At 42.1% G+C, this 61,824-nt stretch overlaps 2 protein-coding genes across 7 annotated transcripts; both read left to right on the forward strand.

The window, feature by feature from the left end:
* The first annotated feature begins 690 nt into the window (after positions 1-690).
* LOC140212442 (cytochrome c, testis-specific) lies at positions 691-6,935 on the forward strand. The gene is made up of 3 exons (XM_072283236.1): positions 691-809; positions 4,282-4,460; positions 6,566-6,935. Exons 2-3 carry the CDS (start codon positions 4,292-4,294, stop codon positions 6,712-6,714), a joined length of 318 nt encoding a protein of 105 aa, XP_072139337.1. The 5' UTR covers positions 691-809; positions 4,282-4,291; the 3' UTR covers positions 6,715-6,935.
* Positions 6,936-15,058: 8,123 nt separating this feature from the next.
* Positions 15,059-39,492, forward strand: tfpt (TCF3 (E2A) fusion partner). Of its 6 annotated transcripts, none has more exons than XR_011889720.1 (7): positions 15,059-16,358; positions 17,133-17,203; positions 18,499-18,568; positions 23,059-23,292; positions 24,087-24,269; positions 26,823-27,707; positions 39,283-39,492. XR_011889720.1 is itself a non-coding variant. In XM_072283239.1 (6 exons), exons 1-5 carry the CDS (start codon positions 16,134-16,136, stop codon positions 24,222-24,224), a joined length of 738 nt encoding a protein of 245 aa, XP_072139340.1. In that variant the 5' UTR covers positions 15,059-16,133; the 3' UTR covers positions 24,225-24,269; positions 26,820-31,341. The 6 variants fall into 6 exon arrangements, 4 of the variants coding, with proteins under 4 accessions (XP_072139340.1, XP_072139339.1, XP_072139338.1 ...); XR_011889721.1 differs by lacking the exon at positions 39,283-39,492 and adding an exon at positions 31,179-31,326; XM_072283239.1 differs by lacking the exon at positions 39,283-39,492 and having other exon boundaries at positions 26,820-31,341.
* Positions 39,493-61,824: the final 22,332 nt, after the last annotated feature.

Raw genomic sequence — 61,824 nt, forward strand, 5'->3', positions numbered from 1 at the left:
GCAAGACTAATGGATGCCTTTAATTCCCATCGACCTGCACCGGGACCATAACCCACTATGTCCCTTCCATCCATCCATCCAAACTTCTCTTAGACGTTGAAATCGAGCTTGCATGCGCCACGTGTGCTGGCTGGCCACACTCTCACGACCCCTCTGAGTGAGTAAGTTCTTCCTCTTGTTCCCCTTAAATTTTTCACCTTTCACCCTTAACCCATGACCTCTAGTTCTAATCCCACCCAACAGCAGTGCTCTGTGTCTTGTGATGGAAGAGTACCATTGCACCTGCCGGAGCTTCCGGCGCCTTAACACAAGAGATTCCGCAGATGCTGCAAATCTTGACCAACGCACTCAAAATGCTGGAGGAACTCAGTCAGGCAGGCAGTATCAACGGAGCGGAATAAACGATCGATGCTTTGGACCGAGACCCTTCACCTGTTTATTCCCTTGCATAGATGTTGCCTGACTTACTGAGTTCCGACATGAGGGAACCACCGCGCCCGGACGGCCCCCGCGGTCACTTTGACACTTCAAACTGCTACATGCCAACCTGTTACGTCACCGTTCGCGTCCTACGCAACTGAAGCCGGCAGCAGTCACGGGGCATTGATTGACAGGGGATTCATCCATTCAGCACCCCCCAGCCTGGTGACGTGTCGGGGCTCCGGCCGACGTGCCCAATAGCTGGGGGCGGGGAGGAGCGACTTCCTACTCTCTCTGTCCCGGTCGGACACCCTTGAGAAGTGGGTGGCGGAATCCAGCGGGTCGCCGGCGCGGCGTGGACGACCTTGAGTGAGGTGGCGGGCAGCGAGGTGAGGGAGCGCGGGTAACCCGGCGCAGAGTCGCCCCGCGGCGGGAGTGGGTGTGAGTGTGATGGTGCCGTAGCCACTGATGGTGGAGTCGGTGGCCGGGGTGAGGACCGGTCCCTGAGCCCGCTCCCGGCCTCTTCTGACCGCGGGCAGCGGTGAGCGGTGGCCGGGGCGAGGACCGGTCCCCGAGCCCGCTCCCGGCCTCTTCTGACCGCGGGGAGCGAGGACCGGTCCCCGAGCCGGCTCCCGGCCTCTTCTGACCGCGGGCAGCGGTGAGCGGTGGCCGGGGCGCCGCAGGTGGCGAACTCTAAGCTCCAGCTGCCCTGGAGGCGGAGAGGAGCCGGGCTCGAACCCGGGGTACCGAGCCCCATTGAAGGGAAGCCTTCACCGGAGGCGAGCGAGGGCCAGGCCGGCGGGAATCGGAGGACAGGAAGCGGCGAGGCCTGGTTTTGTAATAAGGCTTCATTGAGAACTCCGTTTTATCAGCAGTACGATGGGGGCCTTGGTGTTCCGAAAGCTCTCGCTTCTACTTTCAGCCCCTCGCCCTCTATCAGATTCATGGGTTTCGTTTTTAAACCTGGATTTGCTAAGTGGATGCTGATTAACCGGTCTTTTGGAAGCGAGTTATTGGCCACGTTTGGTGAGCAAGGCACGGGTATTGGGTATACGTGCATAGCTATTCCTAAAGGCTTGACTTAAAAACGAAGGCTTCCGGCTTTTGGCCGGGTTTGGTGAAGGATAAATGAAGGGCAGAGCCCGAAGCGCGGTTCCTGAGCCATCCTGCAAGCCCTAACGAGGGGTTGCTCGCTGGTAGGAGGGAACACGTGGGTTAATGCACGGGGGTCGCCATAGGGTCTCTGATACGACCAAGGGGGAATTGTTCTTGCCCTCCGGCCCGGTTCTTGCGTAATGCCGGTGTACGGTCCTTGAGTGCCGGAAGCGGCTGTTGCTGGGAACACCTCCGCTCCTTCCGATTCCTGTTGGATGATGTTAGGACCTTGAAATGGTCCACCGCGCCGGTGTTGACCCCACGTTAGACTTTAGAATGACTTTCGGTTTGACCTTGAAGCTGCAGTCGGTTGGTCCGAAGTAAACGTGTTGAATTTAAAGTTGGGGCTATGTACCTACCGCCAACGTACTTTTGAAGTAAAAAAAAATCTCACGATGTACGTTTAGTGATGGACTGTTCTTTGGGTGTGGAATGTTCGACCTGTAGATGATCCTGTGACTAGTTTTGAAAAACATCCCTGCCCAGTCTGCAATTCTTAGCATCCTTAACCAAACCACAATCCCCATGTGCCTTTTCTGGCCTGGTTTCTCTTCTAGCTTTAGCCACAGCTGTGTGGCCTCTTGCATCCACGTTAGCCCGAAGATTCCTACCCTTTCAGTTATCTAAAACTGAACCCTAGATAATGTGGGTGTGCAGAGGATGTTTCCCACAGTAGAAGAGTCTAGGAACAGAGGGCACAGCCTCAGAATACAAGGACATCCTTTATAACAGAGGTGAGGCTCTTCTTTAGCAAGAGGGTGATCATTCTGTGGAATTAGTTGCCACAGTTAACTGTAGAGGCCAAATATTTGGGTATATTTAAAGCAAGGGTTGATAAATTACTGATTAATAAGAGTCTCAAAGGGAGAAGTTAGGAGAGTAGAGTTGAGAGGGATAATAAATCGGTCATGATGAAATAGTGAGCAGACTTTATAGGCTGAATGGCCTAATTCTGTTCCTATGATTTTGGTCTTGCATTCCTCCTCCCAACTACCATTGGGGAGGAGGCACAAGAGCCTGAAGACCCGAGCTGAATGATATAGGAGCAGATTTCGGAACAGCCCATGAGCACTGCCTCAGTATTTTTGCTCCGTGTATCAGGAAACCCACCAGTTGCAGTGTCTGTGCTGATGATGGGATTTGTCACCTTTGATTACCAGAACCACCACACGGTCCGATTTATCACTTCTCATCCAAGGGCGCATAGGAGATGAAAATTAATTTCCTTCCAAACGAATATTGAGCAGACTTTCCATTAACCTGAGTCCTTGCCACAAGGTGTGTTTTTAAATGTGGCGCTTAAAGCAAAAAAAGGTAAAATTTACTTTTATTGTGTGAGTGTTTATGAATTTTAGGGGCTTCATTGCTTCTAAAAGGTATCTGTTGTACTGGAGCCTCAGAAGAGGATGGTGTCGTGCCTGAATGTCTACTGTCCAATAGCACTGGCATCAATCATCGGGAAGAGCCAGAGGCTGGTTATGGTGTGACTCATTAGCTCCTGCTTCGGAGATGACTTGGATCCACACCAATGCAACAACAGCTTAGTAGATATGATTCCTGTGGCTCTTTACTCTAGATGACAGGCTGCTGTTCATTGACTGTAATCAACACAATTTTTCCATCTAAAATTCAACAAGCTTCAAGACAGAGGCTCCTGTATCTCCCTTTGTAGCTGGGTACTTCCTCGTCGGCAGACCAGAATCGGTGAGGGTCGGTAATGGCCTCTCACTGACCATCAACTGCACGCTTAGCTTTCTGTTCTACCCTCTACATGCACAACTGTGTGGCGAGGCAGGCACAGCTCTAACAGTGGTGGAGAGAGTCAGCAGCCTTATGCACCTGGGCATTAACGTATTAGCTAACCTTTCCTGGGCCCAGCACATCACTGAAGTCATAAGGGAAGAACACCAATGTCTTTGGGTTTGGCTTGTCACTGAACACTACCAGATGTGCCGGTGAAGGAATCCAGACTCTCTGCATCGTGACTGGGTCTGGCAGTTTGAACACTCAGGACTGTCAGAGTCTGCAGAGAGCAGTGGACTCTGCCCAAAACATCATGGGTGCATCCCTCCCTACCATTGGTAGTGTCTGCTGGAGATGTTGCCTCAAAAAGCGACCGTCTTTCATCAAAGATTCCCTGCATCTGTGTTGTGTAATCTTTTTGCAGCTATTGCCAGATAGAAGCCTGAAGCCCCACACCAGGATTTCTTAAAAACAAATTTTATTGATACACAGCACAGAATAGGCTCTTTGAGCTGTTCTGCACAGCAATCCCCTGACTTTGCCCTAGCCTAATCACAGGACAATTTAGAATTAAGTCTTTGGACTACGGGAGGAAACCGGAGCACCCAGAGGAAATCCACGTGGTCACGGGGAGAACATACAAACTCCTTACAGGCTGTGGTGGGAATTGAAGAACAGCTTTCCAGTATTTGATTCTTGAACCATCTGGCAGAACCTGGATCACTTGATTTTAGTATTGATATAGACTTTAATTTTGGTATTTATTTATGTTGTAAAATCTGTGGGTATTTTTTCTGCTTGTATGGTATACGCCTATGATGCTGCCGCAAGTTAGTTTTTCATTGCATGCGTACATATGACAAACTCAGCTTTGTCTTTAACATTTGAATTTTCAAGCTGCAGATCAGTAACAAAGCAGAAATTGGTGAAGGTGTAGCTGACGACTCCTACTTTCTTCCTTAGAAAGAACAGAATGGGTGATATTGAAAAGGGCAAGAAGATCTTTGTTCAGAAGTGCGCACAGTGTCACACTGTTGAAAGTGGTGGCAAGCACAAGACTGGGCCAAACCTCCATGGGTTATTTGGACGTAAGACTGGCCAGGCTGAAGGGTTTTCTTACACGGATGCAAACAAAAACAAGGGTAAGTTCTAGGTGCCTGGGATTTCCTTTTCAATTAGAAACTTTTAACCCCTTCACTTGTTAAGAAGATTTGCTGCTTTTGAAAATCATCACTTCAGGCATTTCACTTTTGCATTATACAATAGCTGAAATATGAAATGTAAATTCTGATGTGAGATTTCTAAATCTTCAGGGTTCAAATTTTAAACAATTTGTCGCTATTAACATATTTTGCAAAGTGGTGTGCTTGACAAACAAATTGTTTGGAAATGCAAATTGAGCCTAATTATTATACAGGATTTATTATTGTTTTTCAACATCACTAATTAATGAGAGATCTTTCATTTACTTTATTTGAATTATTAACTAATGTCAACTGTATGACTTTAATTGCATCAATTGAACTTTGATCATGTGATCAGTTAGTTTCCATTTGTTAAATGCTAACATAGCTGATTATTCATCTCTTTCTCAAGCCTCCATACTCAAAATCAAATTATTACTGGATATTTTGGAAGCATTTAGTAAAAGATTTCTAGCATTAGCATTGATGTTTTGGTAGCAAACCTTTATATGAACAATTTGGGTTTTTTCAGCATGCAAGATCTTTTTGGAATAGAACTTTTAAGCCCCCCCCCCCCCCAAACAAGCAACCCAGGTTCAATTCCCACCCTGTCTGTAAGGAGTTTGTTCTCAGCAATCTCCTGAGGTTCCCCTCATTTAAAAAAAATATACAGATTAGTTGGTTAATTGGTCACACGGGTGTAATTGGGTGGCACAGGCTTAGGGGACCAGAAGGCTCATTAGTCTAAATAATGCTTAAAAAAATTAGCCTTTTTTTCAATCTATCCCAAGCTTGGGGATCTGTGGCTATCTGACAGTGAGGAAACGTTTCTGAAGTGTATTAGTATAGTCAATCATTATATTGTTTGTGGTAAAATTACTGACTTTGTATGTTGTTAAAGATCAATCTGGTCAGGTACTATTTTGGGATTGCTGTTCTTGCATGCATTTTCTATTCTTTTAAACTTTCAGTTCAAAGTTCAAAGAACTTATAATAAAGTTGTCACCATTTACAACCCTGAGATTCATCATCTTGTGGCCAATCACACAGGAAATACAATAGAATCAATGAGACCAATCCCAGCAGGGAAGACAGCAAACAATACGCAAAAAAAACCAACAGACTGTACAAATACAAAGGGGGGGGGGGGGGAGAACTAAAAATAATTGGCAATAAATATTGAGAACGTGAGATGGAGTCCTTGAAAGCGAGGTCAGTTCAGTGATGGGCTGAGTGAAGTGCCTGATGGTTGAGGAGTAATAACTGTTCGTGACCTTGGTGATGCGGGTCCTGAGGCTCCTGTACCACCACCTTGATGGCAATGGTGAGAAGAGAGCGAATCCTGGGTCCTTGTGTTGCACGGCCAGTACAATTTTGGAACTTAATCGTTTATTTTGTTCTCCTTTAAACTTGTGTACTGGAAATGACGTTATACAATCTTGAATCTTAAAGTGCTCCTAGAAACTAGCGGAAGGATAATCTACGTTGAACAATCACAATGTACAGTTTGTAATGTGTACTTCTGGGTATGGCAATGCACTTAGCAGGAGGACAAATTTAGTCATTTGTCCAGGAAAAGGAATGATACTTTGTAGTTGTGGACTTTTTCCAATGTTTGAGGTGACTAAATGTAGAAATAAAATTGAATATACTGCACTTGGAAGATTTTTGACTTGTGGTTTTTAATTTTTTACAGAACAAGAGACCTCCACTCATTTAATTTTCTTGTTTTGCCCTCAGTTTATTGAATGAATTTCCATAGGCACCTTCCAACTCCTGTGATCATAAGATGATTTATATTTGATCTTTGATTCTGAACGTAGGCAGTATTTTGACCACAGGCCTCATTAGAGCACACAGGTATGAATGGGTGCTGGAAGTATTGCTTCCCTGACCTTTAACCCCTCCCAGAATTTAGGGCTACTCTAGCCAACTGAAGTTGCTTTACCTCCTGATCAAACTGGTTCTGTGTGCTGATCTGAACGCACTCAATCGTTTCCAGACAGTTTTGGGTGGGAGTTTTCATCTGATTTGAAGGTGGTGACACTTCTTTTTCTGCACAGGTATTATCTGGAGTGAGGAGACGCTCAGAGTTTACCTGGAGAATCCAAAGAAATATATCCCGGGAACAAAGATGATCTTTGCGGGTATCAAGAAGAAGGGCGAGCGTGAAGACTTGATAGCTTACCTTAAATCTGCCACTGCCAATTAGTTTGCAGTTACGGTATCTGCTGCCTTATTTATTAATGGTTAGATTTGTCTCATGATTGAGCAACCTGAGAAGGGTGTTGCAATCGACTTTTTAAACTGGTTTTTTTAACCATGACCCGTACAGAGAATTCTCTACCACCCTGTAACACTGCTCAGTTTTAAAATTGTAAATCACTGGTAATTCATTCTGTTGAGACAATAAAAGCGAAGATCGATCATTAAGCGTTTTTCCTTTTTTTTTTCATGGCAGTGTCACTTGTCTGATTTGTTTAACTGTGTTGATGGGCCAGATCACTAATGCACTAACTGTGTGGGTTCTCACTATCTCTGCTCCATCTGAGCCCCAGCCAGAGCTACTGGAAAAAAGACCAAATCTTCCCCCTCCTCCCCCCGCCCCAGAGGTTATTTCAACCAAAGCATTTGCAGAGCTTGGCCACATCAAACACCCACCTCGTTGGGAAGTTGTGGCCAGGGAAGTGTGAGACAATTTAATGAAAAGTTCATTTTCAGGTACTTGGATATGAGTCTTGTCACATTTTGAAGGTAAGTTTGAGAGTTACCAGATCTGAAATAGAAGTGTTAAGCTGTATATCATAATGATTACATTTGCATGTAATTTAAACTACAAATATTAAAACTCTAGATTACACATCCAAAAAAAAATTTAAAGTGCGAATGTATTTCATGCAATTTTGATGCCACTGTTTGTATTTTATACTGGTAGGTAAGTTTTTTCATTGCAAATTGATTTCTTTTTGAATCTCTTTCATATGTAAGTGCCTCACTGGTCTGACCCTTGGCATCACGCAGAATGTTTCCTCCTGTTTTCACTTCATTGGATGGCAAATGAGTCTGACAAAACTTTGGCACTAGATATTTGTTTTAAAACTGTTAGAACTATTTTGATAGCTCCAGTTATTATCAGAGAATGTGTGTGATATACAACCTGAAATTCTTGCTCTTTGCAAGCATCCACAAAAACAGAGGGACACCAAAGAGTGAGTGACAGTAAAAATGTTAAGAATCCCAAAGCCACTGCCCCTCCCCTTCATCCACTTACTACAGCAAAAAGCATTGGCATCCACCACCCACCATGCGAGTGACAGCAAAGCCCCTAAAAAGCACCATGAACTGCAATACCACAAAAACTAATGATTCACCCGACAATTTGACATGCCGCAGGCTCTCTCTTCCTGATAAAGGGGCAGAGAGATCTCGCACAGGGAGAAGGAAGACTAACAAAACAAAAAAAGGTCACAGATTGCAATGTTAAAGTCTGCCGCGTTTGCTTTTTTTCTCCTGAATTCTCCAGCTCGGAGTGGCAGCAAGCTTCTCCTCCATCGCACCGAAGCCATGCTCGTCCACTAGGCGGTGCCCTTGGGATATCAAAAAATGCCCAGTCGGAGACTCCTGGGAGTGGGAACCACTGCAATTTGAGTGCAGCTGCTGGTCAAGGACACTGACAGAACCCCATCCACCTTGAAAAGGAAAATGAGACATTAACAATAGAAATTTGGCTGTTTCTGCAGATCAGCTTGAAGAAGTTGCTCTCTAGTGCCATCATAGAAGATTTTCATGTTCATAAGCATACTTTGTGGTGGTTTAATAATACAAATGCCTATATACTAAAAGATTTAAAGTTTTCATTTCTCTGTGCAGCTCTTTAATTTCCAGATGTGCACACATAGATCAAGAATGGAGGATGCTAATGTGCACTTTATTCATTTTAGTAATGATTTAATGACTCACCTTAGTGATCTTCTAAATTGATTTCATTCATCTTTAACTATTTTAAGTATTGTAACAGACAATTCTGTAGCCTGTACAGATCACGTTTGTGAGTGGTGGAAACAAGTTGGTATTAGGTTGCAGAAGTTTTCCACTAATTTTTCAATAAAACCGTTGAAATTTAGCAAGTAAAGATGTACACTGCCTAAGTGCAAAGACTGGAAGCAGTTCAATACCTTACAATAATATATAATTGATGAAGAGTCCTGCTAAAAGGTCTCAGCCCAAATTGTTGGCTGTTTATTCCTTTCCACACATGTTGGCTGACCTGAGTTCCTCCGGAATTTTGTGTTACATTACAATAGTTTGTTCAATACATCTCGTGTTGTATGATGTAGGCAACCATGGTCTTTTCATGGCCATGATTGTCCTTGGCAAATTTTTCTACGGGAATGGTTTACAAGACAAGTAACCCCAGCCATTACCAATACTCTTCAGAGATTGTCGCATAACCAGCTGCTCGTACAAACATTCTCCACTCACTCCCATGACTTTGTGTGACCCTAATCGGGGGAGGCTAAGCAGATGCTACACCTTACCCAAGGGTGACCTGCAGGCTAGCAAAGGGAAGGGAGCACCTTATACCTCCTTTGGTAGAGACATTAATCAAGTATCTGGTTAAATCTTTAACATTAAAACAAATTGAAGATGAAGGACCTTTGAAATTGCCAGGTGATTATAAGCTGCGATGGTCAATGTACAAGGCAGTTCATATTTTTGGGAACAGTGAATAGTAGTGCTAGATGGATCAAATGGCTTCTGATTCAGATATGAAGCAAAGCAACTTCCCATGCAAGATTTGTCTTGAATCCTTTAAACCTTATGAATTAGTTAAATAATAATTATTGACTGCCCACCCATTCACAGTAGAATCTCAGTAGACTTTATCCTCCCACTTACAGTGACATACACTGCCTTGAAAAATAAAGTCTTAGCCATTCGTACCAGGAAATGTTAAAATTTTCTTTTCTTGCTTTTCAATGTACTTACGAATTATTTTTCCTTTGCTTGAATTGCTTGCTTATACACCTTGACCAATTTTCCTTCATAAAGAAAATGAGGGAATCTGATGAACCATCAGAGGAGTCTACATTCATTGATCACTTTAGTAGGTACACCTGCTTGTTAATGCAAATATCTGATCATCCAATCATGTGGCAGCAACTGAATGCATAAAAGCATCCAGACGTGCTCAAGATTCATTCATACAACCCAACATCAGGTGGGGGGGCCAAAACTGATCTGAGTGGTTTTGACAATGGAATGATTGTTGGTGCTATACAGGGTGGTTTGAGTATCTCAGAAAATTCTGATTTCTGGGATTTTCATACACAACAGTCACTAGAGTTTACATAGAATGGTCCCAAAAAATCCAGTGAGCAGCATTTCTATGGGCAAAAATATGTGGTTAATGAGAGAGGTACATGTGGAATAGCCAAACTAGTTTGAAATGACAGTAACTCCAATAACCACACGTTACGACAGTGGTGTGCAAAAGAGCAACTCTGGATACACATGTTAAACCTTGAAGTGGATGAGTTTTAGCAGCAGAAGCCCGCTCTGGGTTCCAGTCCTGTACCTAATAAAGTGGCCAATGACTATATATCTGAGAACAGTCAAAATAGTTTCCTTGGCAATGTAACACATAAAAAATGCTGGTCAACGCAGCAGGCCAGGCAGCATCTATAGGAAGAGCTACAGTCGACGTTTCGGGCCGAGACCCTCCGTCGGGACTAACTGCTTTCAGTTAGACCTGACGAGGCGTCTCGGCCCAAAACGTCGACGGTACCTTTTCCTATAGATGCTGCCTGGCCTGCTGTGTTCACCAGCATTTTTTACATGCGTTGCTTGAATTTCCAGCATCTGCAGATTTCCTCGTGTTCGCGTTCTTTGCCAATGTGGTGTGATTTGCTAGGATGATGTATACATATTGGTGCCATTTCGGTGATGGTCAGTACTTGGCTGTAAAATTGCAATGAATCAAACTGAAGAATTGGGATACAAAAATCATAGCCCAGGAAATATTTTCAAATCTACACTAGGTTGATTGTCCATACCTAAAAAATCCTGAAGACTGGAAAATTGGAAATATCACTCCACTGCTTAAGAAGGGAGGAAGGCAGAAGAAAGGAAATGACTGAATTTCAAAGTACATATATTGCAAAAGTATATGTATGCCACCATATACAAACTTGAGATCTATTTTCTTGCAGGCATACTCATTAAATCCATAGAATAATAACCATAACGGAATTAATGGAAGACTGCACCAACTTGGGTGTCCAACCCGTGCAAAAGACAACAAATTGCAAATATAAAAAGAAATAATAAATATTAACATGAAATTGTACTAGAAAATGAGACCATAGGTGTGGGAACATTTCAGTGATACTGAAGTTATCCCCTTTGAACAAGGGTCTGATGTTTAAGGGGTAATAACTGTTCCCGAATCTGGTGTTGAGAGTCCTGCGGCTCCTGTACCACCTTCCTTATGGCAGCAGTGAGAAGAGAGCATATTCTGGGTAGTGGGGATCCCTGATGATGGATGCTTCTTTCCTGTGATAGTGTTTCACGTAGATATGCTCAATGGTGGCGTGGGCTTTATCCGTGACGGACTGGGCTGTATCCATTACTTTTTGGAGAACTAGGGTTGTAAGAACAGCAGCACAGTGAGTACAGAGTGGCTGACAGAAACCAGGAAAGTGCTGAGCACTTGTTGAGACTGGATGGAAATGCTATGTGGTATTACCCCCACCCCAGCAGTGGTTGGTATTAGTGGTAGTACGATCACTCAAGTCAAGTATGATATTCGCCTAAGCAGTTGTCTATTGGTGGAAGCCAATCTGGGATCCACTTATTCTGGTGTAGTGTGGGTAAGAGTAAATGGTAGCTGTGGTTAGTGGTTGGGTCTTTTGGTTTCTCAGTCCTTTTTCAGCTGCTGCTTGCTTTCTGTGACACAGCAGAGGTCGCTCACATGTAGCAGATTCTCTCCATGTGTATTTAAGGGTCCAATGTCTTCCCAGTTTTTAAATGTAATGTTGAATTTCTTGAGGCAGGTTTTGATGCTGGTTTTGAACATTTTCTTTGCCTGCCAGGAGCTCACCGACCTTCCTTCAACTGGGTGTAGGGGAGATGTGAGTCAGGCATCCAAATGGCATGACCTATCCATCGGAGTTGGTGTTGCTTCATCGTGGTGAAGATGCTGTTCATGTTGGCCTCCTCCACTACGCTGATAGTGCATCAGTGCTTCCAGATGATCCCCAAATCTTTCATACGGCTCTTTGGAGCTTTCAGGTGCCTACTGTAACTGGTCCATGATTTGGTTCCATACAGTAACATAGGAAGGACAACTGCTCTATAAACCAAGTGTTTTGTTTGGACCTGTAGGTTGCAATCTTCAAATACACTTTTCCTTAATCTTGCATAGGCTCCACTAGCACTGCTCAGTCAGTGCTTGATATCCGAGTTTGCTTTTAAGGAGAGAATGCTGCCAAGGTAGAGAAATTGGTCTACATTTTCTAGAATGATATAGAGGGTTGGATAAGTGGCTGGTTAGGCAGTGGCTGATATAGGACCTGTGTCTTTTTATATTTAAAACAGAACCCAGGGCAAAGGTGTTCGCGATACATCACAGGTCTTCTTGGTATTAGAGTTGTTACTATAATAAATTTGCACTTAAAGTGCATAGCTGCTATATTTGAAGCAGGGACAATCTTAGAAATATAAAACACAGTAAGAACAGTATCACTTTAAGAATGACAATGATGAAGTTGGCAGACTTTGTAATTTGGTAAAGTGCATAAATTGATGCCAAGATCAAAGTCAGTTTAAACCAAATGGCACAAATTTAAGGAGATGTCAGCAAAGAAGAACCGGTACCTGTGAGCACCCATGGCATCGACAGTGGCAGATATGGTGAGACAGCCATGGAAGGGCAATGGGGATCAAGTGTAGAAGCAGAAACAGAGAGGAGATGAACAAACAGGGTATGCTAAACAAAAGCACATTTTGGCTGGACTTATTCGCTCGTTTTTTTTGCCATCTGTGTGATTTGTTCTTTTTGTGTGTTGAGTGATGTTTTCTTTGAACGGGTTCCATGGTGTTTGATCACGGCCCATTCATATTCCCTTTCAACCCCATCCTCTCCCTTAGAATAACAGGATGCCCCTTTAGAACAGAGATGAAGAATTTATTCAGCTAGTGATTGGCGAATCTGTAGAATTTATTACCACAGATGGTTGTGGAGGCGAAGTCACTGGGTCTATTTTTGGTTCTTGATTAGTAAGGGTGTCAAAGGTTATGGGGAGAAGGCACAGCATGGGGTTGAAGGGGAAAATCAATCGGCCATGATCAAACAGTATAGCACACTCGCTGGCCCCAATGGCCTTTACCTTCGCCTATGTCTTATGGTCTTCTATTTCTCCAGAGACTCATTCAATTCAAGTTGCCTTTGCTTGTTATATAATTCCATTTTTACCGGAGCAAACCTGCGGTATCCTCGGTCATCCAAGGCTCCCCACTTTGCCTTTTTCCTTTACCAGATAATGCTGGCCCTGAAATCTCATTTTAAAAAATCCCTCACCTGTTAGATGTTTTACCGATGAGTATCTGCTCATTTTATACTTTTGCCAGCTTTTCTCATATGCTATTCAAATTAGTTATCTCACAATTTAGGGCCCTATCTCTAATCAGAATCAGGTTTATTACCACCGGGAAGGGTCATGAAATTTGTTAACTTAGCAGCAGCAATTCAATGCAAAACATAATAGAGAAGAAGAAAAATGATAATAAATCAATAAATTACATCAATTACAGTATATGTATATTGGACAGATTAATGCAAAACCGGTAATATATATTTAAAAAAAGGTGAGGTAGTGTTGATGGGTTCAATGTCCATTTAGGTATCAGATGGCAGAGGGGAGGAAGCTGTTCCTGAATCACTGAGTGTGTGCCTTCAGGCTTCTGTACCTCTTGCCTGATGGTGACAGTGAGAAAAGTGCTGGAGGTCCGTAATAATGGATGCTGCCTTTCTGAGACACCATTCCTTGAAGATATCCTGGGTACTTTGTAGGCTGGTACCCAAGGTGGAGCTGACTAAATTTATGACCCTCTGCAGCTTCATTCGTTCCTGTGCAGTAGCCCCCCCCCGCCCCATACCAAACAGCGATGCAGCCCATCAGAATGCTCTCCACGCTGCATCTGTAGAAGTGTTTGAGTGTTTTTATTCGACATACCAAATCTCTTCAAACTAATGAAGTATACCCGCTGTCTTGCCTTCTTTTTAACTACATCGATATGTTGGGACCAGGTTACTGCCTCAGAGATCTTGACATCCAGGAAGTTGAAGCTGCTCACTCTCTCCACTTCCAATCCCTCTATGAGGATTAGTATGTGTTCCTTCGTTTTACCCTTCCTGAAGTCCACAATCAGCTCTTTCGTCTTACAGACGTTGAGTGCCAGGTTGTTGCTGTGACACCATTCCACTAGTTGGCATATCTCATTCCTGTATGCCCTCTCGTCACCACCTGAGATTCTACCAACAATGGTTGTATTGTCAGGAAATTTATAGGTGGCATTTGAGCTATGCCTAGCCACACAGTCAAGGGTATAGAGAGAGTAGAGCAGTGGGCTAAGCACACACCTCCGAGGTGCACCAGTGTTGATTGTCAGCAAGGAGGAGACATTAACACTAATCCATACAGTTTGTGGTCTTCTGGTTAAGAAGTCGAGGATCCAATTGCAGAGGGAGGTACAGAGGTCCAGGTTCTGTAACTTATCAATTAGGATTGTGGGAATGATAATGTTAAATGCTGAGCTATAGTCGATGAACAGCATCCTGACATAGGTGTTTGTATTGTCCAGGTGGTCTGAGGCCTAGTGAAGATTGTGTCTGCCATCACAATAACTGGCATGAAAGTTATAAAGAATTTTGATCAATGTTTTCCATCCATCAGCTGCCAAGTTTCATTTACCTTGATATGCCATCTCTAATAGTACTATTACATAGGTAAGTGAGTTTACCATTGTCACATGCATGGAGGTACAGTGAAAGGCTATTTTACTTGCCACCCATACTGATCATTTCATTACAACAGTGCATTGACACAGGACAACAGAAAACAGAATAGAATAAAGCATGTACAGTACAGACGGACAATACGACGCAAGGGCGTAATGAGTTAAGCAGTAAGTGGAAACATTTAATAAATTCCAGTCAATACTACAAAAGCTAAAATCCACCACGTTGAGATGCAACAGGACAACCATTGGCGTAGAACGGAGCCTCATAAAGACAACCAATGTTGGGGAGGGGAAATATAGTAAGAAAGCCAACAGATTGGAATAAATTAAGCCACTGTTAAGGAAAATATAGACGATGAAGGTCAACCAATAGTCGAAAGGACGTTCAGAGATCCAACCAATGGAAGGCGGAAGTTGGAGTGACAACCAATGGAAAGGCTGCAGTTGGAACAACCACCAGTAGAAGAGCAACATTGTGAAGGAGGCCAATAGGAGCGAAGTTTGTAAGAAAAGCAACCAATGGGTGGCGGGACTCGAGGAGGCCCATCTCTGGGGTGAAGAGGGAATCCTGCCCATGATCACCATACGTGGGACCGCTCAGCGCCGCCACTTCATCGGGATATTGAACGTCCCGAAGTACAGCCAGCCTTGCGCACCATGTGCCCGTCAGCCAGACCGCACCCTCTGGACAGAGCAAAATAAGGACATACGCGTGTTTCGTTGTTTGGAAGACGGCACGTAACCGCACGGGGAAAAAAAGTTAAGTGTTTTAGCTAAGTACGGAGCTTTGCTTGCCCCGCCCTCTGATCCTTATAAAATCCTAGCAGCATTTTCCCGAATTGTCGTGGGAGTCGTAAAATATCTCCGCCTGATTGGATAACTTGGACTTTGATGTTACGTTAACGGCCGTCACAACTGCTTGGTTTACGTCCGCAATTCCAGCAAACTGATTGGCTGTCTGCTCATCAATCGAAGCTGTCGCTTTTCTTTGTCAGTGATTGGTGGCTCGTCCTGTCAATCATTCACAGGCCGGCTCCCACTATCCTTTTCTTTAATTGGCTGAATGCAGGTTTCGCCCCGAGAATGATTGGGTTAAACAACTGCCACTCACCCAGATGATCTCCCACCCGTCTTTCAGCCGCAGTTCGGCGCATGGATCCGACCTGACGAAAAGGAAGCTGGGTGAAGCATTTTGGGAGTTGACCTCTGACCCGCTTGCCGCCGAAATGGTTCATAGAGATGTTTAAAACTGCTTTCCACTCCTCCCCCACGTCTGTTCTCTCTTGCCAACAGGCTTGGTAATCTGAGACGGGACTGATCTCCTGTAGGGAATGCCAGTTTGACACTGAACATTTGGGCCACTCAGAGGAAGGCAGAGTACTGCCAAGTCCGGAGGTTTGATCCAACAACCTGCCGGAAATACGGCCACTACTGTATCCCTTCCCACTACATTTCCCCTGACAGAAATCTATAGAGATTATTTAGGTTGTTAGAAGGAAGCCTAGAATCAGAATCGGGTTCATCATCACTGACTTATATGTAGTGAAATTTGTTTCTTTGTGGCATCAAAAGCACAAAAACTGTGCACACATCGTCCTCCCGCTCGCGATGTCTGCGGTCGGCTTCGACGACTTCTCAGGCCCCTGCTCTGAACTGGCCCTGCCGCCGCTGTTTGGCGGCAACATTCTGGAGAGTGAGCTGGAGCAAGAGGTGGAGTTCGCGGACGCAGGGCTGAACGGCGACACCGCGGAGGAAGACGGGGCAGCAAGGCAGCGCGAGCTGTACCGGAAGAAGTACCACGCGCTGCAGCGAAGGTGCAAGGAGATTGAGACGGTAAGTCTGTCAGAAGAAACATTTCAATGTTCCCTCGCTCTGAGTTGCAAATCCAGCCTCAGAGTGAAGCACGAATGTCACAATATTTGAGGAGCTTCGCATTGTGAGGGAGATGTGTGAATACTGGAAACACCCAGTAGATCAGGCAGCTTCTGTGGTGGGAGAACTAAAGAGTCAGTGACTTTCTTATAACTAGGAAGTAGTTTAAGCAAATCCATTTACAACAGGTCAGAGATGAAAGAGTTGGAGAGTTCTCTGGATATTAAGGGAATTGAGTAAATGGGATAGGGCAGGAAAATGAGACTGAGGTTGCAAATCAGCCTTGGTCCGAATGGATGGGGGAAGCAGGGCTCTGTTACAATGCCTGTGTTCCATCTTGCATAAAAAATGAAATGTTAGCTTTATTTTTAAAACACAAACAGTGAAATGTGTCATTTTGCATCAGTGACCAACGCGGTCCGAGGACACGCCGGGGTCAGTCCGCATGTCTTGCATTCTTCTGGCGCCCACGACTTACTGACCCTAACCCATATATCTTTGGACCATGAGAGGAAACCGGAGCACCCAGAGGAAACCCAGACGGTCGTGGGGAGAACGTACAAATGCCTTGCCGACAGTAGTGGGAATTGAATCTTTTTTGCTGATCATTGGTACTGTAATAGCGTTATGTTACAGTGACACCAAACCATCTTAACCCCAATATAACTTAAAGGTTGACTAACTGCTTTGTAAAAATCACAAGGATTTAATTGCGATTCATGATTTCTTTTCCAGGTAAATGAAAAACTCTTGAACAGACTAAAAAATGTGAGGAAGATAACGCAGCGGTTAAAGAAGGAGCGAAGGTACCATATGTAGCTCTGTTCTTGCAACCCGATTACTGCTCACTGAGCTGTGGCTTAAAGAAAGCGGGGAGGTCAGCCAGCGTTCCTACTCCTGGTCAGGACCCAGTGACCTACAGATTAGAATGTGGGGAAATTACCATGATCCTGCTCCAGATCACTACAGAATGACACCTGAACTAGAAGCAGAATCAGGTTTACTATCACTGATATACCTGTATGTCATGAAATTTGTCATTTTGTGGCAATAATACAGTGCAAGGCATATAAAAAAATTAATTATCATCATCGTTGTGTGCTGTGTCGTATGACGTGGATGATCATGGCCTACGACCATGATTATTCTTAGCAAATTTTTCTACAGAAGTGGTTTGCCCCTTCTTCTGGGCAATGTCTATATAAGGCAGGGGACCCCACCCAACATCAGAGATTGTCTGCCTGGCGTCAGTGGTCGCATAACCAGGACTTGTGATAGGCACCAGCTCTTATGACCATCCACCACCTGTTCCCAGGGCTTCACATTATCCTGATCAGGGGGCTAAGCAGGTGCTACACCTTGCCCAAGGGTGATCTGCAGGCTAGCGGAGGGAAGGAGCGCCTTACACCTTTGGTGAAGATGTATTTCATAGTCATAGTCATACTTTATTGATCCCGGAGGAAATTGGTTTTCGTTACAGTTGCACCAGAAATAATTAAATAGTAATAAAACCATAAATAATTAAATAGTAATATGTAAATTATGCCAGGAAATAAGTCCAGGACCAGCCTATTGGCTCAGGGTGTCTGACCCTCCAAGGGAGGAGTTGTAAAGTTTGATGGCCACAGGCAGGAATGACTTCCTATGACGCTCAGTGTTGCATCTCGGTGGAATGAGTCTCTGGCTGAATGTACTCCTGTGCCCAACCAGCACATTATGTAGTGGATGAGAGACATTGACCAAGATGGCATGCAACTTGGACAGCATCCTCTTTCCAGACACCACCGTCAGAGAGTCCAGTTCCATCCCCACAACATCACTGGCCTTACGAATGAGTTTGATTTCCACCCGAACACATGTAAAAATTACTGTAAGTTACGATAGAAGAATAGTGTTAAAGGAGTGAGGTAGTGTTCATGGACTGTTAAGGAATCCAATGGCAGAGGAGAAGAATCTGTTTCTAAAACATTGAGAGGAAAACTTAGCTAGTATTTAAGCTGTTGTCCTCCCACATCACTGCACTCTAACCCTGGGTTAGAGAGAGACGGGGGTAATCTGTCAGAGTTTTTTTTTCACTGATGCTTTTCTCTGTGCTCACCAGGTTCCTGATGAAGTGCCTGGACTCTCATGGTGATTCCTATCGAACAGCCCAGCTGACCATACTGCTCGAGGTAATAGATGCTTGCTTGAGCTCAGCGCCAAACACTATCACTCACCTCTCCATCCACAACCCTCACCCCCTCCCTGTCATTGTAAATTTCTTGATTGCTGCATTTCCTACTCCCTGGTCTGAACCCTTCCAACACCGTCTCCCGCCCCCTTTGCCCCCCCCCCCCCAACCACTCCACTATTCCTGCTACATTCTGAAATTCTTGGGAGGTCTAGGCTACTCCCATTTTGGCCTTTATCCCAAGGTTGAAATGTCTAATACCAGAGGGCACGAAGGTGAGAATTGGTAGGTTCAAAGGAGACGTGAAGGGTAAGTTTTTCGCTCAGAGAGTGGGAGATGCCAGGAGTGCGCTGCCTGGTAAGGTGGTAGAGGCAAATACATTGGGGCCTGTTCAGAAACGTTTGGATAGGCACATGGATGTGAGGAAGATGGAGGGATATGGACGTGGTGTAGGTAGGAACGGTTAGTGTTTGTGTGTTTTCGATTTGCTTTTTAGCTGGTTTGGCACAACATCATGGGCCTGTGCACTACAGTCTTTATGTCCCCTGCCTGGATCTTCCCAGGGATTCTCAACCTCCCCACTCAACCCCTGTTCTGTTCCTCTTTAACTTTAGCTATTTTCCCCCTCAGTTGGTTTTCTTCACTCATCTGGAAGTTGTTCTGCAGAGATCGATTTCTCCGAGCTGATCCAAAGAACACTGTTGGGAAGAAGCAGTCCCATGTGTTGCCCCGCGAGTTGCTGGAAGAAGGGGAGAGAAGAGATAGGCTTGTTGTGGTAATTAATTCCAGGAAATGTCCACCTTTACGGTGGTGTATGGAATTTGTCACTGTCCTAATTACTCTGCACCACCCTTCTTTTCATCAGCACTTTCCTGGATTTTGCCATTACCCTACTATCCCACAGAAGACAGAGGTGAGATGGAGAAGGTTTTCCTATAGCGATACCAGGGAGGGAGTTCCAGGATTCAGTCCCAGTCACAGTGAAGGAGCAGTTGATGTTTTCCCAATTCAGGGTAGTTTGTGACTGCGAGGGAGGCTGGGTTCCTCTACATCTGCGCCTGCTGCAGTAGAGGTGACAGATTCAGGAGGTGTTGTCAGAGTAAACCAGGCAAAGAACCACAGTGCATTTTATAGACAGTCTTCCCAGCAGCCACAGAGCACCAATGGTGCCGGAAGGGAATAGTCCGTCTACTGGGCTGCCTCAGCCTGGATAGTGTCACACTTCTGGTGTGTCATTGGAGCTGAGCTGCACTCAGAATCAGGTTTATTATCACTGATATTTACAATCAAATATATATATATACACACACACACAGGTGTCCCCCGTTTTCCGAACGTTCTCTTTACGACACTTCACTTTTACGAAAGACCTACATTAGTACCTGGTTTCATTAACCGAAAGAGGATTTTTGCTTTTACAAAAAAAGACGCTCGCTTTAAACTTGTGTTTACCCCGAGAAAGACTACCATGACCATGAAGCCTTGCGCGGGCAGGTGTGTGTGCATGCATGACGTGCGAATGCGTGTACGTGTGCATGCATGACATGCACATGCGTGTACGTGCCGATTTTTTTTCGACAATTTGATTTTGGCTCAAACTGCCGGATTCTGTTAAGCGAAACTACACTGTGCATACATTATTTCTACTTTATATAGGCTATGTATTTATCATATCATTCCTGCTTTTACTATATGTTAGTATTATTTTAGGTTTTATGTGCTATTTGGTAGGTTATTTTTTGGGTCTGGGGATATATATATATATGTGTGTGTGTGTGTGTGTGTGTGTGTGTGTATGTGTGTCCGTCTATGTATGGACACTGAACCAACCCGTGAACACATACAAAATGAAATAGGTTTTGTAAAAAGTGTAGTGTCTATGGGTTGGTTCATTGTCAGTTTAGAAATCTGATGGCGGAGGGGAAGAAGCTGTTTCTGAAACGTTGACTGGATAGTAAGCCATTCAGTTTATGGTGGAGAGGTGACTTTAGCAATGTGATACAGACTGAATCCAAGGCAAGAGGAGAGTATTTCATTACACTCCTGATTTGTGCTTTATTGACATGGTAAACATAATGTATATTGAATGCACGCACTACCAACACCCTGACGAGTGGAGGGTATTCCATCACGGGGGATGTTGGAGGGGTGTTCTAAGTAATATGACGTTGGGGGTAGAAGGGTGGGTTGGCAAGTTTGCAGATGACACAAAGGTTAATGGTGTTGTAGATAGTGTAGAGGATTGTCGAAGAGAGACATTGATAGGATGCAGAAGTGGGCTGAGAAGTGGCAGATGGAGTTCAACCCGGAGAAGTGTGAGGTGGTACACTTTGGAAGAACAAACTCCAAGGCAGAGTACACAGTAAATGGCAGGATACTTGGTAGTGTGGAGGACCAGAGGGATCTGGGGGTACATGTCCACAGATCCCTGAAAGTTGCTTCACAGGTAGATAGGGTAGTTAAGAAAGCTTATGGGGTGTTAGCTTTCATAAGTCGACGGATAGAGTTTAAGAGTCGCGAGGTAATGATGCAGCTCTATAAAACTCTGGTTAGGCCACACTTGGAGTACTATGTCCAGTTCTGGTCACCTCACTATAGGAAGGATGTGGAAGCATTGGAAAGGGTACAGAGGAGATTTACCAGGATGCTGCCTGGTTTAGAGAGTATGATCAGAGATTAAGGGAGCTAGGGCTTTATTCTTTGGAGAGAAGGAGGATGAGAGGAGACTTGATACAGGTGTACAAGATAATAAGGGGAATAGATAGAGTAGATAGCCAGCGCCTCTTCCCCAGGGCACCACTGCTCAATACAAGAGGCCATGGCTTTAAGGTAAGGGGTGGGAAGTTCAAGGGGGATATTAGAGGAAGGTTTTTTACTCAGAGAGTGGTTGATGCATGGAATGCACTGCCTGAGTCAGTGGTGGAGGCAGATACAGTCGTGAAGTTTAAGAGACTACTAGACAGGTATATCGAGGAACGTAAGGTGGGGGGTTATATGGGAGGCAGGGTTTGAGGGTCGGCACAACATTGTGGGCCGAAGGGTGCTGTACTATTCTATGTCCTATATTGAGTACATGGACTAACAATCAGGTAACTAGAGGGTAATCCATCATATTCCTGACTTGTGTGTTGTAAACAGTGGAAAGTTAATGTGGATAAATGTGATAGGTGTTATGTGTGTGACTCTCACTCGCTCCATACCCTTCTCTGGGTTGGAGAAAGCATTCCATTACACTTGTAGATGGCTGTAAGGCCTTGGGGCATTAGGACATGAAGCACTCGCTGCAGGATACTGTTGAATTAGGATGTTCATTTGTTCATTATGTGCTATGTCATATGATGTGGGCGATCATCGGCTTTCCATGACCATGATTGTTCTTGGTAAATTTTTCTACAAAAGTGGTTTGCCATTGCCTTCTTCTGGACAGTGTCTTTACAAGGCAGGCAACCCCAGCCATTACCAATACTCTTCAGAGATTGCCTGGCGTCAGTGGTCGCATAACTAGGACTTGTGATATGCACCAGCTGCTCATAGGACCATCCACCACCTGCTCCATGGCTTTACGTTATCCTGTTCGTGGGGGGCTAAGCAGGTGCTACACCTTGCCCAAGGGTGACCTACAGGCTAGCAGAGGGAAGGAGTGTCTTACATCTTTGGTAGAGATGTATCTCCACCCCGCCACCTACCAGTGCCGAGTCTAGAATTGTTCTGTTTTTTGTAGTTTAACTTTCTTATGCTTCTATTTTTATATACAGTACTGTGCAAAAGTATTTAGGCACATATATATAGCCAGGGTGCCTAATACTTTTGCACAGGATTGTATATTTCCCCCCGTGATCAATAAAGTAGTATTACTATTACTATATTATGTCTTTCCAGTTACCAAATAATACTTAATACTACTGAGCTAATACGAAGTTGAGTACTCTTCTTTTGTTTCCCAACTACCTACCTATTTTAACCAATATTGGATAATTTAACCAAAATTGGTAATATTGGATCATTTTATCTCAATAAGTAAATGAACAAGTATAATATTTTTGTGTTATTTATTTAATTGGGTTTTCTTTATCTAGTTTTAGGACTTGCATGAAGATCTGATCACATTTTAGGTCATTTATGCAGAAATAGAAATTGTTCAGGGTTCACATACTTTCTAGCACCATTGTAGGTTAATTGTTATCACTAGAATGTTGTTATCCTTTTAGTTGGAGCTAGTTTTTTTTTTGTATAAAGTGACCGCAACTTCTTTATTCTTGTAGTACTTAAAAACACGGCAGTAACCAACAGGTTTCATGCTTCATTCTTGACTTCCAGACCTCTGGATTGCAAAAGCACAAGGAGCCAGCAATACTCAGCCTCTGACCTGATTCTGTAGCCTTGTGTGTTTCTGTGGTTGGTCCGGTTGGGTTTCTGGACACCGGTGATCCCTGGTAGCAATTTAGCGAGGACTGGTGTACGGGGCTTCAATGTCTTTGTGTATATGTGCAGGACGAGGGCAGCCGAGGAGGCGAGGAAATGCTGTTGGACAACCCCCCGAGCGGCCAGCTCCCAGAGGGAGAGGAAACCCCAGCAGCCAAGCACAGCTCGCAGGGATCGGACAGTCCCACACCCAGTGAGGGGGGCACTCACAAGAGGAAGAGAGTAAAGGAAGAGAAAGAGGGCCCAACCAACAAGAGGCATTTGAATTCCTTCTATAAATTCGGCCGTGACCTCCCCAAACGGGTAGGTAGGGGTCCTCTGGGAGTGTGGACAGTGCAAGCAAATAGGGAGGGGTTGGGCATATTGGAATTGTGGGCAGTGGGAGCAAATAGGAAGAGGTCGTATTCATTGGGGTTGTGGTCAATGGCAGTGAATGTGAGAGGATTAGGTCCATTGGAACTGTGGATTGTTGCGGTGAATGGGTAGGGGTTTTGAACAGTGGTGGTAAATGATAAGGGATTGAGTATAGTGGGAGTGATTGAGAAGAAGTGGTGTCCATTGGGATTTTAGATAGAAGGAGTAATCAGTAAGGAGTTTTGTTCCTTGGAATTTCAGACAGTGGGAGGAAATGGGAAGGAGTTTGTTCCATTGGGATTAAGGACAGTGGGAGTGAATGGGAAGGAGTTGGTTCCATTGGGATTATGGACAGAGGGAGTGAATGGGAAGGAGTTGGTCCCATTAGGATTATGGACAGGGGGAGTGAATGGGAAGGAGTTGGTCCCATTGGGATTATGGACAGCGGGAGTGAATGGGAAGGAGTTGGTTCCATTGGGATTATGGACGGTGGGAGTGAATGGGAAGGAGTTGGTTCCAACGGGATTATGGGCAGGGGGAGTGAATGGGAAGGAGTTGGTTCCATTAGGATTATGGACAGGGGGAGTGAATGGGAAGGAGTCGGTTCCATTGGGATTAAGAACGGTGGAAATGAATGGAAAGAATTTTGGACCATTTGGATTATTGACATTTGAATGCCAAGGGGTTGTTTCCATTGCGACTAACCACTACTTGTTTATCCTGCTCCCTATATCTTGTCCCAGCAGGATTCCAGCGATGAAGAGCTGTCACCCCGGGAAGGGAGTGAGCCCCTGTCCCGTCCCTGGAACACTGAGAGCCCTGAAAGGAAGGTTGTGTATGGAGAATACTCCAGCCCTGCTGTCTACCCTGAATTTGACTGAAGCCCTCAATCCTGTGTTTATGGAGGCATCGGAAGAAGAGAGCTGGTGATTGAATAGGGACTGGCACTTGGAGGCAGGCCAGTTCAAAGGACCTGAACCACCCCCACCTTCCAGTATTTTAGGGCCCACCCCCTCAGATCCCTGGCCACATGTTTTGTGACACTGTCAGCAGTGACATTAAAATAAAGCAGCAGTGTTCTATGTTAATGAGGGTCTTCATTCCAGTGGTATTCGTCTGAGAAAATACCATGCTGAGGGAGGAGGCGGCAGGATGGGCAGCAAAGTTGGGATTAGGAGTGCAAAGAATAGGAGAACAGGCTAGGTCTAGGAGAGGATCTAAATCTATCTCTCATGCTCTTCCATTATCTGTCTCACTTTCCCTCCTTCTCAGCCACTCTGCACCACCTTCTTGTCAGATGGAGACTGTCTTTCCCTCTCGCCCTCTCCTGTTGTGTCTCTCTTTCCCATCTTCCTTTCTGTACATAGCTCCCTCTATACCAGGGGTTCCCAAGCTGGGGTTCACAGACCCTTTGCTTAATGATCTTCCTCCATGAGATAAGAAAGGTTGGGAACCTCTGCTCTGTACTGTCCGGGTACATGTTAGATGTTCCCTTTACTTCCAACACCTTGAGGGTTATCTATTCCGTTTTTAAACATCAAACGAGAAAATCTGCAGATGTTGAAAATCTGAGCAACACACACAAAATGCTGGAGGAACTCAGCAGGCCAGACAACATCTATGGGGAAAAAAGCATATTCGACATTTCGGGTCGAAATCCTACAGCAGGACTGGGGAAAAACAGCTGAAATCTACTCCTCAGCTTTCTTTCTCCAGTCCTGCCAAAGGGTTTCGACCTGAAACATCGACTGTGCTTTTTATCCATAGATGTAGCCTGGCCTACTGAGTTCCTCCAGCATTTTGTGTGTGTTGTGCTGCTTTTGAACATGTTCTCTCTGCACTGTTAAAGGTACGGAGATAGAGATGTTCTGACCAGTGCAGTAACTTCTTCTTATTGTCCAGTAATTCCTGCTTTTCCATCAATCCTTGAAGTAACAATAAGTCAAATGTTTCAATAACTGTGAATATGTGATTAATTGTGGAGATAAAACATCAAAAATCCAATTTACACACATAAAAGTTGGTGGTGAACGCAGCAGGCCAGGCAGCATCTCTAGGAAGAGGTACAGTCGACGTTTCGGGCCGAGACCCTTCGTCAGGACTAACTGAAAGAAGAAATAGTAAGAGATTTGAGAGGGGGAGGGGGAGATCCAAAATGATAGGAGAAGACAGGAGGGGGAGGGATGGAGCCAAGAGCTGGACAGGTGATTGGCAAAAGGGATATGAGGGGATCACGGGACAGGAGGCCCAGGGAGAAAGAAAAGGGGGAGGGGGGAAGCCCAGAGGATGGGCAGGGGGTATAGTGAGAGGGACAGAGGGAGAAAAAGGAGAGAGAGCAAAAGAGTGTGTGTATATAAATAAATAACGAATGGGGTACGAGGGGGAGGTGGGGCATTAGCAGAAATTTGAGAAGTCAATGTTCATGCCATCAGGTTGGAGGCTACCCAGACGGAATATAAGGTGGTGTTCCTCCAACCTGAGTGTGGCTTCATCTTTACAGTAGAAGAGGCCGTGGATAGACAGATCTGAATGGGAATGGGACGTGGAATTAAAATGTGGGGCCACTGGGAGATCCTGCTTTCTCTGGCTGACAGAGCGCCACCCACCTCCCCCTCGTACCCCATCCGTTATTTATTTATTTATATACACAAATTCTTTTTCTCCCTCTATCCCTCTCACTATACCCCTTGCCCATCCTCTGGGCTTTCCCCCCCTCCCCCTTTCTCCCTAGGCCTCCTGTTCCATGATCCTGCCATATCCCTTTTGCCAATCAATTGTCCAGCTCTTGGCTCCATCCCTCCCCCTCCTGTCTTCTTTCATTTCGGATCTCCCCTTCCCCTCCCACTTTCAAATCTCTTATTAGCTCTTCTTTCAGTTAGTCCTGACGAAGGGTCTGGGCCCGAAAGGTCGACTGTACCTCTTCCTAGAGATGCTGCCTGGCCTGCTGCGTTCACCAGCAACCTTTATGTGTGTTGCTTGAAATTCCAGCATCTGCAGATTTCCTCATGTTTGCATAAATCCAACTTGATTGGTCAGAAATAAGAACAGTACCCAAGAAAAGTAATGTATGAAATATGTTATTGAATTCCTTTTTGTTGTGTTCTTGCTGTAATTTAATAAAGCAGTTCATTTTTGACACCATTCAAGTTATTCCTGTGCAGGGTGTAGGAGTATTGGGTTCAGAGAGCTCAATAGTTTCCTTTATGTAACAAATCTCATATCAAGTGTGTTGCGGTATCATTTTTGAGATGATTTACAGATTCTTGTACTGAGCAGTGTACTACACAATGTGTGTGAGATAAAGGAGATTTTTGCTTGTCCTGTTATGGAGCAAAAAATATTGGCATAATTCTGTACCAGATCAAAAAGACAAGTATTTATTGACCAGTTGAATTCGTCCGGCGTTTTTATTTGTGTTTACTTCTGCTGTTTTATTTGATTTCCAGAGAAGTACTTATTGGTCATTCTTTTGCCAGCAGGGTAAAGAATGGACTGGTTACGTTTGAGGTGCTGTCCTTGCACTCCTGTATACCTCGGACTTTAGATACAACACTTGAGTCATATCACCTGCAGAAATTCTGTGATGACTGACTCAGCAATAGTTGGGTGTATAATGGGAGGCTGAATACAGGGTCCTGGTGGAGGACTTCTTCGAATGGTGCAAGCATCATCTGCAGTTCAACATCAGGAAGACAAAGGAGATGGTGATGAACTTTAGGAAGACTAAGCCTGCACTGCTCCGTTACTATTGATGGTGAGGACATGGATGTGATGAGGACCTACAAGTACATGGGGTGCACCTGGATGACAGACTTGAGTGGAGCACCAACACAGGCTGTATACAAGAAGGGCGAGATGCCTTTACTTCCTGAGGAGACTGACGTCCTTTGGCATATGCAGGCCTCTCCTTCACATGTTCTACCAGTCTGTTGTCACTGATACTATCTTCTATGCAGTGGTGTGAAGATCTCACAGTTTAACAAGTGGATGTCGTCATCGGATTTCAATGGACAACCAAAGAAGAAGAAGGTGTGTTGGAGTATTGGCATCAACATGGGTGATGGCAACAGGCTCAATAAGCTGAATAGAAAGGGTGGCTTTATTATAGGAGTCAAACTGGACACGCTGGAGGCTGTTGTAGAACAAAGGACCCTACGGAAAATCCTGGCAATTCTGGACAATGTTTCTCACCCTTTGCATGCCACCTTGGCTGAACAAAGGAGCACTTTTAGTAATAGACTAAGACAACTGCGCTGCTCCAAGGAGTGCTATATAAGGTCATTCTTATCCTTGGCCAATAGGCTCTATAATGGATCAATCTATAGCTGGGGAAGTGATGACCCCCTTCAATTCGACTCTTTGAGGTAACTTTTTTATTCTTTCTTACTTCTCTTGTAATATTTATATATCTATGTATAACTGTAGCTTCCTTTGGGGTCAATAAAGCATCTACCTATTTTATTACATTTCTGTCCACATTTCAAAGATAAGGTATAACAATTTTACCATAGTACAGAAGTCCATAAGATAGAGGAGCAGAATTAGGCATTTTGACCCATGGAATCTGCTCTGCCATTTCATCATGGCTGAACCATTTTCTTTTCAACCCCAATCCCCTGCCTCTTCCCCATGTCTCTTCCTGTCCTGAGTGCCTCTCATCATCCAGGTCATTCCTTGTTCCCATTGCTACCATCAGGGAGGAGGTACAGAAGTGTTAAGCCGCACAATGATTCACAAACAATTTTGTTTCCTCTATCATCCAAATTCTGAATGGACATTGAACCCATGAACACTACCTCACTACTTGTTTACTTCTATTTTAGCACTACTTACTTAATTAATTTAATAAATATATAATATTCACATTTTTTCTATATTATGTATTACATTGTACTGCTGCCACAAAGTCAAAAAATTCAATTAACATGCTGGTAATATTAAACCGGATTCTGATCCTGACTAATCAAGAATCTATCAACTTTTGCCTTAAATATACCCAATGACTTGGCCTCCACAGCCACCTGTGGCAATAAATTCTACCGATTCGCTGCACTCTGGCTAAAGAAATTGCCCCTCATCTCTTTTCTAAATGGATGCCTTTCTAGCCTGCGGTTGTGTCCTCTGGCCTTAGGCTCCCCAACCATACACATCCACTCTATCAAGATCTTTCAACATTTGAATTCCAGTGAGCATAGGCCCAGAGCCATCAAATGCTCCTCATATGATAAGCCTTTCAACCCTGGAATCATTTTTTTGTCAACCCCTTTTGAACCCTCTCCAATGTCAGCACATCCTTTCTTAGATAAAACTGCTCACAATACTCCAAGTGAGGCCTCACCAGTGCCTTATAAAGCCTCAACATTACCTCCTTTCTTTTATATTCCTTTAGATTCTGTCATTTAACATTATTGATTTCCTACTCTGCTAAATTCAGTAAATTAACTGTGTTTTACTGCAACAAAGAGTCTGGAATTCATTGCTAAAGATAGCTGTGGAGCCCAAGTCATTGGGTATATTTAAAAGCGGAGCATGATTGGTAATGGCGTCAAAGGTTATGGGGAGAAGGCAAAAGAAAAGGATTGAGAGGGATAATAAATCAGACATTGATGGAATGATGGTGTATACTTGATGGGCCAAATGACCTGCGATGTGCAGCTGATAACAGACCTGAAAGGGAGACGGCACAGCATACCTTGCAGGTTGAACCAGGAGCTGGGCTGGACAGAGTGAAGAGGTACCATCAGGGAGAGCAGAGTGACGACGTGAAGAGGGTGCAGACACAGCAGGGTGAAGCAGGAACGATATGGATAAAGGGATCTTGGGGGTCGAAGTCTATAGCTCCCCAAAACTGACTGCATAAGTTGATCGGGTAGTAAAGAAGTCATATGGCAAGTTTACCTTTATTAATAGAGTCATTGCGTTCAAGAGCCGCGAAATCGTTGTGTAGTCTGCTAAATTGCTGATCCAGTTAAACACATTATCCAGATCGTTGATATAGATCAGGCGTCCCCAACCACCGGGCCGCGAGGAAACAATATGATTTGGCGATATGAGTCAGCTGCACCTTTCCTCATTCCCTGTCACGCCCACTTTGAGCTTGAACGCATGCGCGGTTATTACCCATGCATCATCCGTGTCAGGGCAGGAACGAGATCAACTCCTTGAGCTCGCAAATGACGGTGGGCTGAAAAGTATGTTTGACATAACATCGCTGCTGGCATTCTGGATCAAAGTCAAGGCTAAATATCCTGAGATAGTCGGGAAGGCACTGAAAACGTTGGTTTCATTTCCAACAGTTTTCTGCAATGAATGCAACAAAAACTAAACTGCGGAACAGGCTGGACATAAGGAACCCCCTTCGAGTATCGCTGTCTCCCATCACCCCTCGATGGGGCCGTCTTGTTGCAGGAAAACAAGCCCAGGGCTCCCACTGATTCAGCGATATTGGTGTGTTGCAATGAGTTTATATGTTCATACGGGGAAAATGTGCGCTGTGTGTTTAATATCCAAATGTTACTTTAAATGTTATGATGCTATTGACTTTTATAACCATATAACAATTACAGCACGGAAACAGGCGATCTCTGCCCTTCTAGTTCGTGCCGAACGCTACTCTCACCTAGTCCCACCGACCTGCACTCAGCCCATAACCCTCCATTCCTTTCCTGTCCATATATCTACCCAATTTTTCTTTAAATGATAATATCGAACCTGCCTCTACCACTTCTACTGGAAGTTCGTTCAACACTTCAAGCTCCCCGTCCTCCCCTGATAATCGACTTATCACTATATTCATGCGAGGAGAATATGCACTGTGTGTTTAATATTAAATTCGTTAGATAAATCATTTTAGAAACGAAATTGAGTGTATTAGCCACTTATCACCTATATTCCGGTCGTGAATAACCCCTCCCCCCGAGCAGAATCGCCAAAAACGAATTACGGGGCGGGGGGGGGAAGAGAAGAAAGAAGGGGGGAAAGGGAAAAAATATCATCAAAATCATTATCAACATCGTCGGCTGGTACACGCATGCGCACTGGTGCCCGCACAAGGCTTCATGGTCATTGTAGTCTTCTTAGTAAACGTATTTGATTGCTACTCCTGTCTGTTGGCAACCCTACCTCCCCCCACCCCCGGTCGGCTGGTCCGCAAGAATATTATCAGTATTAAACCGGTCCGCAGTGCAAAAAAGGTTGGGGACCCCTGATATAGATGACAAACAATAACGGACCCAGCTCTGATCCCCGCGGTACTCCACTAGTCACAAGCCTCCAGTCAGAGAGGGAATCATCTACCACCACTCTGACTTCTCCCACAAAGCCAATGCATAATTCAATTTACTACCTCATCTTCAATGCCGAGCGACTGAACCTTCTTGATCAGCCTCCCATGGGGGACCTTGTCAAATGCCTTGCTAAACTCCATGTAAACAATATCCACTGCCTTGCTTTCACCAACTTTCTGGTAAATTCCTCAAAAAAACTGTGTGAGATTGGTTAGACATGATCTACCATGCACAACTCATCCTTAATCAGTCCATGTCTATCCAAATACTTGTATATCCAGTCCCTTAGAGTACCTTCCAATAACTTGCCAGCATAAGCGGTGTATGTGAACTCGATTTCAAAGTTTAAGAGGTGTGGATAGATGCATAGATGGTGGGAGTATGGAGGGCTCTGGTCCTGGTGCAGGTCAATGGGAGAAGGCAATTTAAATGATACAGCACAGACTAAATGGGCAGAAGGGCCTGTTTCTGTTCTGCACGGTTTTAAGGTTCTATGACTCCGGTATATAGTGGTCACCATGTACTAACTTGAGATTCATTTTCTTGCAGGCATTTAAGTAGAACAGAGAAATACAATAGAACCTGAGAAAAGCTTCAGTTTTAATTGATTCTGTAAAAGTTTCTTACTATTGATCGCTACATGTGACAAATCTAAACCTATTTACCAATCGATGAATACAAAAGAGTAAAGAAAAAATAAAGTTAACTCTCTTTTTCTGCCCCAACAGAATGAGATTGTTTTTGTACAAGATAATGGGGTCGCCCCAGAGACAGTCATTTTTAAAGTTCAAAGTAAATTTAATATCAAAGAACATATATGTCACCATAGATGACCTTGAGATTCACCTTCATATGGGCATACTCAATAAATTCATTAACCGCAGTAGAATCAATGATACACCGCACCAACAGGGTAGAGAACCAGTGAGCAAAAGACAACAAAACTGTGCAAATACAAAAAGAAATAATAATAATAATAAAAAGAAATAAGCAATAAATATCGAGAACATGAGTTGAAGCATAGTTATATAGGATCTGGGAACAGTGCCGTATGGGACGAGTGAAGTTATTCCCTCTGGTTCAAGAGCCTGATGATTGAGGGGTAATAACGGTGCCTGAACCTGGTGGTGTGAGTTCTGAGGCTCCTGCACCTTCTTCCTGATGGCAGAGGTGAGAAGAGAGCATGTCCTTGGTGGTGGGGTGGGCCATTCATGCACACCCCTGCAAGGAGAACTCTCACATTAAATTTGCTGCCACCAATGGGATTCAGATGATGATAGTTGAAAACGAAGATGAACTTTCCAAAGCTGCATGGATCCATCCCTTTGCTAAGTAAATGAAGATCATCTCTGTTTGCCTGAGTCCACTGTTAGACTGATAATTTCAATTTAAGTGTATGCAGTATGCATCTGCTCTTAATATCCTCTGCAGCCACCCATCTGAATCTCCATTCACTTTTCGCATTTACTTTACTTTCAGCATGGTAGCGTAGTGGTTCGTGTATCGCTTTACACCAACAGCTGTAAGAGGAAACAGTGGCTCAGTTCCCACCGTTGTCTGCATGGAGTTTCTCCCTGTGACCGTGTGGGTTTCCGCCAGGTGCTCCAGTTTCCTCCCACATTCCAAAGTTGTACAGCTTAGGGTGAGTAAGTTATGGGCATGCCATAAGACCATAAGATATAGGAGCAGAAGTAGGCCATTCGGCCCATCGAATCTGCCCTGCTATTCAGCCATGGGCTGATCCAGTCATCCCCACTCCCCTGCCTTCTCCCCGTATCGCCTGGCGACATTTATGGGCTGCCCCCATCCTCAGTCTGTGTTGGTTGTTGATCAAACAATGCATTTTATCGTTCATTTTGATTATACATGTGACAAATAAAGCTAACCTAATTCAAGGTAAACATGTCCATTCACAGTGCTGGCCTTAATCTAATTCTCTATATTTCTCTGTCTCCTGTGTATGTTTCCGCTCAGTACTCCAGGATTCATGGTAGAAATCTTCACTCCATTATCTAGAGTTCCTCTTCCACACCCCTATGTCTCAGGTCAAGGGTCTCAGCACAAAACATCAACTGTTTGTTTCCCTCCATAGATGCTGCCTGACTTTCTGAGTTCCTCCAGCATTTAGCATCTGCAAAATATCTTGTGTTTATAGATTTGTTACAGCTTATTTGCGGTTATAACTAGTAAAATAATGCATAGGAACCAGTAATGTGATGTCCAGAAGACTTTAATATGCACCGCACAAGAAATTATTGAACAAAATTATCGTGCACGGTATTAGGTTAATATACTAGCAATGGCTGATTAATGATCAGGACCTGGAGAGATGGAATAAGTGAGTTGTGCAATGAACCCGAATTGATTAGAGAGCTTAAGGTAAGAAAACCCTGAGGGGTAAATGATCATAATATGATCGAATTCATCCTGAAATTTCAGAAGGAGAAGCTAAAGTCAGATGTATCATTATTACAGTGAAGTAAAGGGAATTACAGAGGCACAAGAGAGGAGCTGGCCAGGATTAATTGGAAAAGAACACCTGATGGATGGCAACAGAGCAGCAAATGGCTGGAATTTCTGGAAGTAATTTGGAAGGCACAGGATATATACATCCCAAAGAGGAAGAAGTATTCAAAAGGAAGGATGACACAATCATGGCTAACAAGGGAAGTCAAAGCCAACATAAAAGCCAAAGAGAGGTCATATAATAGAGCAAAAATTAGTGGGAAGTTGGGGGATTGGGGAACTTTTAAATACCAACAGAAAACAACTAAAAAAGCCACTGACAAGATAAAGATAGAATATAAAAAAAGCTAGCCAATAATATTAAAGAAGATACCAAAAGTTCCTTCAGATACATAAAATATAAAAGAGAGACAAGAGTGGATATTGGACTGCTGAGAAATGACACTGGAGAGGTAGTAATGGGGGACAAGGAAATGGCAGATGAGCTAAATAAGTATTTTGTATCAGTCTTCACTGTGGAAGACACTAGCAGTATGGAGGAAATACCAGGTGTCAGGGGTCATGAAGTGTGCACAGAGAGAAGGTCTTGAGAAACTGCAAGGTCTGGAGGTAGATAATTCACTTGGACCAGATGGTGTACACCCCAGGGTTCTGAAAGAGGTGGCTTAAGAGATTGTTAGAGTCATTAGTAATGATGTTTCAAGAATCTCTAGATTCTGAAATGGTTCTGGAAGACTGGAAAATTGTGAATGTCACTCCACTCTTCAAGAAGGGGAAAGGCAGAGAAAAGGAAATTATAAGCCAGTTAGTCTGACCTCAGTGGTAGGGAAGATGTTGGAGTCGATTGTAAAGGTTTCAGGCATATGATAAAATAAGCCGTAGTCAGCAAAGTTACAAGGTACCACACATGAGACTGCTCAACAGGCCATGAGCCCATGATATGACAGGAAAGATTCTAGCATGAATAAAGCAGTGGTTGATTGGCAAGAGGCAAAGAATGGAACTAAAGGGAGTGGTTGGCTGCTGGTGACCAGCAGTGTTCCACAGGGATCTGTGTTGGGAACAATTCTTTTTTTTGTTATATGTCAATGATTTGGATGATGGAATTGATGGCTTTGTTGCAAAGTTTGCAGATGATATGAAGATAGGTGGAGGGGCAGGTAACTTTGAGGAAATAGGGAGGCTACAGAAGGACTTGGACAGATTAGGAGAATGGGCAAAGAAGTGGCAGATAGAATACAGCGTTGCCAAGATATGGTCATGTACTTTAATAAAAGAAATGAAAGGTTCGAGTATTTTCTAAATGGAGAGAAAATACAAAAATCTGAGGTGCAGAGGGATTTAGGAGTCCTTGTACGGGTTTCCCTAAAGGTTAATTTGCAGGTTAAGTAAGGTGAGGAAGGCAAATTGCATTCATTTCAAGAGGACTAGAATATAAAAGCAAGGATATATAGTGTTGAGACTTTATAAAGCACTGGTGAGGCCTCACTTGGAGTATTGTGTGCAATTTTAAACCCCTTATTTTAGAAAGCATGTGCTGAAACTGGAAAGGGTTCAAAGGAGGTTCTTGAAAATGATATATGATATGTGAAAATATATGTGATATTTACATTAACTTCAATTGTCATGAGCAAATACAGTCCCCTATTCACTCAGCCTCTCTCAAACCTCTGTAGTGGCTTAATGATCCTTTTTGGACTGCTATTTGTTTCAACAGATGTCTTGCTTTCACTCGCTGCATGAATTCTAGTATCCCTTTGAGAACTCTGATCTACATTTTAATTTCTTTCGCATCCTTGTTCCAAGGTCCTATCTGTTCATCTGTTTTTGTTCCTGCTGTGTGACCATAATTCTCTCCACGTGCCTCATAATGGAGCCCTGAGCTACTGTGCATCCACGTGATCAGTGAGTTTTTGCACAAGTTCCAACTGATTCTGTCTCAATTCACAGAGCTTCTTCTGCTGCCTGAGTATCATAAAGACCAACTCCTCCTGTTGGATTGTGTTGAACTGTTGCAGTTATTCTGACCCTGGGAGTTGCGTGGTCTCCCCATCTTACTTTTTATTTTTCCACTTCAATTTCGGTGAAGATCGTGGGGATACTTTTGATTTCCAGCCTTTAACTGAAAACTGATGAGAAACAGATTTTAAACCGCAGCTGCATGTTTCAGAAACAACACTGGTGACTTCTTCATCATGATCACTCTCTTCAGCATTGGGGTGACTGTTATGCTAGTGTAGCTGGTACCGATTGTCTGTGGAAGGTGGAGTTCTTGTGCTTTTCTTGCAGAACCTCTCTGAAGCTCTCATGGATGCTGTAATGAGATTCTCAAGTTACATCAGGTAAGCATCTGAGCCCCTCAAAGACAGCTGCATACTCTTCCATGAGTGAAGTATGGTCATTTTTGGTCTGTGAAGCCACTGCAAACAAGTTGAGCTTTTCACATGCACTCAGACCTAATATTGGTTGTACTCGCTTTTCAACCATCAGTAGCTGTGCTTTAAGGAGCTTTCCCTTGTGTTTGAAGGTCACTATACAGAGGGTTGCCAACTGTCCCGTATTAGCCGGGACATCCCATATATTGGGCTAAATTGGTTTGTCCCATAAGGGACCGCCCTTGTCCCATATTTCCCCCGCTAAGGTAGAGCGTTCCTATGAAACATTTCGTGCCGAAATGGCGTAAAGCGAAGAAGCAATTACCGTTAATTTATATGGGAAAAATTTTTGAGCGTTCCCAGACCCAAAAAATAACCTACCAAATCATACCAAATAACACATAAAACCTAAAATAACACTAACGTATAGTAAAAGCAGGAATGATATGATAAATACACAACCTATATAAAGTAGAAATAATGTGTGTACAGTGTAGTTTCACTGAACAGAATTGAGAAGATTAAGCCAAAACCGATCTGTAGAGAAAAAAATCGCACGTACACACATGCACATGTCATGAATGCGCACTTCATGCAAGCGCACACAGGTGCCCGCGCAAGGCTTCATGGTAGTTTTTCTCGGGGTTAAAACAAGTGTCCCGTACTTGACTGCTACTTTTGTCCTTTATTTGGGAGTGACAAAGTTGGCAACCCTACTATACAGTCCCCCTTTACTAGAACATTCTCTCCAGTGTAGCCTGTTCCTTTGAATTTCACAGGGTACATCTTGATCTTTACTTTGAGAGTACTGTAATCATCCATAGGCAACAGCTTTACCTGGGTTCCAGTGTCAGGCTTGAATGGAATTACTGTCTCATTCACAGTCACTGGAACAATCCATTCGGTCTTACTAGCACCCACAGTCTGCAGAGAATCCACAAAGGCATCCTCCATTTCCTCAGCAACCGCGTGCACCTTTCTCTTGCTAGATTTGCAGCACTTTGCAAAATGATTCCTCTTCCCACAATTATTTCAGGACTTTCCATAAGCAGGACACTTCTTTGGGATGTGCATACCTCCACATTTGCCGCATCTGCTGCTTGAGCCTACCTCTTTGGTTTGCGGTTGCTTTGTGAAAAGCCTTGTGCTCTACCCCTCTGTTTTCACAACATGCACTATTGTTTCTGCCCTTTGCAGCTCCTTATCTTGCGCTCGTGTGGTCTCCACTGCCCTACGCATATTCACAGCCTCTTCTAGCGTTAAATCTTTGTCAAGGAGCAATCCTTCTAAGTCCATTATCTGAGATTCTGCAGACTACTCTATCTTTAACTACTGAGTCTCTCAAATTTCCAAACTCGCAGGACTTACTCAGCGTGTGGAGCTCAGCTAAATATTGGTTAAAGCTGCCACCTTGTTTCTGCTCACAGGAAAAGAATTTATATTTTCAAACGTGATGTTTTTACTTGGGACAAAATACTTCTCAAATTTTGTCATCAGAGTGTCTAATGTAAAGTCTGTCTCATCAATTTGAAAACTGTTGTCGATGTCCAAAGAATCTTCACCAATTACATGTAGAAAGGTAGACGCTTTCAATTTTCACTCCACCCTGCTGGCTCTGCTCGCTGCTAAATATATATTGAATCGCATTTCCAATTATCAGCTAGATTGCAGGTAAACTGCATAGGTGTGTGAGGACTTAGATCATCCATTGAGGAGATTTTTAGGCTCTCACCTCAATTTCTTGGTGAACTTTGAGACAGCATACTCTTTTGTCAGTAGCTTCTCTCCATCAGAACCTAGTGTCTCTTCCTTAGTCACTCACAGTATTCAATTAAGTTTCTTATTTAGAGTTCACACCAACTTCTGACACCGTGTTATGTTTGTTCTTTAACCAAGACAAACTTTTTTGGTTAAAAATTGCTAGAACTGTTTTATTAACAGATTTACAGAATGGCTTCAGCCTGATCACATTTTCCTCAGAACCTTAAGCCCACAAAGAGTGTGTGTGTGTTTTGTTCACCAACATCATTTCCAGCTCTGGGTGAACCACCCCACTAGGAACGGGAGTTCTTTATTATGTACAGACATAATAACGCAAGAAAAGTATCACATAAGAAATTATTGAACAAAATTACAGTGCACAGTATTGGGTTAATATACTAGCAGGGACTGGTTAATGATCAGGACCTGGAGAGATGGAATAAGTGATTCATTTTTAGATTGAAAGGCTGTGGCAAGCTGTAAGTCTCTGCAGTCAGTACTGTGGCCACACGTGTTCACTATCCACAGATTTACGTAAGGGACTGAATGTATCTAAATTTGTGGCAGATATACACTGGGTGGCAGTGTTGGCTGTAAGGAGAGAGATGGGCAGGCTACAGGAGAATACAGACAAAGTAAATAGACAAGAATGGGGCAAATGGAATAAATATTCAAAAGTATGAAGTCATCCACTTCGATAGAAAAACAGGAACTCAGATTATTTTTAATTGACCAGATTGAAAGATGCTAGTTTTCAGAGAGATCTGGGTGCTGTAAAGAAATCAGCAATTTAAAGACTCTTGCAAATTTCCATAGGTGTGTGATGGTGAGCATTCTGTCTGACTGCATCACCGTCTGGTGTCGAGGCGCCAGTGCCCAGCTTCACAAGAGGCTGAGGAGGGCTGTCGACTCAGCCAGCTCCATCACAGACACCACCCCCCCCCCACCACAACCGAGGACATCTTTTAAAGGTGATGCCTCAAGAAGGTGGCATCTATTGTAAAGGGCCCCCACCATCCAGAACATCCATGCCCTCTTCGCATTACTACCATCACTAAGGAGGTGCAGGAGCCTGAAGATGCAAACGCAATGTTTCTTACCCTCCACCATCAGATTGCAGAATGATTGATGAACCCATGAACACTATCTCACGATTTTACTCTCTTTGTGCATGATTTATTTATTTTTACACATTGTTGTAATTCTTGATAATTTTTATGTACTACACTGTCCTGTTGCCACAAAATAACAAATATTCACCACATGTATTCCAGATTCTGATTCTACGTCATGCAGGTACAAGAAGCAGTTGAGGATGTGTAAGTTATAGAGGGTCCTGATTGTGATCACATCTAAAATTTGCTATACAGGTCTGCTCAAAGGTCACTAAATTGGTTCTCGGAATCACAGAAGACACAAGTCACTGTAGAAGCTGGGATCTGAAGCAGCAAACGATCTGCTGGAGGAATTCAGTAAGTCCATGGGGCCAGGAAGTGTTATCCTCCCACAGATGCAACATGACCCACTAAGTTCCTCCAGCACATCAGAATCAGAGTGAGGTTTATTATCATGCTCTCATTTGCAGCAGGAATACAGTGCAAAGACATACAACTACAAACAAAATAGTGCAAAAAAAATGCTCTACAGAAATCTGATGGCGAAGGAGAAGAAGCTGTTGAGGATGGGTCTTCAGGCTCTTGCATTTCGTCCTGATGATAGTAACAAGAAGAAGGCATTTCTCAGATGGTTTTAGATTTAGATTTAGGTTCCTTTACCATCAGAGAATGTGTACAGTATACAGCCTGAAATTCTTACTCTTCATAGACATCCACAAAACAAAAGACGCCACAGAATGAATGATAGAAAATAGAAGCTCCAACTCCCCCTAAACTTCACAGAAGCAGCAGCTAAATCATCAACCCCGCCACTTGTACCAGTAAAAGCACCAACCCTCCCCCCACCCCCTACCATGCAACAGCAAAAGACCCCAAAGAGACCTTGATTCAGAGTACATAAAAACCAGTCCATAATCCAGTACTTTGGTATCTCAGACAGAGAGAGAGAGGTTGTTCCTGCAACACCGAGAACAGAGACCAGCAGTTCGCTGTTCCAATGTTACAACCTTCCACGCCACTTCTTCAAGCCCCTCCATCTCGAGCAGCGACAGGCTCTCACTCACCATCAAAATGAAGAGAGCGACGGATTGTTCAAGTACGGGGATCTTCTTCCAATGGAGGCAGCCTTCGTGAAGCACCGATTTTGAAGATGTCCTCGATGGTGGGCAAGATTATATTGGTGATGGAGCTGGATGAGTCTACAGCCTTCTGAGACCTCTTTCAGTCCAGTACATTGGAGCCTCCATACCAGGAAGTGACACCATCAGTCAGAATGCTCCCCACGAGGCATCAGTAGAAATTTCCTTGTCTTTGGTGACATACCAAATCCCCTCAAACTCCTAATTAAGTATAGCCATCAATGCACCTTCTTCGTGATCGCATCAATATGTTGGGCCCAGGATAGATCCTCTGAGTTGTTGACACCCAGGAAATGGCATCTGCCCACCATGAAGTATCAAAGCAGCTCACCCTTCCACTTCTGGCACCTGAACCCTGTTTTCCGACTGTCTCTGGCACAAGCCAAAAGTATGAACACTCTCTGACTTTGCAGTGGTCACACCTGATGTTGCTGTCTTTACAGAATGGTTCTTTGCAAGCTGGGTCCTTCATTGCCTTAAGTGCGAAGTTTGGAGCAACTTTTAGAGTGCAGACACCTGATAGAATGTGCAAAGGCTTTGTGTGTGGACATCACTGATGTAAGGTAATGGAGCACTTGCTTGCTGAAAATCAGTTTGTAACTGTTATAAATTGGTGTATATACTAATGTGTTAAGACAGTGCCATTCTCTGTGACCATGTCAATGGGAACAACAGGTGCAAGGGAATCATTGCTGTTCCATAGTGAACGTGTTGTAAAATGACGACATTCGCTATTACTTTCCAATGTAGACTACATTATTACTTGGAGTGTAAGCACAAATAATATAAGTTTTGAAAAGTACTTTTGGCTGAACCATATCCAGAAACCCAATTCCTTTCATGCATCACTATTGCCTGTGTTAGAAATGTAATGATGCAAACGATGCTTTGAGTTTTTAACAAAGTGCAGAAGTAGCAAAGTTTAAAGAACAAAATAAACTTATTATCAATGTACATACTGTATATCTCACCATGTACAACCCTGAGATTCATTTTCTTGCGGGCATTCACTGTAAATACAAACATACAAAGAAACAATAGAATCAATGAAAAACGACAAGGAGATAGACAAATAAACAATGTGAAAAAGACAACAAAATACGTAAATACAAATAAACAAACTGGCAATCAATATGAAGACCATGAGAGGAAGAGTCCGTGAAGGTGAGTCTGTAGGTTGTGGGAACAGTTCAGTGTTGGGGTAGATGAAGTTGATTGAAGATATCCCTCCGGTTCAAGAGCCTGATGATTAAGGGGTAATAACTATACCTGAACTTGGTGGAGTGGGTCCTAAGGTTTCTCTACCTTCTTCCTGGTGGCAGCAGGAGAAGAGAGCATGGCCTGGATGGTGGGATCACTGATGATGGATGCTGCTTTCCTGCAACACTGTAGATGTGCTCAGTGGTGGGGAGGGATTTACCCGTGATGGACCGGTCTAAATTAGATTAGATTATGAGGACACGCAGTCCTCTTTTATTGTCATTTAGTAATGCATGCATTAAGAAATGATACAATGTTTCTCCAGAATGATATCACAGAAACACATGACAAACCGACTGAAAAACTGACAAAAACCACATAGTTATAACATATAGTTACAACAGTGCAAAGCAATACCGTAATTTGATAAAGAACAGACCATGGGCACGGTAAAATGTCTCAAAGTCTCTCGAAAGTCCCATCATCTCACGCAGACGGTGAACCTCCAGCGCCGCAAACTTGCCAATGCAGCATCCTGGAAGCATCCGACCACAGTCCGACTCCAAGTCCATCCGAAAACTCCGAGCCTCCGACCAGTTCTCTGACACTGAGCATCCAGCACCATCTCTGTCGAGCGCTTCAACCCCGGGCTCGGCAATAGGCAAAGCTGAGGATTTCGGGCCTTCCCCTCCAGAGATTCTCGATCGCACAGTAGCAGCGGTAGCGAAGCAGGCATATCAGAAGTTTCTCCAGGTGTTCCTCCATGCTTCTCACAGCTGTCTCCATCAAATCAGGATTCTCCACTACTCTTTGCAGGATTTTCCAATCAAGGGCATTAGTGTTTCCATACCAGGCCGTTATGCAACCAGCCAGTTTACTCTCCTTCGCACATCTATACAGGTTTGTGAAAGTTTTAAATGAAATACTGTATTTTCACAAACTTCTAAGAAAGTAGAGGTACTGCCATGCTTTTCTTGTAATGGCACTTATGTGCTGGACCTAAGACAGATCCTCTGAGATGACAATGCCAAGGAATTTAAATGCAAATTTGCTGACCCTCTCCATCTCTGATGTTCCAATGAGGACTGGCTCATGGATTTCCAGTTTTCTCCTCCTGGAGTTAATAATCAGCTCTTTGGCCACCACACAGCCAGGTTTTCAATCTCCCTCCTATATGCTGGTTCATCACCATCTTTGATTCAGGCAATAACAGTGGCATCATCAGCAAATTTAAATATGGCATTGGAGCCTCACAGTCATAAGTATACAGCTGTGTGGTGCTCCTGTGCTGGTGGAGATCGTGGAGGAGATGTTGTTGCCAATCTGAACTGACTGGGGTCTGCAAGTGAGGAAATCGAGGATCCAGTTGCACAAGGAGGTATTGAGGCCAAGGTCTTGAAGCTTATAGATTAGCTTTGAGAGGAGGATAGTATTGAATGCAGCGCTGTAATCTATGAAGAACATCCTGATGTATGCATCTTTGCTGTCCTGATATTCCAGTATTGAATGAAGAGACAATGAAAAGGCATCTGGTGTTGACCTATTGTGTCAGACACAGTCACTGAGCCAGATTACTACATTCTTCTTGGGTACTGGAATAATTGAAGTCTTCTTGAAGCAGGTGGGTACCTTTGACTGCCGAAGTGAGAGGTTAAAGAGATCCATGATTTCTCCAGCCAGTTGATCAGCACAGGTCTTCAGTATCTGGCCAGGAACCATGTCCACGCCAGTTGCTTTCTGTGGGTTCATTCTCTTGAAGGAAGCACTCATGCCAGCCTCAGAGACTGAAATCATAGCGTCATCAAGTATAAAAAAAGCAGGTAAAAAATAGATGTACGTTCCTTAAATACTCTTAAAATATCAATTGGCCCCTAACTTAATGTCTCTTTAGACAGCTTTCATGCTGGAGGTGGCTGAAATGATCCACAGGCATTTGTTGAGTTCAGAGCAGATTTATATATTGATTTTGAGATTGGGGTGTATCTTTTGAAGTTTTATATATTGAATGGAAGATATTGCAACCAGTACTATTGAAGTCATTAGTGAGACTTGGTTGCAGGAGGGGCAGGACCAGTAGCTGAATATTCTGGGGTTCCGTTATTTTAGACAGGACAGAGCAGGAGGGATTAAAGGAGGAGAGATGGCATTACTAGTCAGAAAAAATGTCACGGCAGTGCTCCGTCACAACAGACTGGAGAACTCAACTCAACTAGTGAAGCACAATGGGTGGAACTGAGAAATGAGAAAAGTATGACCATGTTAATGGGGCTATATTACTGACCACCCAACAGTCCTCTAGGGATTCAAATGAACAAACCTGTAAAGGGATCATGGACTGTTGCAAGAAAAATAAGGTTGTTAGAGTAGCTGATCTTAACTTTCCACATATTGATTGGGAATCTCATACTGTAAAAAGACTAAATGAGATAGAGTTTGTCAAATATGTTCAGGAAAGTTTCCTTCATCAGCACATTGAAGTCCTGATGAGAGAGTGTGTGATACTGGATCTGTTATTAGGAAATGAGACAGGGCAGGTGACAGAAGTTTGCTTAGGGGAACATAAAGGTTCAAAGGTACAATTTAATGTCAGAGAAATGCATACAATATACATCTTGAAATGCTTTATCTTCGCAACCATCCACAAAACCTGAGGAGTGCCCCAAAGGATGAACAGCAGTTAACTGTAAGAACCCCAAAGTCCCCCCCCCAACTCCCCTCCCTCCCATGTGTAAGCAGCAGCGAGCAACAATCTCCCTTCCCCCCTCACCGGCAAAAAAAAAACTTCGGCACCGCCACCAAGCACTCAAGTGTGAGCAAAACAATAGCAAAGACACAGACTTGCAGCTACCCCAAAGACCTTGCGTTTCACCTGGTATTTGACATACTGCAGGTTCTCTCTCTCTCCCTAATAAGGGAGGAAGAGGAGTCTGTATTTTCCCAGCACAGCGGGGAGATATAACAAACAACTGGCTGGTTTATCACTTTTTTCCAGCTCTGTACCTGAAGATCACAAAGATCCTGGGTCTCCAGGCACACAGCCGTAGATATTTCAACTCCCCCAATTACACACGAGTCCCCTGTCGTGACACCAACCCTCGATCCGCCTGTCTCCAGAGCCCTGAGATCTTAGGCTTCCAAATCCGAGCTGAAATCTCGAGCCAAGCCTTTGGCATGCCGAACAACGGCCGGTTATGGAGCCCTGAGAGCGGGTCCTATTCCTGCAAAGAACCGTAGTCAGTGTGTAACTCCAGGTCAGGGTCTTCAAAAGAACCCTGAAAGGGAAAATCAGAGATATTAAAGATGGAAATAAAGCTGTTTCTGAATGTGCAAGATAAAGAGTTGCTGTTAGGCGCCATTAACCCTTTTAGCTCCACCATTAGTTTCAAAGTAAATAAGCAAAAAGGTGGGTCTGGTCAGCGGGTTGAGATTCTAAATTGGAGAAAGGCCAATTTTGATGGCATCAGAAATGGTCTGGCAAGTGTGGATTGGGACAGGCTGCTTTCTGGCAAAGGTGTACTTGGTAAGTGAGAGGCCTTTAAAAATGGAACTTTGAGAGTACAAGTATGTGCCTGTAAAGATATCAAGTATATCTCTTGGTTTTCAAGAGATAGTGAGGTCCTGGTTGAGAGAAAAAAGGAGTTGCTTAGCAGATATAGACAAGTTGGAACAAATGAGGTGACTATGGAGTATAAGAAATACAAGGGAAGACTTAAGAAAGAAATCATGAAAGCTAATATAAGTCATGCGGTTGCCCTAGCAGACAAGATGAAGGAGAACCCTAAGGGATTCTACAGACATGTTAAGAGCAAAAGGGTTGTAAAGGACAAAATTGGTCCGCTGGAGGACCAGATTAGTAATCTATGTGTGGAGTCAAAACAGATGGGGAAGATCTTAAATGAATTCTTTGCATCTGTATTTACTCAGGAGATGAACACAGAGTCTACAGAAGTGAGGCAAAGTGACATAGTCATAGTCATACTCATACTTTATTGATCCCGGGGGAAATTGGTTTTCGTTACAGTTGCACCATAAATAATAAATAGTAATAGAACCATAAATAGTTAAATAGTAATATGTAAATTACGCCAGTAAATTATGAAATAAGTCCAGGACCAGCCTATTGGCTCAGGGTGTCTGACCCTCCAAGGGAGGAGTTGTAAAGTTTGATGACCACAGACAGGAATGACTTCCTATGAAGCTCTGTGTTGCATCTCGGTGGAATGAGTCTCTGGCTGAATGTACTCCTGTGCCCACCCAGTATATTATGTAGTGGATGGGAGACGTTGACCAAGATGGCATGCAACTTAGACAGCATCCTCTTTTCAGACACCACTGTCAGAGAGTCCAGTTCCATCCCCACCTCATCACTGGCCTTACGAATGAGTTTGTTGATTCTCTTGGTGTCTGCTACCCTCAGCCTGCTGCCTCATTACACAACAGCAAACATGATAGCTCTGGCCACCACAGACTCGTAGAACATCCTCAGCATCGTCCAGCAGATGTTAAAGGACCTCTGTCTCCTCAGGAAATAGGGACGGCTCTGTCCCTTCTTGTCCCTTCTTGTAGACAGCCTCAGTGTTCTTTGACCAGTCCAGTTTATTGTCAATTCGTATCCCCAGGTATTTGTAATCCTCCACCATGTCCACACTGACCCCTGGATGGAAACAGTTGAGAAGATAAGTAATGTTTTAGATTGGAGTAACTTTGTTAAGAATAGTGACTAATTTATTGAATTTTTTGAGTTTTAATGTTAATGGGCTTAATGGACCAGTGAAAAGAAAAAGAATCCTAACATATATTAAAAAAATGAAGATAGATTTAGCTTTTTTACAGGAAACGCACCTAACAGAAACAGAACATCAGAAACTAAAGAGAGATTGGGTGGGTAGTGTTGTTGCGGCTTCATTTAATTCAAAAGCGAGGGGAGTAGCAATTTTGATCAATAAAACGTTACCAATTAGAATACAAAATGTAATAACTGATTCTGCGGGGAGATATGTGATTATACATTGTCAACTTTTTTCTGAACTATAGACTTTTATGAGTATTTATGCACCAAATGAAAATGATGCAAAATTCATACAAGAAGCTTTTTTGAATTTGGTGGATGCACATGAAAAAATATTAATTGGAGGAGACTTTAATTTTTGCTTAGACCCAGTCTTAGATAGATCAACCAAGGCTGTTATAAAATCGAAGGTAGTAAATTTAACTTTATCATTGATGAAAGATTTAAATTTGATTGATATATGGAGAAGAATCAATCCTAAAGAAAGAGACTATTCGTTCTATTCCCATAGACATAAAACTTACTCAAGGATAGATTTTTTTCTATTATCAATGCATATTCAACACAGAGTGAAAAATATGGAATATAAAGCAAGAATATTATCAGATTATTCTCCTTTATTAATGACAATAATAATGGCTGATAAGGAAGAAGTGGCTTATAGATGGAGATTTAATTCAACATTATTAAATCGTCAAGATTTTTGTGATTTTATGAAAAAGCAGATTCAATTTTTTTTGGATACAAATTTTCATTCAGTGGAGGATAAATTTATATCATGGGATGCGATGAAAGCATATCTTAGGGGCCAGATAATAAGTTATACGTCTAAAATTAAGAAAGAATATATGGCAGAACTAGATCAATTGGAAAAAGAGATTACAAGAATAGAAAAAGAATCTCAAAGATATATGTCAGAAGAAAAACGAAGACAACTTCTCAATAAGAAGTTACAATATAATACGCTTCAGACATATAGAATGGAAAAAGCAATTATAAGAACTAAACAAAGGTATTATGAGTTAGGTGAGAGAGCACATAAAATTCTTGCCTGGCAGTTGAAAACAGAACAAGCTTCCAAAACAATAAATGCAATTAGAACAAGGGCAAATAAAATATCTTATAAACCTCTTGAAATAAATGAACCCTTTAAAAATTTTTATTCTGAATTATATCAGTCAGAATCCCAAAATGATGTTAATGAGATAGAAAGGTTTTTACCACAAGTTTCTCTTCCAAAATTGAATTTGGAAGAACAGAGGGGATTAGATATGCCTTTTACATTAAAAGAAGTTGAAGAAGCTTTAGGATCACTCCAAAGTAATAAATCTCCAGGAGAAGATGGTTTTCCACCTGAATTTTATAAAAAATTTAAAGATTTATTATTTCCTCTTTTTATGCAACTAATACGTCACGTGGAAAAAATACATAAACTTCCAGAATCTTTTTCAACAACGATTGTAATAGTATTGCCAAAAAAAGACAGAGATCCTATGAAACCAACATCATACAGGCCTATTTCTTTATTGAATACGGATTATAAAATAATAGCAAAAATTTTATCGAATAGATTATCTAAATATTTACCAAAATTAATACATATGGATCAAACAGGATTTATTAAAAATAGACAATTGGCAGATAATGTAACTCGGCTACTTAGTATAATTCATTTGGCACAAAAAAGGGATGAGAAGAGTATAGTAGTAGCTTTGGATGCAGAAAAAGCATTTGATAGATTAGAATGGGATTTTTTATTTAAAGTATTAGAAAAATATGGGTTAGGAACATCTTTTATAAATTGGATTAAAACTTTAAATTCTAACCCTGAAGCTAAAGTAGTGACAAACTCTCAAATTTCAACACCATTCCAGTTAAAAAGGTCAACTAGACAAGGTTGTCCACTATCACCTGCTTTATTTGTATTGGCGATAGAGCCATTAGCAGAACTAATTAGAATTGATCCAGATATTATGGGTTTTAGAGTTAACCAAGAGGAATATAAAATTAATCTTTTTGCCGATGATGTTTTGATATATTTTAACAAACCCACAACATTCGTTACATAAATTATCTTCTAGATTGGATGAATATGGGAAGGTATCAGGTTACAAAATAAACTGGGATAAAAGTGAAATTTTACCTCTTACTAAAGGAGACTATAGTCAATGTCGATTAGTAACCCAATTTAGATGGCCGGTAAATGGTATAAAGTATTTAGGTATAAGACTTGATAATGATGTAAAGAATTTATATAAATTTAATTATTTACCACTATTGAAAAAAATTCAAGAAGATCTTGACAAATGGATGATACTACCAATAACATTAGTAGGTAGAGTCAATGTTGTAAAAATGAATATATTTCCTAGATTACAGTATTTGTTTCAAACATTACCAATACAATTGCCACAGAAATTTTTTCAAGAGTTAAATAAATGTGTGAGAAAATTTCTTTGGAAAGGTAAAATGTCAAGAATATCATTGGAAAAACTAACATGTAAATTTGGGTTAGGAGGGTTACAACTTCCAAATTTTAAAAACTACTATAAAGCAAATCAACTTAGATTTATTGCATCTTTTTTCGATGATCAAAAACCAGCATGGATTAATATAGAACTAGACAAGATAGGAGAAAATAAACCTGAAGATTTTATATATAAATGGGAATCTAAATGGATACGGGAAAAGAAAGAATCTCCTATATTAACACATTTGATTGATCTATGGAATAAGATAAATGTTGATAAGGAAACACAGAAATCTCTATTAGCAAGGAGACCTTTGTTCCAAGACAGACTTATTCCTTTTACAATGGATAATCAACTTTTATATAATTGGTACCAAAAAGGGATTAAATTTATAGGAGATTGTTTTGAGCGAGGTATATTGATGTCATTTGAACAATTAAAGGATAAATATAAAATATCTAATAATACTTTCTTTTGTTACTTTCAATTAAGGGCTTACTTAATAGGTAAGCTAGGTCAAACAATGTTTTTGCCAAAGCCTAATGAATTTGAAATTTTAATTCAAAAAGGGAAAATTAAAAAATTTATTTCTTGTATGTATAATTTGATTCAAGAACAGACAATTAAACAAGGAACCCATAAGTCAAAGCAAAGATGGGAAACAGATCTGAATATTAATATTGATGAAACAAATTGGTCAAGACTTTGTCTTGACAGTATGACAAATACAATAAATGTTCGACTTAGATTAGTACAATATAATTTTTTACACCTATTATATATTACACCACAAAAAATAAATAGATTAAATTCAAATCTATCTGATAAATGTTTTCGGTGTAATCAAGAAATTGGTACTTTTTTACATTCTACTTGGTCTTGTTTTAAAATTCAACCCTTTTGGATAAATTTAAGAGTCTTATTGGAACAAAGTACTGGAATTCAACTTCCACATAACCCTGTATTATTTCTATTAGGTGATATTGAAGGGATAAAACCGAAACTTAAATTGAATAAATATCAGAAAGAATTTATAAAAATTGCATTGGCAGTAGCTAAGAAGACTATAGCAGTTACTTGGAAATCTGATTCGTATTTAAGTATGGATTGTTGGAATAATGAAATGGCTAGTTCTATTCCACTTGAAAAAATTACTTATAATTTAAGAGATAAATATGTAACATTTTTGAATATTTGGCGCCCTTATTTACAAAAGATAGGTTGGCATTTTTAAGTGCTCCGATAAAGATTTTGGTTACTTGGGGAAAGTAACGAATAATTATACCAAATTTATTTTGAATCCCATGGAGCATGTGGAAACCTTCCAATACCCAGGCGGCTCTTTTCTTTCTTTTTTTTCTCTTTCTTTCTTTTTAGGTAGGACTATATATGGGGGGGGGGGAGGGTTAAGGGGAGGGGAGTGGGTAGATTTTATCTTTTCATGTATTCTTTTTGAAAATTTAATAAAAATTATATTAAAAAAAAAGAAAGGAATAAAATTTGCCTCTCTCTGGCACTGTTCCTATGGCCAGTGAGGATGCAAAGATTATTGCCAAAGGCACAGCAAACTCTCCCCTCAATTCCTGTAGTAACCTGGGATGTATCCCATCAGCCACGAGGACTTAGCTGTTGTAATATTTTTCAAAAGTTCCAGCAATCCTCTTAAAGTCGACATATCCCAGCATATCAGCCTGTTCTATGCTGACCTCACATTCATCAAGGTCCTTCTCACTGGTGAATACTGAAGCAAAGAATTCATTGAAGACTGCCCATACTTCCTCTGACTCCAGGCACATCTCTAGGGAGATTGAATGCAGAAGGTGAGTGCCGGCTGCCTGACTTTTGGTCACTGGTGGGATCGCTCTGTTGCCAGAGAGGGAAGCCTGCATGGCTGCACTGTGCCCAGAGAATGTTACCCAGGTTTTCTGCTCTTTGGATATGGATTTGGACTATGGAATCTTTTCACTCTTATAGTCTTCTTATATTCCTTGTTTTTCTCTTGATTTTTCTCAAATTTTTTGTGTGCAGGGAAGGGTGGTGCCTATTCCATTTTTGTTTGTTTTTTTTTGTGCAGGGAGAGTGTTTTGGGGTTGATAGTCGTGCTGCCATTCTTTTCTTTCTTGATTTTGTGGCTATCTGGATGAGAAGGATTTCAGAGTTGTATACTTTGATAATAAATGAAATTTTGAAACTTTTTTGAACCTTTGTTTCCTTTTTTATCCCTGATCAGTCCTATCCTCACACTAGTCATGTTCCTGTTCTTCACACATGTGTAGAACACCTTGGGAGCTTTCCTTAATTTTACTCAGCAAGGCCTTCTCATGTCTCCTCCTAGCTCTCCCAAATCCATTCTTAAGTAACTTCCTGGATACCCTGTAACTGTCAAGAGCCCTGTCTGATTCTTCCTTCCTAAACTTGAAGTATGTTTTATGTTTCCTTTTGACTAGATGTTACACAACTCTTGTAAATTAAGATTCCTTAACCTACAATCCTTTCCCTGCCTCTGTGGGACAAACCTACCCAGAAGCCCATGCAAGTGTTCCCTAAACAACCTCCACATTCCCATTGTGCATTTCCCCGAGTACATCTGTTGCCAATTTACAATCCCAAATCCCTGTCTAATAGCACCATCAGTCATGAATCAGCTTGCTCATGAAATTTCTGTTATAACAGCAGCTTTTCAGTTTCCCTCTGAATTTATTGCTCAGGTGAGGGGGGAAACTGTGCAATTCTAAAAACGTAATATTTTACCACTTCAAATGGTCTTTGGTCATTTGAGTGCATAGTGCAATGAAATTCGTGTCGTACTAAGTAATTACATGAAGTGTTGTCACAGTAAAGTAGAATCCATCATCAGGGACCTCCACCATCAAGGTCATGCTGTCTTCTCACTGCGGCCATCAGGAAGAATGTAGAGGAGCCTCAGGACCCACACCACCAGCTTCATTTATCGCCCCTCAACCATCAGGCTCTTGAACCAAAGGGGATAACTTCACTCAACTCATTTGCCCATCACTGAAATGTTCCCAAAATCTACAGATTTAAGAAGTCTTCATTATATGTTCTCAATATTTATTGCTTATTTATTTATTATTATTTCTTCCTTTTTGTATTTGCACAATTTGTTGTCTTTTGCACAGTGGCTGAATGTCCAAGTTGGTGTGGACTTTCATTGATTCTATTACCGTTGTTATTGTATTATGGATTTATTGAGTATGCGCCAAGAAAATGAATGTAAGGACTGTATGTGCTGACATATATGTACTTCAATAATAAATTTATTTTGAAGTTTTCATTAAAGTTAAATGGTGTAAGTAATTATATTAGAAAGTGTTATGTATGCATGGAGTAAGAACTACAATGGTGTAGTACAGGGATAGGCCAGATCTGGCCCGCGAAGGTATTTTGACCGGCCTGCGAGCAATTTTTCCTTATTCTGCATGTTTCATGCGACCACACTGATGGACATGCGTGGCGTCTTGTTACATCGGCCCCAGATTCTGTTTTGTTCCAAACCAAACACTGGTATATACGAAGATACTCACCGTGCACGCGCAGATTTTCAGATGGGACTGTCCAAAGTTGTAAACAGAGACAGCGTCACTGTGTTTTAACAAGAAATCCATGCTAAATATCCAGATATTTACATGTGCTACGATACTTGTTGAATAACTTGTGTTTCAAAATAAAATCGAAGGAAAAAATTCCAATGGCAATGAATGCAAAACGCAGGAAGGTAGACGCTGGGTGCAAAAATTTCCATAACATTTGGACACTAGATTACTTCTTCATCAAGCAAGCTGGGAAACCAGTTTGTCTCATTTGCCTAGAAGAAAATGTTGCTGTGAAGAAGGTGGCAAATATCAGGCGACATTACGAGACCCGCCATAGTGGAAATTTTAACAAGTTTACTGGGCAAGCAAGGAAAGATGAAGTTGAGCGAATGAAGGCTAGTTTCAGAAAACAGACGTCATTTTTTGCCAAGAAAAGCAGTGAAAATGAAGGAAATACCTGTGCCAGCTATGAAGTCTGTTACATACCTCAAGGAGATCTTGTGACTTTCTTGTGAGAATGATGTAATGGTATTTTGGAGGTCACTTGATGTAATTTTCCCGCCGATGTGAAGTCACGTGATGACATGTTCACCACGGGTATAAAAGTGAAGACCCCTGGTGACGCAGTTAATTTTCCAGCTAGAACGTTAGTCAGTGTCTCCGTTCCGTTGCGTATTTGTTTTATGACTCAGTTTCATTTTTAAAACGGAGTGTTACGTTCTATTGTAAGGTACAATAGTGCTGGATTGGCAGTTTACCCATTTCTGCCAGATTTGTTGATGTACCTTTTCAATAGTATTGGAGAGTGAAGACTTTATCGAAGTACAAGATATGAAGGATTAAGAGAAGTCGGTAATGTTCGACAGTTTAATAAAGGATCGACCTTATTGAGTCTTTGTTGAAGAAGTAGTGAAGATAACTCCTGCCAAAAGAGCAAGGTAGTTCATGTAGGATTTGCTCGCTAGAAGAAAGGTCAGTTGTCTTAAGCTGTTTATTTCCTTCATTATGAATCCTTTTGGACAGAACCAGTAGGAAAGTCGTGTCTATGAAGAAATCCTTCTCCAGAGAAGTCTATCCCAATTGAATGTATAAATCTGTTGGACTTTCAAATTTACCATTTTAAGAACTGTATTTGACTTTGCCACTTTAAGAACTGTTTTCACATTTATCGTTTTAAGAACCAGTACCGAGAGGCGATTTGTTGAATGGCCGCATAGCGGTTAACTTCCAGTTAAGGTTTTCATTTGTTTTTTTTTTATTGTTCATCCATGTTTAATAAATGTTTGGTTGTTTTTATATAACCTGACTGAATTGATATTCATTGTTGCCAATTATGTAACATATATTGTGGGGGCTCGTCCAGATTTTGTTCCAAATTTTTGAGCTTAAGTGCTTGTTTAATTGCCATTCTGATTTGAAAAAGGGAAATACCCGATTTTTTTTTTTTAGTTTGATTGGTATGTGAGTGGTATTTGGCTGCAATGAATATTGACGACTTTATGGATTTGCCTGACCCGGAGTTTTTAGCAAATGAGAGAAAACCTTTTGTATCGGAGATTGCTAGGAGGTTGGATATTAAGGGAATTACGAAGGGTACCACAAAGACCTTAATTCAAAGAAAAATCGCTGAGCATTATATAAGTTTGAAAACATTTGATGATGAGGTGTTAGATAGGTTTCCAATGAGTAATCTGGAAATGCAGTTACATCTTGAACAAATAAAGTTAAAGCAATTAGAAGCTGATTTGGAAAGAAGTCGGTTAGAAGCTGAAAATAAACAGAAGGAATTCGAGGCTAGAGAGGCCCATAAAATAAGGGAATTTAAAGAAAGAGAAGCTGAAACCAGAGGAAATTTGAGCTAGAGATGGAGAAATTAAAGTCCGGGAATCAGTCTTCTGGTTCGAAGAAACAGTTTATTGCTAGTCGTGAGGTTATTTTGCTCCTCCATTTAATGAAGCTGAAGTGGACAAATATTTCCAGCATTTCGAAATTGTTGCTCTGAGTTTAGGGTGGCTGAAAGAGCAATGGCCAGTGATGTTACAAAGTGTAATTAGAGGAAAGGCACAACAAGTTTATACTGCTTTAAATGCTGAGCAAGCACTGGATTATGATATTGTTAAACAGCATATATTGAAGGCATATGAGTTGGTTCCGGAAGCGTATAGAGAAAGATTCAGATATTTGAAGAAATCTGTAGAAAAACTTATGTGGAATTTGCCTACGAGAAATCTGTGTGTTTTGAGAGATGGGTTTCCTCTAAAAATGAGAATGGAGAGTATAATAAATTAAAAGAGTTGATTTTACTGGAGGAATTTAAAAGGAGCATTCCTGTTGAAGTGAGGACATACTTAAATGAAAGGGGCACTGCTACATTGCAGGAGACTGCTAAATTAGCTGATGAGTATGCTTTAATTCATAAGAATAAATTTTCTCCAGGTAGAACTTTTAAAAGGAAAAATAGCACAGAGAGTCAAGGTAAACCAGAAATTAAATCTGAAGTTAGTGAGAAAAGTAAGGATGAAGGGAGATGTGAAGGAAAGACACTTTGGTATTAATTATAATTATTGTAAGAAACCTGGACATGTAATAGCTAACTGTTTTCGATTGAAAAAGAAAGAGAAGGAAGCAGTCCCAGATGCTTGTGTGCAGCATATTGAAACACCTGTAAATCCACAGAGTTTGATAAATACTAATGAAGATTTGTCAGAGTCTGACCAGGTTAAGAGGGGATATGAATCTTTTATAACAGAAGGATTTGTATCCTTGAAAGAAGGATCCAATTCAGTACCAATAAGAATACTTAAAGATACTGGAGCTTCTCAATCACTAACATTAGACAGTGTGCTAAAGTTTAGTGATGAGTCTGACATTGGTGAGGTAAAATATATAAGAGGAGTTGGGAGTGCCCTTATGCCAGTACGTTTACATAGAGTAAATTTAAGGTCAGGATTAGTTGCAGGGGTTGTTAAAGTAGGACTGCAATCCAGTCTACCTGTGAATGATGTTTCTCTTTTGTTAGGGAATGACTTAGCAGGTGGACAAGTTTTTCCTGAAGTGCATTTGACAATAAATCCTAATTCTGAGGAACCACAGAGGGATTCTAACACAGATTCTTCCTGTGTTGTAACAAGAGCTATGGCTAAAAAGACTGATGTACAGGATGAGGTTGTTACCCATGACTGTTCAACTCAAGATTCAAATTTTGTGGATGTATCAGAAACTTTCTTACCACATTATTTGATCAGGATTTTGGTAGTAAGTCTGACGATGAAGATTTGTCTTTATCTCGGAAGGAGATGATAGCAGAGCAGGGTGGAGATCCTGAGATAGTTAAACTAAAGGAACAAGCTCTTCCAGATAGTGAAATTAAGAAGGTGGCAGTAGGATGTTATTTTGAAAAGGGAGTATTAATGAGAAAGTGGAGATCGCCTATAATTCCTGCTAGTGAGGAATGGGAAGTTAATCACCAGGTAGTAGTTCCTAAAGTTTATTGAAATCAGATTTTAATTATGGCTCATAGTATTCCTTTGGGTGGTCATTTAGGTGTAAAGAAAACTACGAACAAGGTTTTTAAACATTTTTATTGGCCTAGTTTAAGAAAGGATGTGGTGACATTTTGCAGAACGTGTCATACATGTCAAATTGTGGGTAAACCTAATCAGGTTACTCCAGTGGCCCCACTGCAACCAATTCCAGCATTTGGTGAGCCATTCTCAAAAATCATTGTAGACTGTGTAGGTTCTTTGCCAAAAACTAAAACTGGACATCAATATTTGTTAACTATTATGTGCACAGCGTCTAGGTTTCCAGAGGCAGTACCTCTTAGGAATATAACAGCCAAAACTGTGACAAAGGCTCTTATAAAATTCTTTACTTATTTTGGGTTGCCTAAGGAAATACAATCGGATCAAGATAGTAATTTTATGTTGGGATTGTTTCAGCAGATAGTTTATAAACTGGGGGCAAAACAGATTATCTCATCAGCCTATCATCCAGAATCGCAAGGAGCCTTGGAGAGATTCCATTCTACATTAAAAACTATGAAAGGACTGGGATGAAGGTGTACATTTACTACTTTTTGCAGTAAGGGAGGTGGTACAGGAATCATTAGGTTTTAGTCCTTTCGAACTTGTGTTTGGGCATAGAGTTCAAGGACCTTTGGCCTTGTTGAAGGAACAATGGATTAATAAAGAGGTATACACTAATTTGCTAGATTATGTTTCAAAATTTAGAGAAAGATTATATAAAGCTTGTAGCTTGGCAAAGGAAAATTTAAAATTGGCTCAACAGAAGATGAAGACTTGGTATGATAAGGAAGCTAGAATGAGGTTATTTAAGCCTGGAGATAAGGTGTTGGTTCTTCTCCCGGTGCAAACGAACCCATTACAAGCTAAATTTCATGGTTTTTATGAGATTAAATAGAAGGTAAATGATGTGGATTACATGATAAGAACCCCAGATTGAAGAAAGCCAACACAGCTGTGTCATATAAATATGATAAAACCATATTATGCTACTATGATTGTTGTGGTCAATAATGAGTCTGATCTTTATAAAAACTTAATGGATGATCCATCTGAAACTCATTTTAAACCCAACATTATTTCAGCCAGGTTACCAAATTCAAAAATTCTAGAAAATATTGATGAGAAATTAGCTCATTTACAGCCAGAGCAGAGAGAGCAGATGAAACAGTTAATTTTTAAATATAGAGATTTATTTCCAGACGTTTCTAGAAGAACTACCGTAGCTTCACATGATGTGGATGTTGGAGATGCAAAACCCATAAAACAACATCCATATCGAATGAACAGGGAAAAATGTGAACTTGCCGAACAAGAAATTAAGTATATGTTAGAGAATGATATAATTAGACATTCTAATTCGAATTGGAGATCACCGTGTGTTATGGTGCCTAATCCAGATAATAGTATTAGGTTTTGTACAGATTACAGGAAGGTGAATGCTGTGACAAAAACTGATGCATATCCAATCCTTAGGGTAGATGATTGTGTGGATAAAGTTGGACAAGCCAAATTCCTTACAAAGATTGGTTTGTTAGAAGGTTATTTGTGTGTTCCATTGACGGATAGAGGTAGAGAGATTTCAGCATTTGTAACCCCATCTGCATTATATGAATATAATGTTCTTCCATTTGGGATGAAGAATGCACCAGGTACTTTTCAGAGGATGATTAATAGTGTGATTCATGGATTAAAAGATGCAGATGCCTATATTGGTGATTTAGTTACAGGAAATAATATGTGGAAAGCACATATTACTGTGGTGGAGAAACTATTTGAGAGACTTTCAAAAGCTAACTTAACTATTAACTGTCAAGGTCCGGTCTGTGAAGTCCCCATTCCGGTTCACGGTCCGGTCTGTGGCCTCAGGACTCCGGGTCCTGCAGCTGTCCCTTGTTTGAGTTAATCATAGGCACCTGATTCCCATTTTTGGGCTTGCAATATAAGTAGCCTTGGGATTGAGTGTGGGCTGCTGGTTTGTCTTGTCAGTCCCTCTTGGAGCAACCTGCTGATGGAAGGCTAATGAAACCATTTGTGATCTCTAGGCCTGGTTGGAGGACCATTGCTTCATGGAGCCTTGTTGCCACTCATTGGAGTGGTCTTTGCGGTATGGATTTGGCTGTTTCCCGGGCCAACTGAGTGGCTGCCAGTCACTCCAATCTAGGTAGGGATCTGGCTGTTTCCTTAGCCAGCTGAGGTTGCAGGCCGAACTGAGACTTAGAGCTTCCCTGGAGCAGAGATGGAACTGTCTGTCGTTTTTTAGTGTTTGTCTCCTCTTGTCTTTGCCTCTGTGGGGTAAGCCAGGCCGTTTTACCATTGCCCTGCAGGGGGATCTGTCTTGTCTTGTCCTCGCCTCTGTAGGGTAAGCCAGGACGTTTTACCGTTGCCCTGCAGGGGGATCTGTCTTGTCTTGTCCTCGCCGCTGTGGGGTAAGCCAGGATGTTTTACCGTTGCCCTGCAGGGGGATCTGTCTTGTCTTGTCCTCGCCTCTGTGGGGTAAGCCAAGCCGCTTTGCCGTTGCTCTGCGGGGGGATCTGTCTTGTCCTCGCCTCCGTGGGGTAAGCCAGGACGTTTGCCGTTGCCCTGCGGGGGGACCTGTCTTGTCTTGTCCTTGCCTCTGTTGGGTAAGTTTGGCCGTTCTGCCGTTACCTGATGGAGAGACCTGTCCCACCTTGTGTGGAGATGAAGTTGAGTCCCGGCTTGTCGTAGGATAAGTCCCGGCTCGATGTCTATGTTCTGTCCTGTCTCATGTTTATGTTGTGTTAAAGATGAGTCCTGGCTTGTCGAAGGATAGGTCCTGGCTCTATGTTGATGTTCAGTTACCAGTCTATCTCTCAGCTCCAGTCTCTGAGTAATTAGCCTCCGCATTTCAAGACGAAGACCCCAAGCCTCAAGGATCCCAAGCCAAGCTCAAGCTCCAAGAACCCAAGCCTCGAGGATCCCAAGCCGCTCCAAGAACCCAAGCCTCAAGGATCCCAAGCCAAGCTCCAAGAACCCAAGCCTCGAGGATCCCAAGCCAAGCTCCGAGAACCCAATCCTTGAGGATCCCAAGCCAAGCTCAAGACCCAAGACCCCAAGCCTCAAGAACCCCAAGCCAAGCTCAAGACCCAAGACCCTAAGCCTCAAGAATCCCAAGCCAAGCTCCAAGAACCAAGCCTCGAGGATCCCAAGTCAAGCTCCAAGAGCCCAAGCCTTGAGGATCCCAAATCAAGCTCAAGACCCAAGACTCCAACCTCAAGCCATGTCATATCCTTGCCTAGTCCTGGGGTCCGAGCCCAAGGCAAGACCCAGGTTCTGGGTCCTTGTCCAGTCTTGGGCTTGGAATCTGCACCTCGACTTGTCTCTAAGCTCAGGCCTCTAGACCCCAGCCATGTCCTGTCCTGAAGCCATGTCATGTCCTTTGCCTGGTTCCGGGGTCCAAGCCCGAGGCAAGACCCAGCTTCTGGGTCCTTGTCCAGTCTCGGGCTCGGAATCTGCACCTCAACTTGTCTCCAAGCTCAGGCCTCTAGACCCCAGCCATGTCATGTCCTTGCCTGGTTCCGGGGCCCAAGCCCGAGGCAAGACCCAGGTTCTGGGTCCTTGTCCAGTCTTGGGCTCGGAGTCCAAGCCTTGTCTCCTAGTCCATGGTTCCTAGTCCTGGTCCCGCTTTCCCTAGCCCAAGTCTGCGCTCTTGTCCCTGCTCCTTGCCTGTATCCTGTCACGTCCTTACTCTAGACAAGTCCTGTTTCTTGTACTTCAGTGTCTGTGTCTCGCATTTGGGTCCGTTCCCAGCACCCCCTTGTGACATTAACTTAGCTAAAAGTGAATTTGGCCATGCCACAGTGACTTGCCTTGGTTATGTTGTGGGTCAAGGAGAATTAGCTCCTGTTCAAGCAAAAGTTCAGGCAATTTTATAAGTACCCACTCGAACTGGTAAGAAAACTCTCAGAAGATTCTTGGGTATGCTAGGATATTACAGAAAATTTTATAAGAATTTTGGGAGTGTTGCTCTTCCATTAACTAATCTCTTGAAGAAAAATGAAAAGTTTGTTTGGACAGAGTCTTGTCAGGAAGCATTTGATAAATTGAAAATTATAATATGTAGTCAACCTGTACTCAAATCTCCTGACTTTGAAAAACCATTTTTGTTAGCTGTAGATGCTAGTGATGAAGCTGCAGGAGCAGCGTTACTTCAAAGAGATGATGGTGATGAAGTTGATTGTCCGGTAGCTTATTTTTCTAAGAAATTTAATGCCCATCAAAGAAATTATTCAACAATAGAAAAGGAATTATTATCTCTTGTTTTGGCTTTACAACATTTTGAAGTGTATGTTAGTACTACTCATAAACCACTCACAGTTCATACCGATCACAATCCATTAGTGTTTTTGGGTAAGATGAAAAACAAAAATAGAAGATTATTAAATTGGAGTTTAATGTTACAGGAGTACAATATTTTGATCACTCATGTTAAAGGTAAAGGTAATGTGATCGCTGATTGTCTATCTAGATGTTAAATGTACAATGAAAAAAATTTTTGGAGTGGTATTTTAACATTTGTAACACTCCTACTGTATATTAGTTTGTAAAGTGCTGAAAGATAATACTGTGTATATTGTGTATGTTGTAAATTTTATACCTTTGTATTTTTTGTGTAAATTGTTAATTGTTAAAATTTTGTTCCTTAAGAGACCAAATTTTTTTTGGAGGGATATGTTACATGCCTCAAGGAGATTTTGTGACTTTCTTGTGAGAATGATGTAATGGTCTTTTGGAGGTCACCTGATGTAATTTTACCGCTGATGTGAGGTCACGTGATGACATGTTCACCACAGGAATAAAAGGGAACACCCCTGGTGACGCAGTTAGTTTTCCAGCTAGAACGTTAGTCGGTGTCTCTGTTCCATTGCGTATTTGTTTATGACGCAGTTTCATTTTTAAAACAGAGTGTTACGTTCTATTGTAAAGTACAATAGTGCTGGATTGGCAGTTTACCCATTTCTGCCAGATTTGTCGATGTACCTTTTCAGTAGTATTGGAGAGTGAAGACTTTATCGAAGAACAGGATATGAAGGATTAAGAGAAGTCGGGAATGTTCGGCAGTTCAATAAAGGATCGACCTTATTGAGTCTTCGTTGAAGAAGTAGTGACCTGCATCAAGATAACTCCTGCCAAAAGAGCAAGGTAGTTCATGTAGGATTTGCTCGCCAGAAGAAAGGTCAGTTGTTTTAAGCTATTTATTTCCTTCATCATGAATCCTTTTGGACAGAACCAGCAGGAAAGTCATGTCTATGAAGAAATCCTTCTCCAGAGAAGTCTTTCCCAATTGAATGTATAAATCTGTTGGACTTTCGAATTTACCATTTTAAGAACTGTATTTGACTTTACCGCTTTAAGAACTGTTTCGCATTTATCGTTTTAAGAACCAGTACCGAGTGGCGATTTGTTGAATAGCGGTTAACTTCCAGTTAGGGTCTTCGTTTGTTTTTTTTTATTGTTTATCCGTGTTTAATAAATGTTTGGTTGTTTTTATATAACCTGACTCGATTGTCATTTTTGCCAGTTACGTAACAAGTCTCAAAATGTATTGCAGAAAAGATGTAGCCTCATACAGATGGAGAGTTTGTCAAAGAATGTTTACTGGCAGTGGTGGATATTGTTTGTCCTGAAAAGAAATCTTTATTTGCATCTATCAGGCTGTCAGCAAAAACGATCACACGGTGAGTTGAAGAAATGACAGCAGATGTTAAAAGTTGTTTAAGGGATGCCTGTAACGAATTGCAATTTTTTTCCAATTGCACTTGATGAGAGTACAGACTTGAGAGACACTGCTCAACTTGCAGTGTTTGTGCGAGGAGTGACCTCAACTTTTGAAATTTTTTAAGAGTTTATTCAATTAATTCCTATGAAGGGCACGGTTACTGGAGCAGACATTTTTGAAGCTTTGTTGAAAATGATGTCAGAAATGAAACTTATTGTGTCAAAGTTAATTGGCATCACAACTGATGGGGCACCAGCAATGGTGGGACAGAAAAAAGGCATCATCACATTGCTGAAAGGACAAATGGAAAACCTTGGAATTGCATGCAAGCTGGTTAAAATTCATTACATTATCCATCAAGAGGCATTATGTGCCGAGTCTTTGAAATTGTTATTTCAAAGGATTGTGAGGATGTTATGGACATTGTTGTGAAGGCAGTGAATCTGATCCTATCTCGTGGATTGAATCATCGCCAGTTTTAGCAGTTTTTGTTGGATATGGAGGCAGAGTATGGGGACCTAGCTTATTTCTGCAATGTACATTGGCTTAGCCGAGGGTCAATGCTGGAAAGAGTATTTGCATTGCATGAAGAGGTGGCAATATTCCTTGAAAGCAAAAATGAGGATGATTCATATTTTCGTGATCCTGATTGGCTTGCAACCTTGGCATTTCTTGTGGACATTACATCTCACTTAAATAAGTTGAATTTACAACTTCAAGGAAAAAATCAGCTGATACATGAGGTGTATGGCCATTGTTATGTGGTCGGCAACAATGAGTATAGAACCGAGTCAGGTTTTATAAACAAACATAAACATTTATTAATCTCTCCTCAACAATAGTGAAAAGTAAACAAACGACTAACTTAACCGGAAGTTAACTGCTATACGGCAATTTAACAAACAGCTGAACTCTGGAACAGTTCTTAACGTGGTAAATTCGAACACGGTCTTAAAGTGGTAAAATTCGAAAGTCCAAGTGATTTATACAGTCAGTAAGGAAAGACTTCCCTGAAAACTGATTTCTTCGAAGATGTGACGTTACTGCTGATCCCAGCCAAG

The sequence above is a fragment of the Mobula birostris genome, chromosome 19 (genome assembly GCF_030028105.1).
Source record: "Mobula birostris isolate sMobBir1 chromosome 19, sMobBir1.hap1, whole genome shotgun sequence".
Lineage (NCBI taxonomy): Eukaryota > Metazoa > Chordata > Chondrichthyes > Myliobatiformes > Myliobatidae > Mobula > Mobula birostris.

Bases quoted from the DNA above. Each gene is read 5' to 3' on its own strand.
- LOC140212442 (XM_072283236.1), top strand. From the start codon at position 4,292: ATGGGTGATATTGAAAAGGGCAAGAAGATCTTTGTTCAGAAGTGCGCA. The intron at 4,461-6,565 runs GTAAGTTCTAGG...TTTTCTGCACAG, and splicing joins GGATGCAAACAAAAACAAGG to GTATTATCTGGAGTGAGGAG.
- tfpt (XM_072283239.1), top strand. From the start codon at position 16,134: ATGTCTGCGGTCGGCTTCGACGACTTCTCAGGCCCCTGCTCTGAACTG. The intron at 16,359-17,132 runs GTAAGTCTGTCA...TTTCTTTTCCAG, and splicing joins GGTGCAAGGAGATTGAGACG to GTAAATGAAAAACTCTTGAA. The intron at 23,293-24,086 runs GTAGGTAGGGGT...ATCTTGTCCCAG, and splicing joins GCCGTGACCTCCCCAAACGG to CAGGATTCCAGCGATGAAGA.